General features: G+C 43.5%; 1 protein-coding gene and 2 long non-coding RNA genes across 4 annotated transcripts; 2 read left to right on the top strand and 1 right to left on the bottom strand.

Annotated features, from left to right (window-relative positions):
• The first annotated feature begins 8910 nt into the window (after window positions 1-8910).
• LOC112991090 (uncharacterized) lies at window positions 8911-17280 on the top strand. Its single transcript, XR_003261214.2, has 2 exons — window positions 8911-9136; window positions 17008-17280. It is a non-coding gene; the product is annotated as an uncharacterized LOC112991090 (long non-coding RNA).
• A 1595-nt stretch (window positions 17281-18875) lies between these two features.
• LOC112990720 (uncharacterized) lies at window positions 18876-20095 on the bottom strand. The gene is made up of 2 exons (XR_003261134.2): window positions 19810-20095; window positions 18876-19711 (listed from the first exon to the last, which is right to left on the bottom strand). It is a non-coding gene; the product is annotated as an uncharacterized LOC112990720 (long non-coding RNA).
• Window positions 20096-20578: 483 nt separating this feature from the next.
• ID4 (inhibitor of DNA binding 4) lies at window positions 20579-23717 on the top strand. Of its 2 annotated transcripts, none has more exons than XM_064506969.1 (3): window positions 20579-21284; window positions 21824-21882; window positions 22290-23717. In XM_064506969.1, exons 1-2 carry the CDS (start codon window positions 20883-20885, stop codon window positions 21866-21868), a joined length of 447 nt encoding a protein of 148 aa, XP_064363039.1. In that variant the 5' UTR covers window positions 20579-20882; the 3' UTR covers window positions 21869-21882; window positions 22290-23717. The 2 variants fall into 2 exon arrangements, with proteins under 2 accessions (XP_064363039.1, XP_064363040.1); XM_064506970.1 differs by having other exon boundaries at window positions 20579-21291.
• The last annotated feature ends 36379 nt before the right edge of the window (window positions 23718-60096 follow it).

Below are 60096 nucleotides of genomic sequence, written 5' to 3'. Positions count from 1 at the left end.
TGAATGGACACTCTAGTAAAAAACTGTGATGTTCTGACAGACACTTGCATATGATGCTTTTTTAAGAATTAAATTAAGAATCTAGATTAAGTGATTTGGGCTTGTTGGAACAGTGGACAAAAGCCAGCTAATGCTAAAAAGGATCAAAAATAGATGATAAATACTAGCACATATGACTGCGCTTTTACTATTCTATACATACACATGTACACATATATATGATATGTAAATACACTATTTATGTTTAGACTCTGCAAACTGAAAGAATGAAAACAGCATAAGTGCATGCTTTACTTCTGATATCTTCACCAGTCCTTCCACTCTTGAAGACAATGGAAGTTTTGTTACTGAATTCAATTGCAGCATGAGGAAGGACTTTACTGCACTATGTTGGAGAAAGTACTACCCAGAACACCACAACCACTTCTGACCACAACAACTAGATGAGCTACTTTTAAAACAACTCCCAGCTGACCCCACCTTACAGGTTCTCAGGAGTTTACCACTAAACTTGAGCTAAGAGTTCACAGCTAATAAATCTGTAAATATCATCTTCTGAGAAAATTTAACTTTTGAATGACTTTCTGTCAGTGCTTAACTGCAGCTATTTTCCCACAAGATTTAGAAAGAAAAGAAGTCATTAAAGATGACAAATTTATAACTACAGATTAAGATCTAATAAATCATAATCATGCAGAGTAGGAACTGATATTCAAAACATGTTCATAATAACTAAGAAAAGGTTAGCTGATAGAAATTACATGGATGAGTACAGCATGATCTGCTCTGTGGAGCAGAGAAAACAGTGCATAACCAAAGAGGTAAAAAGTTTTGGGGAAAATCAGAGAGAAATAGCATAAACTGGTGTCCTTCAGAAGGATGCTTAGGTATGCGCAGACACACACTAATTCTGAGCTATACATTCTTTGCAATTTCAGACTGCAGTTAATTTGGTACTAAGAAGGCTGGACTACAACAGGAAGAGTTTCTAAAAAACAATTCTAAGCCTATCCTATCCCAATAACCTCAGCTAGAATTCTGCCACTGACTTAAGTAAGAATGTTAAGTTCTTATGAAATATAAAGTCCTAGCAGCAAAGAAGGATCTCTCCTTTATCAAATACAGTATGTGAAGAGGGCAGCCTGGTTGCATGGAGAAAAAAAAGTCTTTAACAGACCAACATTAATTGGTCTAGGTTTAATTGGTCCTAGGAAAGAGAAGCATCTTCTGCTCTTGCTCCAGTTTTAAGGACAAATTAGCTTGGAGATGTCTGCACAAAAGCTAGAGTACAGGTTGAGATGCTGCACAGTGCTTAGTTAAAGTCTTATCTTCTTCTGGAGTTCATGGTTCTTATCAGGTGACACTAGGGGTCATCTAGACTTACCTGCCAGTCAACCTGGAATCACAGCTCCACTTGTGAAAGGAAGATGGAGAAGGACAGTACTGCTGATTTTCTATAGAAACTGTGGGCAAATCAAACAAACCAGTTCAAAATATTAAATATAATTTTTAGTCTAATAGCTAGAAAGTTTAAATGAGCTCAACTTTAACTTCAGAATTTAACTCTAGAAAGCTAAAAACTTCCTGAAAACCAAGAGCAAGCTCCACATGAAGGCTCTGATCCTAGAAGTTGACTGTTGCCTAAGATCATACTTAAGGATAAATCAATTTAAAATTAAGTGCTATGAGTAGACCTAGTTGCTGAATGGTATTAATCTCAAACCATCTGCTCTAACCTCACTTACAAATGTATTCCCCACAGAAAAAGAGAAAAGTCTCAGGGGAGGTTTCATGGCCAGTTGAAGAGTAGACTGGAGCAGATATCAACTCCAGGACAGTATTTATCAGACAATAAGGCATCCAGCTACATAGTTTTCACTTTACTACCTTAAACCTGCACTGGAAAGGGTGATTTCCAGGAAAAAAAGTGCCATATAGCTTGGTCAAACAACAAGGTTAAGAAATTCTGAATATATGCTATGAGATCCCTCAGGGTTTAAAGAGAAGTACAACAGAAGTTCTTTTCTTCCCTGATAGAGAAGCAAAAATATTTACAAAAACACAAACAAATAAAAAAATCCCCCAGTGAAGCAAATATACCGTGATAGCTCTGTTCTGAAAAATTTATCTATTCTCCCCACCCCTTCCCAAACATCAATGCTACCAGTCACCTTAGCATTGTGAGGGCTGAATGACTTTGTTCCTAGCATTGTGAGGGCTGAATGACTTTGTTCCCTTCATCCTGTGTCCAAAACTGAGATCCTCATGGGTGGTTTGGTACAGGCAATCAAATGCTGTTGGTGCCTGTGCTGTCTATTTTCTATGGAAAATTAAAAGTTTCTAGCACTGTTAAGATAAAACTTCTTATATACTGTACACAGTTTATTCAGGTACAAAGAGATATAAACAAGATGACATCTCATTATTCTCTGAACAAGATAACTACAAGTTATTTACCCAGTATCAGACACAAATAAGTCTTCCACCTCCCCATAGCAGCCAAACAGCTGCAAATTGATCATGTCACACATGAGCACACATGATACCACACAATTCTCAATGGGACATGCAGGAGCTCCACCCCATAAATCCATGTATAGCAACACAAAGGTGCACTTTGACACCTTCTGCACTTTGATCTTCACATCCACCTAGCTTTCAGAAACAGTTTTCAGATACAGATTGAAATATGATTAGGTTTAGAGTAAGATTTCAGGGTTTCTGATAGAATCACATGTAAGATTCACACAAGGAAGAGCCAGTCTATAAGAGATTCAGCCTAGAGCAGTAGGTCTCCTTCAAGATACCATGATCCTTTCAAGAATAAAGCTGTATGTGAAGAACAGACCCAAATTATAGTGAAAGGTTAGGTTACACACGCTTACCTCATGCCCCTGAGTTTCTCCAGAATTCAGAGCCACATAATTCTAGATTTAATCTCTGCAGATTTCAGCAGTCTAGCATGTAAGGCTGCATCACTGAATTACTGCATTTTAAGTGGACTAATCTTTACTTCACAGACACACTGCATTTTCATTGGAGTACAAATATCCTCTCTAACTTAGGTGTAAAAGTCATTTTTCCTCTCCCACAAGAAAAACATAAAGCATTGGCAGTATAAGTGAACAGACTTTTCAGCACAAGCACACAGCTGAAGCCATGAGGCAGCCAGAAGTACAGCTGAATTTAGCACACAACAGCCTGACTGATGGAAAACATGAACCTCCCATTTGACAATATGAGTAAGATGAATAGTGATAATTAACAAAACATGTTACAATCAGTGCAAATACTTTTTTTACTTTATTAATTATGAAAATATAAAGGGCAACTGTCAGGCCAAATTTGGTTAACAACTTACTTGTTCTTTTGCCTTAAACCAATAGCAACTTTTTTTTTATTCTCTTGGAAATAGCTTTACATAAATAGAATGTTGCCATCCAACTACTGTTAACACTGTTACAGTGGACAGTAACTTTAAGGCTATAACGCTTAGTTTCCTTTTGCTGTTCATTCTGGGAATAATTACATTATTAAATAATGGGATTTTTCTACAAATTAATTCAATTTTAGTATATTATTAGTAGCAATTTTTATATATATTTACATATATAGAGATATATATATACACACACACACACGCCACAAAATATTTTAGCATGGAGGCATTCCTTTCCAATCTCTTTTCACACAGTTAATATAGTTCATAAAGTTAGCGTGAACTTTCTCCTCATCACCCAGCCTGCTCATCGGGCAGTTCTACGGCTGCAAAGACATGTAACAAAAATGTGCTGTTTTTCATTTCTTGTTCCAGTCTAAAGCCAGGAATATACTTCTCAGCCCTGGGCCTCCTTTCATATCGTTACCTCCAAACAACAGTGGAAAGAGACCTAAAATCCAGCCTATTCACAGATTCTCCCCAGCATTACCTTCTATCTATCCCTAAGATCAGCTCAGAAAAGTGATCATATAGACTATGCAGAGCCAAATATGAGAGCTGTGTGATTGTCACATTGTTTACAACAGTCCCGAAGTACTAAGTGCCTATTTCTTTTACATCCTGAAAACACTAAAACAAACACATTTTGAGTAAATAATGGTAGGAAACTCTGAACTGACACTATTCAGTCTTCCCTGGAAAAGGGCAGATCCTGCACTGGCCTATATGTAGCATGGGTCTCAGATTCAGACTGAAATAACCCCAGGCTATTCAGAAGAGACTTGTACAAGCTACTTTGCCAGCAGGCTTGCCACTGGGAAGCACAGCTAAGGCATCAGCTCACCCTCCCTGCAGAGAGAGTTAGTTTTCTCCGTGGACACTCTGCTGAAGCTTCTCCTTCCATGCTACAGCTCATAGCATAGGCTGCCTGCAAATACATCCATTTAGCTCCTCCGCCCTCTTCAATGGACATGGAGGGCTCATGACAATCTAACCCTACATAAATGAAGGGCAATTTTTTTACTTACTGGCATCTGGCACCCCTTGGCCTCTAGGGCAAAATGAAGAGAAAACAAACTGGTTCAGAATAAGGCAGCTTGTTTGAATAAATTCCAATTATCAGAAGCATGAGCCATGAAGCCCCAATAATACAAACAATGTTCAAAGATGAAGAGAAATTTCTGAGTCTAACTCAGCTGTCACCAGTGTATCCAGGTTAGTATTTTCCATTTCCACAAAGAAAGCAGATGGAAGACTGTTTACAAATTGGTAACAGTTTCTAGAACATTAAAAGCTTTTAATATAATGATTTAATTTTATAGTAAGGATTCTTTCCTTCTTCGACAGAGCACATTCTATGGACGATCAAACACTATGCTTCCCATATTTCTTTATCATGCTGCCACCATCACAATATATGGCCAGGTTTGTTTTGGAAAATGGGAATTGTTTGTGTTTCAAATGGATGAGAAAAGCATAAAAAGCTTTGAACATATCTCACAGGCATGTTGGCCCAAAGCACTTTACCAAAAGAAGTCCTCCAAGTTCAAGACTGACTGCCAAGACTGCATACATGACATTTGCTATTTCAGGTCCTAAGGGAGGGTCCAGATAAGACCCTTATGGGTGAGGAATAATGCTAAACAGTCTCTAGCCAAATATTCCAGAGAATGTTTCAGGCTTTACTTTTTGGAAAAACTGACAGTGGTCCTGATCCAGCAAAGCTCTAAAGAATATACTTTAAATGCTTTGCTAGATCACAACTGTAGCATGCAATGAAAGAGAACATGAATACCTCACTATTAAAAACACTGGAAGAGGGAATATACAAGCACAGTTAAAGTACTATACTGAGTTTTTACCATTAGTAAAGCCAGTATTCCCATGGATCTGCTCCCTTATCCATAAGGAAAATTAATGGCAAACTGTCAGGGTACGGACCTCATCTTAAACACAATCCCCCTGTGTTGCTGGGTCTCACAGCTATAAACTTTCCTCTTACTGCTTTTATTAATATTTTATGCCTGTTCGCCACTTTTTAGCTTATGCAACTACATGGACAATACTAGATAAAGTGAAACTGCAGTTACACCATAGGTGATTCATCTGAGTTGCAGACCAAGAATGCTGAAGAGACAGACCACCAGGGCAAGCTCCATGCAGAGCCAGTTCAGGTCTGACTGAGCTCTTAGCTCAGGTGCAGCTCTGCTACATCCCAGGACACTTTCCATCCACAGCCATACAAGTTGCTTTTACATAGCATGGAATGTGAAGGCATCACATAGGGCTTGCCCAGCTATCCCTATGCTGCTCTCCCAGGACAGCTGGGCAGCACAGCACAGATTCATCCAAGCAGCTCTGGGATGGATTTGGTGCCACCAAGTCCAAACTGAACTCACTCTGATCCCTGGACAACTGCTATGCCTCTCTGTACCACCACCATCCCCAGCACTCCAGGCTTCAGACTGAATCACTTGGTTGGGCACAGCACAAAGCCAGCCTGGACCCAGGATGGTACCTGAGCTAATCTCTGTGCACTACAGAGCGCAAAGTGAAGGCTCCAAACAGCACAGCAGAAATCAGGCTGAATCAGTACCTCCACATTTCAGCAGCAGCCATGCCAGCCCGGGATCCGGCCTTTGTGTGGATGCTGGACTCCTCAGCACTGCTGATAACAGGGACGCAGTACAGACACACCCAAGCAGGCACAGATCTGGTTCAGCAAGACTTAGAGCTTAGGCTCTATATTGCAAGAAAGCAGCTGGACTGCATCCAGACTCATACTCAGTGCTAGATTTTCCAGACTCACACTGGCTTCTGATGAACTAATAAGACATCATTGCAATGTACGCTTTAGCTCACACCATCAGAGTTTCCATAGGGCTCCCCTCCTCACTATCACCTATACTCCTGTTTGCTGTGTCTACACAGTAAAAGATTCAGCTCTACCTGTTGCCCTGAGTCTAGGTGCAGATCCCTAAGTAAATGCATTACAGAAGAGTAAGATGTGAGCTGATAAAAGACTGAACCTGAGATGTAAAAGCATAACAACATCAAAATTAACATTTAAGTTACTCCAGGTAAATCAGAACGGATACTCTGTGATTGCATTATGCAGAGACACTTTATATCAAGATGCCAGCACACCAGCCTGGCTCTTTCATATCTAAAGCATTTGGTTACAATGAGTTATAATTTGTTATAACAATGTTAATAAATTAAAAGCACAAAGGGGCAATTACAATCACATTAAAACATTCTGTAATTTTGGAAAATTAATGTTTCACTAAGTCTTCATTTTTATGGATAAATTGAGTCAGAACTGTGCTGTTTCTACATTGTGCTATCTAGTATCGTTGTTAAGCTTTTTGGAACCATATGGAAAGCCATTAATATTTTTCTTAAGTAGGACTCTCATCGCTTTGTTTAATATCACTACAAATTATACAGGCTAATATTTACAGATGGTTTCATGTACGAACTATGAATCAACAAACTGCAAGGCAATAGGTAGGAACTGTTCATTCTCACAGGAAGTGCTGCGAACCACCTGCCTGAAAAATGGAAGCTCCCTGACTGCTAATCCCTTGTTTGACTTTTAAGGCTTTGGGAAGTTACACAGGGCTAAACTGCAGCAACAGCAAACTGAAGCATGAGAAGTTTCTGAATCACATACAAAAAAAAAGAATAATAATATTGGCTTCAAAAGTCCTGAGATCCTTTACTGTTACACTGTAGTTCATTTTATTTGCATACTAGTGTTTCTACCTCGTTTCAGTCAATTCAGACTTTTAAACTTTTCATCATAGCTGCTAGAGCTAGAAACATATCTGTCTGATCAATAAAAAGTGATATTCTCAAAGCCTGACATCAGCCCTTGGTCTTTCACAGAAATCTCAAATATTATTAGATTCTCAGGGGATTTTTGAAAGTCTACAGTCTTAAGACTTTCGAAAAGTTTTGTATCAGATTTCCATGTACTTGACCATACTGCTGGGGAAAATTTGGTTCCCACTTAGGCAGCTAAAGAGCAAACCCTTTCCAAAAGTGCACAAATAAGTTCAAAGGAGCACACAGCAGTCTCCTATGCTGTCCCCACGCATGTCCCTTCTCCCACCATCTCAAAAAGGATATCACATTATTACAGAAGTATAAAAAGAGAGTACAAGAATGATCAGAAATTCAGAATGGATTCTGCATAGGAGAGGTTACATGAACATACTTTCTTCAGCATGAAAAAGGAGCAACTAGGGAGAATATGGCAGAAGTCAGCAAAATCATTAATGGTGTCAAAAAGGTGAATATGGAAGTTATTCACCCTCACTTAACGTGTGAAATAGGAGGTGCCAGCTATAATTATCAGCTGACAGATTTTAGAGCAATTAATAGGAATTTTTTGTTCATATAACACCTAATGAAACTGTTGAACTCATTGCCACCGCATGTCACAGATGCTAAGAATAAGAGAATTGAGGTATTTGTACAGAAAGGTCCATGGATGGTTATTAAATACAATGGCTGCCACCTGTGAGTCAGAAAACCCATTAATCACCTGCTCTTATGGAGGCTGGACCAAAGGTCAGCCCCCTCCACACACATGAAGCTCATCCACTCTTTCTCCAGGCGGACGCTCCCAGAGGCCCCGCAGGTGGACGCAGGGCAGGCAGAGCTGCCCAGGATTTCCTCGGGGGAGGCGCTGTGGTTGAACACTGACATGATACCCAGGCCCAGTATTTGATGCAGAGCAGCGTTCCCTCACCCCCTCAACACACAGCACTTTCCAGCAAAAACAGCCACCTTTCTTCAGCCTTCGGGTTTAAAATCCGCACCCCCGCCTTTGGCCGGATGAGGCAGCCAGCCGTAGGCTTTTGCAACCAGTTTTCCCCACAGCCTAACACTCGCTATCCAAAACCTTTCGGTCTGGTAAATACAGGGCACAGCTTGTTTGTTTTTTTTTTTTTTTTCTCCTTTCTTTTTTTCCTCATACTAGTGGACTTGGGGAAGAAGCCAGAAGCCAACAGGGCTTGGCAGTGCCCCAGGATGCCGGGCCTCCAGCATTCCCTGCCTCCCCTATGGACCCCTTTCCCCCCCGCCTGCCACTGCCGTTTATGCCCCAGAGCGGTGGCGTTCAGGACAGCGCATTAACTGCGGACGCCCGCCGACCGTTAGCGCTATGGTGGCGCGCGGAAGACCCCCCCCCGCCCCGCGCCGGCCAACGGAGGTGGAGGGGGGCGGTGCGCGCGCGCGCGCTGTGGCGAGCGGGCAGCTGGAAGTCATTGCCCGGAGACTGGCGTCCGCGTTGCCACGGCGACCGCCCCGGCGGCGCCAGCTGGGCCGCAGTGTGAATGGGTGATGTCACGCGCCCGGCGCCGGCCAGTCTGGGCAGCCCGGGCCAATGAATCAGCTGGGAGAGGCGGCGGGGGAAGGGGCGGGGGAGCGCGCGCGCGGCGCGAGGCGGCGGGGCCGGGTGGGAGGGCGCGCGCCCGGGCGCGGAGCAGCTCTGTAGCTGCAGGAGCAGTGTGGGGCGCGGCCGCACCCCCTTCACGGTGCTTCTCCAAATTTGTTTGTTTTCTATTTTTTCCCCACTCTCCCTCCCCCACCGCGTCCTCCGATGCGCGCTGTGAGAAGGTGGCATTTCCTCACGGGTTGTGATATTGCTTCGCTAAAAGGCGCGCTGCCGTTCGGCCCCCGTTAAATGTGAGTGTTGCTCAGCAGTTGGACGTTTTGTTGCAGCCTTGCCAGCTCTGAATTGTCTGAATGGGGATGGCTCTGTTTCCATTCTCAATTCATTTTCAGACAGTTTAGAAAGTTCTTTCCTGCAGGAATGAAGGGCTTTTCTCTGTGTTCCAAGAAGGTTTATAGTCTCTGCCAATACTCCTAAACTTTTCTCATTCATTATCGAAGTTTCCCACTGCTCTCAGCGACAAGATTCCCACACTACAGAATACCTGATTATATTTATTTAGCAAGTTTTGGGAAAACATCCCCGGAGACTTGCAATGTGTGATTTACTTCACATATAATATTCATTATTACTTTCTTATTGTAAACTGGCACTTTGCAAGAGGATAAATTCGTAATTGAGTGATTTATTCTTGGGTGGGAAAATGAGATTGTTCCTGAATATAGCTTATTATTATTTACATAGATCAACTCTCTCCATGAGCTTCAGTGGGTTTAGGACAAAAACCGCTCGGCAAGAGCTAGCTATCAGTTCTGTGACCCAGCAGGAGACACAGGTTGGGTTTAAACATAAACTTTCCTCACTAAAAACATTACTCTTAAACTGGTGCAGAGTACAGTTAGTTTGCACCGCATTAAAGGGTCCCCTGTCCATCAGCCAGAAGGTGTATCCTCCATATCCTACCTCCTCCTCTTTGCACCGCAGCACCTCTGGCCGTGGGTCTCAGGGCCTGCGTACATGGCAGCTCCTCCACGCTGAGTTGCTACAGCCAGGGCAGCAGCGTGTGCAGCACCTTTAGACCTAGCTGCTACTAGGTATATTTGGAAAGAGGAGGAGGATATGTAACACAAAGTTCCACTATCAGTAAAGTCTTAGAGAAACTTCAATTAATTACACTGTTTTGTGTTTTATTTCACCTGGCATTTGCTGAGTAGATGTTTGTGGCCAGGCAGGAGGGATGCTTGCCATGTTTTTCATTATAATTTTGATAATTTTAATTCTTTTGCTAATAAATTGATTTGGTGCATAAACGCTTAGGGAAGAAAAGGAAATTGAGTCCAACCCTCTAAGAAGCCGCGTGCAGTGGGGTGACTGTGCCCCACGAGCCAGGAGGGACGGGGGAGCGGCCGGGCCCTGGTGCCCCACGTGGACAAGCGGGGCGAGCGAGACACTGTGGAGCTGCGTGGGGACATGGGAAGCACAGCAGGGGAGCCGGATGGGAGGGACGACACCCCCGGTTCCCCCCCCCCCCCCTAGTTTGGGCTTCTCTTCCACAGCATGCCACAAGTGAGTTTTTAGCCTGGCTCACACCAGTCAGGTTTGGGAGCCTCACACGCTTCCCTGAAATCCTGCTTCCTGGCCCATACGTGTGCAATCACCAGGTATGCCCAGCTATCTTGGTAAGGGTTTTAGGTGACTGCAGGGACATGAGCCAGAAAACAGGTGCACAGTTAAATACAGTGTGTTCATGCAGAGGTTAACTCTACTTTAACTCAATGGATTTTTAAATCAATTAAACTGGTGCAGATTCTGGCTGGAGATAAGGGCAAAGCTGCCTCCTGCAAAGTCTGCATGCTAAAATGCCTTGCAGTCACTGTAACATATAAAGACTAATGGCTTCATTCACAGACGTACAGCTATGTTTCGGGATGGGAATATATGCAGGACTCACCTTGCAAACACTGGTTTAGCTGAGGTTGGGCACCGCTTAGGAATGCTGCAGCATCAAACACAGATTCCTCTAGTTTGCTGGACACTTTGGGAATTGGAGGATGGCAAGTAAGCTGGGTTTATATAAATATGACTTTAATGTGAGGTTCAGATGAAGTCTTTCTGATTTTTTTTTTTAAACTGGCCAATATGATATTTAAATCTAAGTAAACTGTAACCATTAAAAGCTTATTGGGATTTTAACAGTGCATGCTTTTGATGACTGCTTAAGGGAAATTAATCTGAGCATAGTCGTTGACAGTCAGCCATCCCCATCAGGTAACTGCACAGTAAATGAAATAAATCCCGCTGGGTGGGGGAAGGGAGAGGCTGTCCTGAGAAACTCGCTGCTCCGCGCCCATTGATCATCACCTGCGCCAGACTTCATACAGCAGTTTAATCCTATTCTCCCCCTCAAAGGTTTCAAGCCTCTGCAAGATCCTGACTGCTAGGGAACAAAGGCTGGTATGTGGTTCCCTCAAAGGTCAGTCATTAACCTGCCCCAACAACAGTTTTAGGAAGATCAAGGCAATGAAGAAAAACTAAGAAAAAGCACTTTCACTTTGGAATGAATTGTTCCACATGCCCTTATACATTCAGTTTTATTCCCTTTCAGCTCAGCACTTTTTATTTCCTGCACGTATTTATTTCTCATCAGGAATAATGGCAAGATTTGCTCTCCCAGAGATTTGACCTTAAGTTTATTCCAGCCACAACACTATAGACCATTTCATCAATTATGAATGTACTCATGTGTATAGAGGAACTAGTAAGCCAGCACAGTAACGCTACCTTGTTCTGGAGACTTACCCTTATAAATAAATTAGGGAGATATCTTTGTGACATACCAGAAAGAAAGAAAGAGAGAGAGAGAAAGAAAGAGAGGGAGAAAGAAAGAAAGAGACAGACAGAAGAAGAAAGAAAGAGAAGGAAAGAAAAAGAGAAAAAAAGAAAAAGAAAGGAAAAAAGGAAGGAAGAAAAGGCACATTTTTTAGAAGATACAAGGACAAGGGCTAACATCAGAAGTGTTTTCTCTGTGATTTGTATTTTATGTGTCTGTGTGTCTATATGTGAGACAATATACTGGATATGCAGTGAGCTGACTATCAATAACATTTATTTCCCTAAAGTTATTGATGACCTCTTAGTCCAAAAGTGACAGGGCAAAGTAGAGCCACGAGCAAGTTCTGAAAGGTCATCAATAACAACTGAAAATAAATGTTGTATCCAGCATCTGGCCTTTGTGTGTTCTGTTTATGCAATGCCAATTTAAGTTTCATCTGGCATATTTTTTAATGGGCTGTAACTACCTCAGCTCCTGGCTGAGGCAACCAGGTCTTCCAGCGGTGGAGAAAGGACGAGGTTCACGCACACCCCACTTGCTCACTCGCACACCTCATGGAGCGCTCTTTGTCAGACACAGAGATAAAAGCATCCACCGCTCCGCACATGAGGGTGAAACTGTACTCTAAAGAGCGAAAGGAGAGATTGCACACCTTGCTAAAACATTAAACACCACAGAGAATCCTGATGCGGCAAGTGCAAGACCGCTCGGAAGAAAGAAGATATGTAGGGGATAGGGAATAAAAGCAGGAGAAGCTGAGATGCAGGGTTGTAAATGAATCATACTTCGTGCTAAGATTACATGTACATACTATTCTATTAATGTATTTCTCACGATAATTTATATCACACTGCAAGAAAGATTGATGCATTGTGTGTGGTAAGGAGTTCCTAGAGGCAAAAGAGGGCTCTTTATGTCAATACACCTGCTACTCTCAGTGGAGAAAAGACTACAACATTCAGTGGAGACCAAAAATTTGATTTTACCTGTCTGTTTACAGAATTTGGTTTTGAATAACCATCACCACCAAACATAATCTCTTTTAATTAAACTTTTATATTTAAAAATTAAACTTTTCTTATATTTTTTGCATTTGTATTTTCAAATGTAAAAAAATACTGTTTTGAGAAACAATTCTCAGGACCCCTACGTATACTCACTATTTCAAGAGGTTAGTCTGAAACAAGCTAATGGCTTTGCATCCATTTTTGAAACTTCTGCTCACTTGAGCAGTCCTTATACTCACATCCTTACTCAGGCAAATAAGCTCATTAACTTCAAGACAAACTTCCTATATAAAGAAGGATTTGTGCTGCTTTTCAAGTCAGTTTCTCCATTAAGGTAAATTAAGAGCTTTGCTTGAATAATATATATCAGTGCTTTAAAGTGTTGAAAGAGCATGTTAGTAGAGTAAAAATTACCAAAATAAATGTCATTAACACTTCAAGGTAAGTATGTGGAAACATACTGGTACTGGAGACAACTTGAAATAGTTATTTAGCATATGCTGTGTGATTACCAAAGATATTCTTGCTATGTGCACATCATTTAACTTTAAGAAAACAAAGTCAAAACTGCAAGAAAATTTGCATATTGAAGTATTTCATATCAAAGTATTTTTAACAGCAATTTCAAATGTCTTTAAAATACTTTTGCATAAGTTTGCCTCCTGCACAAGAAAGAAAAACATGAAAAATTGCTATACAATTACTCTAAAACTGAGAATAACATTCATTCCCATTTCATATAAGAGAAAATTACTAAGTCACAAAATATACCTAACTGTGAAGAACTGCAGTTCATGGATCATTGTCCTATATTCTCCTTGCATTAATCTTTCTTTTTTTTCTTCTTCTTCTCCAGCCACTTGTATTCTGCAAAATACATCTTGGTTTTAATCCAGTGTGCTACACAGTCATTTTCATTTGACAGTACTGTGGTCCTAATTAACAGGATTTGATCATTTTAGTATATACTATTACTGGAATTAAAACCAGTATTGAACCAGTATTAAAACCAGGTCGGTATGGCCCTATCTGCCTAAAGGAGATGATCTCTTTCTAACTTTTTTTCTTGCTCAAGAAACATGACATCCTGCAAGAGCTGTATTCCATCAGCAAAAAATGGGAGCTCTTGATTTCTTATATGACAACTTTCTCAGAAACTATGCAGGCTATAAAGAATGATCACAGAAATCACCCTACCACAGATTAATGCAAAACTCATCTTTTTAGCAGTGTTTTTTCAAACACTCACAAATGCATAAGCAAGGAAAAATGAATCTGTGATCCTGTAAATAATTTACTATTCCACTATTTCTTCCACAGGATGGGAAGAGAAGAATGAGGAAGAGCTTTTTGTTATTTCTGTTACTAAGCACTTGGTAGATCCTCATGTACTGTGGTAACAGGAACTATTTAGTAGGTAAATAAATATGTAATGAAGTTACACAGAATTTTGCATTTATTAGGAGTGCACAATATGTCCCATAAACAACTCTGGTAAGTGGATTTGAAGATACATTGAAAGGCTTTTCCCCCCTCACCCATGACCTGAATTTCTAGTTCTCTGTAGCTTCTGTTCCCAATGATGACAACAACGTGACTTCAACCAAATCCACAAAATGCATTTTCTGTAGTGCTTGAAATACTGGTTATGTTGTCACTAGCATGATGGAAAACACAGAATTGTAAATTAGTTTTTGGCAAGCAGGTGATATCTGAAAGTGTCACTGACCCGTAAAAGGAGCCCATGAACCAACTGACCAAAGTCTCAAAAAAGGCTCACTGCATTTGCATCAAAGCAGAGCAAGTGAAGGTCTCTCCGCCTACCTTGGATGTCCCTTTGCTGTGGGGAAAGACTGTCTTCACAGTCAGGGGAAGAATGGTGATTTCTTCTTTTAATAAAAAAAGAATGAAGAATTCCTTAAAACAGTCACTGAGAACCAATAATAAACATGTTAATGTTAGCTTTCAAAATGTAATATATTATATCAGTGCAAAGTATTGCTTTTCTTTCTGCAGGGTTTTATTGTGGCATGAACTTAGGTTTCTTTTGGTGATGAAGCAGTTCGGGTCCCCTGAAAATAAATACCAGTATCACTGGTGTAATGATAACATATGCAGATGAGCATGTACACATCCAGATACTTATTTAATTTAGGTCGATTTGCTCATTGTCCCTGTAGGCTGTATTATTTGTGTGATTATAGGGCTCAATGCAAACTCATAACAAACGTGAAAATGAGGCCATAGCATACCATCAGTTTTCAGGCAGATTAGCCAAAGATTTCTGTCTATAAACAAAGGGCATGGCATTGCGCATAAATCTGATCTAAATCTACATAAAATAAAATTAGAGTTAAAGTTAAGGCTCCAAATTCAATCTGTTACTATGTAACTCAGTTTGATATAGTGTTCTTCAGGAAGCTGCCTCAAATACTCCTTAATTACTTGCCCCTTCCCCAGAATAAGCATCTTCATTGTTTGTATTTGAACCACACTGCAGAAGGTTGTCAACAAGAGTTATCTTTTTGCCACAAGCTTGCTTAAGTCAACACACAAATCTGACATTATCCAACAAGGACGGTGCTTTTGGTCACCTCAGCAGAGCAACCTTCTGAAATGACATTAGCCTCCAGCCGACATACAACCACCAGCAAAATGCCAGCGTGTCTGAGAGCAACATACCAATGTCATGTGCTGCCGCAGCTTCTTAAAGGGAGGTTGTGCGGTAGTGGCAAGAGGTAGATGTTTTTGCTCTAATTTCTACCAATTTTTGGTAATGTGGCCTGACATGCTAAAAGGCTTCCTACAGTGAAAAAAAAATGCTTGACAGTAACAACATCCTTGTTTCCTCAAAACATATTCTCATGCTTCATACCCTACATTTGTTTAAAGCAACACGTACAAATTACACTTCCTTAAAGCAGCCCATCAGTGCAAGCCCGGAGCTGGAGGTGAGGCTACATTAGCACACTCTCCGTTACAACACCTGTTGACAAAAAGGAACAGGAAAAGGCAGGAGGTGAGAAGACATTGGGAAGAAGAAGAGAAGATATTAACCCCCATTACAGTTTTCTTCTGTTCTCCCCTCCACTAATTGAGGTGAAATATTTCTTTGTGTGTTCATTTCCGCATCTATATGAAAAAAAGAGCTTATTTTTATCAATCCATGCAGAAGGCTTCTTTTTTTTTTACCTGTTCCTCCACTCACTGAAGTTTTTGTTGTTACATGTTTTCTTGCAGAGGATGACGCTGAAGGTGGGTGGAAGTATGATCATGGTATAGAAGGATGCTCTAAACTGGACAAGTACCTGAACATACAAAAAGGAAAAAAAACCTTTTTTCTGTGAAGAGCTGTTGTGGGCTTTCAACAAACATTTTTTCTTTATTTTTTAAAAAGCTCAATGCATGGGGGCAGTGGGGAGGCAGGTACAAAGAACAGAGGTGAAGGACTTGGGTATCATTAGTTTGTTTCCTCATTAAACAGCAAAGTTTTTCATGACCACAACCTGGGAGTGAGGAAAAAAAGAACAAAAGTGAAGTTTGTGAGTGGTATTTGTATTTTGAACTTGAGAAAATAGGGAGAACAGCAGTGAAGGTTACCTGGACTATTTGGGGAGGGGTATAAAGCTGAAAATTTTGCTTAGAAAGTGCAACTCCAGGTTCTGCTCTCTCAGGACAGATGGACGGATGCACACACGCACACACGCACACACACACTTACCCACCTGTTTTTGATCACTGGCAAAAGGTTTGCTTTAAGAACAGTTTTGGAGAGCTCTGACGATGAATCATCCCTGGCGAGGAGTGGTAGTCCAGAAAACAGATGGATTTCAGTCACTTGGTAGTCTACAGAGCTAGGCAACTAATGGCACTTCTCTATTTCCCCCCAATTCCTGATACTCTGGGTCTTCCTGGGCTCCTCCTGGGAACCTATGCAGTAGCACTGCCAAGGAGCCCACAGTCTCACCACCAGCACAGCCTCCAAAGGGACATATGCGTGCAGGAATAACAACCAACTGGAAGAGTTACATATTCTTTTCTTCATCTCCCTCCCCCACCCAATTTTTCATTTCATATCAGTATCCCCTGTTGCCAAGAGGAGTTAATCTGTGGTGTTTGGTGAGGGAGCACTAAACACATTATAGTGCTATTTTAAATGACATCACAACTAACTAGATATTTTAATTGAAGGTAAATAACCAACATTATTGTCATTTGAATGATAGCAATAGTGGAGAGTAATGGCACCACTGAGGAATCAGTTGCTATTTCCCTCATAAACCATAAACCATTCAGAGATTTATAATGCTTTTTTAATGATCAGCCCTTCTAGGTGTTGAGCAGCTCCTCTGAGATCCTGAGTCTTCTGGCTGCCTGCTGAAGTCAACATGAACAGGGAGGGGGGATCTCAGTACCACATCTTGTTGCGCCCCTCAGGATGAAACTCATCGTGCCGGCCACCAGCCTCAAGCAGAAGTGTGCTTGGGATTTCACCATGCTGCTCTGATATGGTGTGACCAAAGCCCCAAAATGGGGACACTCGACTCTACTGCTGTTTCATAACCTGTTTAATAAAAACGCATAGTGCTTGTTTGCATTTGTGTGCATTTCATGCCCTCTTAAGGTAGATATAGCAAGTAACCTTGCTGTAAGAAACCATGCCAGTTGCTTGCTTCCTTCTACATAAACAAATGTGTTCCATCCAAATTTTGTCTGTCTTGAGACTATTTTAACTAACGTGGTACTATACAGTGCAGCAGCTGGTTCAGTGGCATGGTATCATGCACAAAACATGTGTGGATCCAGAGCGCTGTCAGTGGAAATGTCTCCTGTGCTCCTCTTCTGGAAGGACCATTACTGTTCCCTGACACCCCATCAGGTCCTAAGGAGCCATGGCCCAGATATGGTGACAATGGACAGGTTTATTTTTTCAGTTGCAGTGAATCATATTTTCACATACTCAGATGTGCTGCCAAATTCAGCTTCCTTTACTCACGAGAGTATCCTCACCGACTTTAATGGGATTATCCCCACGACAAAGGGCATACAAGACCAGTAATTGTTTTCATTTTTAGCATGCTTTTCCCTGGTTCTACATTGAAAGGAGCTTTTCTAAGATGCAGAGAGCATCTACAATCTGATCTGAACCCATCAATTCTCAGATAAAACTGTACATTCAAGCACTATCAAGGATCTTGTGACAATACTGCAAGAGCTGGTAACAAAGGGAATGAATCTCTCTACTCTGGGTATTGGAAGAAACGCATGAAAACCCAGCCAAGACAGATGAACTCCTCCAGCCAGCCAGGAAGGGACCACACGTTTAAAGATATCCAGAATTTGTTTTAAATTCCATACTTGATCTGGTTAAAAACAGGAGCATTAATCCCTCTATACTCATGTCCTGAAAAAGATTGCTATTAATAGGACAAAAGCACAAACAGCAGCCACCACCCCTCTCTTTGTGTATGTCTTCAGGGATGAAGAGTTTCACTATACCTACCTCCATGGCTAATAGAATGGGGGTTCCAACCCATTTCTAGGCCAATTTACTTAGCATCTGGTGCACATCCAATCTAAATTTTGAAAAAGCATTGGACTCAACCTGCTCCCACTTAAGTCAATGACAAAACTGCCATTGACTTCAAGGAGAGCAAAAGCAGGCCAGTTGTTAACAGGAACTGGTGCCTACTGTTCATCGGAGCATGTCAGGCTAGCATGTATCAACTTCATGAGTATCAAAGGGAGTTACTAGAGGAAATCCCCTGAATATTTATGCCTTAGTGGGAGGGGTGGGCTGTTTTTCCTTTTCCCATGTATTTCTATTGTGAAAGGTTAGCTGTGTGAATACACATGATCTTCTCACAACTTCAGCAATGCATACAAACCCACAGATTTCCCTCTGTATCCTCCGCCGCGCAAGCAGCCTAATGGAAAAACAGATCTGTAGCGTATCATGGCATATCACAGACTTCCAGAAATACTGAGTCATCTTCAAGATTCAGTGTGGTCTCAGTGGATTTTCTATAGTGCCACTGAAGTGTGTGTGTATATAAATATAATATGTTCAGATTGGCTTCAGGAGAACTAAAGGGGAACCAGTTACATACTGGGGTTTCCCACAAATTTCCAGCTAGATCAGATTTCTAGAAGGGATTCTGTACAAACAGAACAATCCAATATTACAATATATCTAGTTTCACATAGATTTTAATTAAGATCAGATCAGCAAGATTTTAGTCTGCATGCCTACCATAATTTACATTTTTTTTAAAAAAAAGCATATCAACTCTGTCCATATTATCAGGAGTCTAGGAAGCAAACAAAGTGTAACCATAATATATACTTTAGGGCCCACATAATTTCCACCTTGTGAGACTCAGAGACTGCAAGGAGTGACGTTTCACAGAATAAAAGCAATGACTGCAGCAGAATCGGGTTCATCCAGCCTGTAGCTAATGGAAATATGTCTTCCCATCGTATTGTCATGATGTAGCGTATAAATCTAGACTTCAGGCAGACAAAGATAAACGCACATAGTTAGTTTTTGTGTCTACAAGAGCCCAACAGCCACTGGTAGCACTGGTAACATGGGGCAAAATAAGCAAAATAAGAGCGTGGGTATCCGTAAGACGGAGCATCAAAACGTATGTTTTTAAAGGGTGCAAGAGCATCAAAGCGTGCTTCATTATGCTCTTCAGATGATCCAGTCTCACTGCTCATTCAAGTCCCGGGCTTGACAGCTTCCCACTGTATCCTTTATATATCACCCGTTGTGACTAACCATTGAGGGGACATGCAATCATTAATCACCATTATAGATTTCTTCCCTTCTGGTGGGTTTGACTTACAAGCTTCGGGGCAGATCCTGCAGCCTTTACTCCTTCCTGCAGTCCTTTGCCCATGTGAACAGTTCTACTTCGCTCACTGAGAGCTGGGAGCAGAGGGGGCGATCGCCGCATCCGCAAGATCGGGCACTGCGTTTCTTCCGCTGGTGTCCCATGTCGAACACGTATGGGTCCTCGATCCTTAGGAGGAATTAACAGAAAGTTTGAACAAGGCATTATTAAATTAAAAGGTTGCAATCTGCCACACGATGACTTAAGCAGGACTCTGGAGTACGCACCGGTTAATTTTAATGCTCTGTCTCCAAGTACAGAACTCTGGACATTTCCAGCATCATATTTAAAACATGGTACGTCTACTAATACGTGATCTGGTGCATTAATGGACCAAATTAAGTTACAGGTATGAATTTTACATAAAATGGATTAATATTATATGTCATGGAGGAATTTTAAATACTCCAGCTCCATGCATTTTTAATAGTGCTCTAATTTAATGTTCCCAGGCACCTCTCTGCCTGAGTCCCCAAACCCTCCCCCCTGCCGCCCCCTCAAGTTTTGCTTGGGATCTTCCCTGCCTTCAAGCCGGCGGCCCGAAGTCCCTCAAAATAGGTGAAAAGGGGGTTGGGCGACCACCACCGCCGGGGGAAAGCGCATTTCACCACCCGAGGCACCGACAGCCCTTCCCCGGGCGGGGGGCGCCCTGCTCCCGGCGCGGGGGGCGGCGCCGGGAGCCGCTCGGCGGCGGGGTCCCCGCATTCCCGCAGTCCTTCCTCCCCGCACCGCCCTCCTCCTCCTCCCGCTGGGCGGCCGCCCGCCGCCCGCCCCCTCCAGCGGCGCCGCGGCCTCCCCGCGCCGCCGCCTCGGCGGGAGGGGGCGCCGCCGCCATTGGCCGCTGCCGCGTTCCACGGGGGGGGGGCGGCCGCCCTGATTGGCTGCGGCGCGGCGGCGCGGCGGCCCCCCCCGCGCTCCGCGCGCCTCGCCTCGCCCCGCCGCGGCGGGCGCCCCCGCCTCCCCCCGGCGGCCGCCGCCGCGCCCCGCCCGCCCCGCATATATGGGGCGGCGCGGCGAGCAGCGCCGGCAGAGGCGGCCGCGGCGGTAGCTGGGGGGGCTGGTGGGCTTCGACGGTGCGGTTGCCGCTGCCACGGTCGTCGCGCGGCCCTGTGAGAGCCCCCCCACCCCCCTCTCCTGCAGCGTCCCCGGCGGGCGGCCCCGCCGGCGAAGCGGCCGCGGCGCCCGCCGCGTTGCGGGGGGCGGGCGGTGCGTGCGCCGCTGCCCGAGGTCGCGGGCGGCGGAGGGGGCGGTCTGCTGCCTGCCTGCCTCCTTCGCTCGCTCCCTCCCTCCCTGCGGCACCATGAAAGCCGTGAGTCCCGTCCGGCACCCGAGCCGCAAGGCGCAGCCCGGCGGGGCGGGCGGCGGCGGGGGGCACCCGGCGCTGCGGTGCCTGGCCGAACACAGCGGCTGCAAGGGGGGCCCGCCGTCGGGCGAGGAGCCGGCGGCGCTGTGCCTGCAGTGCGATATGAATGACTGTTACAGCCGGCTGAGGAAGCTGGTGCCCACCATCCCGCCCAACAAGCGGGTCAGCAAAGTGGAGATCCTGCAGCATGTCATCGACTACATCCTCGACCTGCAGCTGGCTCTGGAGACGCACCCGGCGCTGCTCCGGCAGCAGCCGCCGCCGCCGCCCGCGCTGCACCCGGGCACCTGCCCCGCCGGCACCGCCAGGACCCCGCTGACAGCCCTCAACACCGACCCGGTAAGAGGTGCGTGGGGCGGCGTCGGGAGGGCGCGCCGGGCCGTGGCTGCGCCGAGGAGCCGCGGCGGCGCGCGCAGCCCCTCCGCGCGGGCAGGCGGGCGGGCGCGTCATGACGGCTTCTCCGCGGAGCAGCTGCCGTCTGCGTGTTTGCACACACGGCAGCGCCCACGGGTCTCCCGCGCCTTAGCAGAATATCGCGAATGTGAATATAGCGTACTGGGGGGGGGCGGCGGGGGGGGCGTTGGAAACAGTGCACATCTACCGCCGTCGGCGCCGCGCCGGGGGGGGCAGCCCCTTCTCCCGGGACCGCCCGTCGCAGCCCGGCGGCGCCGCATCCGCGGCCGGGGGAGATGCCCCGCTCCTGGGTGGGCGCTGCCCGGCCCCGCGGCGTCCCCCTCCCCTTCCCACTCCGGGGTCTCCTGCGAGCACCCCCAGGCCGGGCCGCGGCAGCGCTCTGCGCGCTCGGTGGGGCGGGACGTGGGGGGGGCATTTTGTCTCATGTCCTCTCGCTAATTTGCCGCCGTCTCGTTGCTGCGCAGGCTGGCTCCGTTAACAAGCCGGGGGACAGCATCCTCTGCCGCTGAGCGCCGCTCCCCAGGTGAGTGCCGGGGCCTTGGGGGGCGCGGGGCCCGGGCGCGGCGGGGGGCGGCGCGGCCCGCGGAGGGGCGCCGCGCACCTCCGCGGCCGCGCGCCCGCCTCGCCGGGCGGCCTCTCCCTGCCTGGCGGTGGGGAAGGGGCACCCGGACGCGGCGAGCTGTCCTCTCAGGAGGCTTTAAAAAAAAAAAAAAAACTTTTGCCGTGTTCTCCTCACTCTGCCGAAACGCTGCTGGCTGCGGCTTGCAGCTGTGCATCCCTCCGCCTGGCCCAGCCTGGGAGGCTGCGGTTGTTGTTTGACCCGGTTTGTTTTGGGTTGTTGATCAAGCATGTCTTGTGTTGTGTTGGTGGCGCCAGTCGGTCTGGAGCGGAGCGGTTCACACACCCCCTCTATTCATTCCTCTCCCACAGGTGCGCGGCCGCGCCGCGCCGCCGCTGAGGGGCACCGCGGGGGGCGGCCGCCCGCCGCCCCCGGACCTGCCCCCGTGCCGCACCCGAGGGAGCCCGCCCGTCACCGTTTTGCACGTCCGTAGCGTTATTTTATTATTATTATTTTTTTTTTTAAAAAAAACCGTCTCTTCTCTCCGTTTCCTATCCGCTGTGACTTGTGTGTGCCGTTGTCGGTGGGAGGAGGTGGTCAGACGTGCGCGGAGGAGTTGCCGCTTTTGCTGCGGGATAGAAGATACGGCGTAACCCAGACTTTAGACGTGTTAACTGTAAGGGACCGAGCAGCTGCGTTTTGAAGCTTTACTAATCTACCAGAGCATTGTAGATATATTCCACATCTATTGTTTAAAATAGATGGTTTTATTGGGGCCCAGGGAACTTTCTTCTCCCTGCAGGAATGTTACATATTGTATAGATAAATGAGTGACATTTCATACTGTGTATATATAGAGATGTTCTATAAGTGTGAGAAAAGTATATGCTTTAATAGACTACTGTAATTATAAAATATTTTTAATTAAATATTTTTTGTAAATATTATAAAGGTGTGTGGTTTTTTTTAATCTGTGGGGATATCTCTTTAGAAAACTACTTGCAGCTCAAGTATGGAGCTGCTAATATGAAAATATCTTGAATGTTGAGGGATTTTTTTTCTGATTTCTTTTTTTTGTCCCCAAATGTCCTTTAGACTCGGAAGTTACAGCTATAACTAGTGGTCCTGCATGATTGCATGAGATGTCTAATTGCAAATAAACTTGTTCTGAGTCCATACAAATGTGTTTTCTTCAATCTAGATTTAAAATGTTTGTAAATGTATTATACATTTTGAGACTACACTTTTGTCATTTAGGCACAGGGGTTTTTAGTGCATTCTATAAGAGTAGCATTAAGATGTGGTTTTTTAACTGAAAATAGAAAAACAGATTCTATCTACTTTTTGCATAACGGGGCAATGCTTTAGATCTTTAATCAGCTTTTTTAAAATCTGCTGTTGCATCAAATCAAGGAATTTGTTGTGAACTTCACTTAGCACCAAAAGGTTTTATTGCAAACTTGCATTCCTATAGCCTATTAATTGCTTAAAAAATGAAAACAGTTCTCTGCTTGCAACCAAAGGGCAAACCATTAACGAAAACAGTTAGTCTCCTTCGTCCAAAGAGTATTAATATGGGACTGTGGAAAAGCACATGGGCAAAGTCATTACGATCAGTGATGTAAATCCATCTTAAAATGAACTTAAGTAGACCAAAAATCAGATAACTGCGTCAAGATTATTTTTCTAGTGCAAAATGACTTTCATTTCACTGCAGCTATGTTAGTTAAAATCCTGTTTAATCTCTGTGATGTGTAACTACTACATGTGAACATTAAACTAGATTTACCTGTCTTTAATTGTGATTCTTCAGCTTATTTCTTCAATCCTTTGAATTTACACATTGTCTTCACTTTTTTTGTACTTACTGCTTCATGGGCGAATTCATTTTAGAGCAGACTTTTGTACAATAAAGTTTTACAGACTGTAAACTAATGTCCAGGCTAAGTGAAAGATACTCATTTTGTGTGATCAGTAGCCTGCGCGCTAGTGAGATAGGATTTTCAGAGCAGGAGAATTAAGTAGGATTTAATTGGGTGCTTTGTAAATAGCTAGCCAACTGTGTGTGTAACATGGTCTGTTTGACTGAAAAAAGAGAGGATTTGTTTCAGATTATATAAGTATCAAAAGTACTATAACCGAAGGGACTTCTATTAAGTTAAATATTTATAAGGAAATGAACTACTGGGTCATTAACTATTGACTACAGTGAGAAATGTCAACAAGATGAACATTTTCTTAATCAAAATAATTGCATAAAGATCAAATCAAAAACTAGCTAACACATCTGTAAACATGAGGCCTCCTGTCTTTGCAAATGCATTGAAGTCACTGGCATTTCAGAAGCTTAGCACTCACTCAAGGGATAAGGAGTGGGATCCCTTGCATCTTTTTCCCAAATGATACTATAATAATGGTAGTTTAATAAGCAAAAATACATATTGAAAAATTGAGTCATGAACCTCGGATTCCGTGTCTGCAACTAATTCAGTGCAAGAGCATAAGTAAGACTGCTATGACTAGATTTACATTACTGCGGTTTGGGATTTCTTACATTGTTTAAAAAAATATATTTTTCTAAAAGAAAGGTTTAAATTTACATCCATCTTTTCTTTGTTTTTTCTATTAAGATCTTTTGCTTCTATGCTTTTGCTTAGCATATTTTGTATACATTTTTTCAGTAACATTAGTTCTCAGTAGCACTGTTGGTTTCTATCTGCTGTTGCCAAATTACAGTATTCTGTTACACTGAAGAGGAAGCAAGCAAAATGTGCTGTCTTTTAACAAATTAAACCACCTTGTAGAGTTTCCACATACTAAAGCTAGTGTATCCTGGGAGAGCTTCTGATTAATCAATAAAATACTCTTTGACTGAGAATGTACCAAATTCTGGATTGTCTCAGATCAGGGCAATCAATCTCCTCTTGAGTTTAGCACTGTGAAAATTTGTCTGTCCTTTTCAAAAACTGTTGTGGTGCAACAAGTTAGAGACCTTAGAAAACTGAATTCTTATTAAAGAGCTGTGAAAAAATATTGTGTTATATAGGATCCTTGACAGATGTGAAAGTGCCTGTAAAACATTCAATAAAGCTCTATTGGAGCATAGTGGAGGCTGGTCTTAATTTATTCCTTATGTTAAGCGTGAAGCTGTAAGCAAGGAACATCTAATCGCTCCCTTACTGACAGCTGGAATCAGTACCGTCCTAAATACACCCGTACTTGTTTATCAACAGTTTTAGATTCTTTCAAAATATTTTAATCCTGTACCTTGTTTAAATTACGTTCTTCATGTAGCAAAAGCAGTAAATATATGCACAAAGGCAAATTAAATGGACTCTTTCTTCTAAGGTCTTGGATTTTTCTCTTAGTCACAAAACCATTCCTTAAAAGGAGCTATTTGATTGCGTGATGAGAGTTGGGGCAAGGCTGCCAGATTAGGAATTAGGATACCAAATTCTGTTCCCTGCTCTGCTACTGAGTGTCTTTGTGACCTTGAGCAAGTCACCAGCTGTCAAACTAACTTCCAGTTTTCCATTTGTAATGTCCTGGTAATCACATGTACTCATCTTTATGGAAGAAAAGAGATGGAGTAGACAAAATGTCTTCATGCTTTTTACTTTGTCTGTGCTATGGGAACTGTTTCAGGTACGATAGGGAGCTGAGTGTAGGAAAAGCCAGGGGTGGTTATCAGGAAAGTCTTCCTAAGGGGACGCTGATTCTGGAATACATTCCTAGTAGGGGCTGCAAAGACTCTTGCTTGGGACATTGGACATTGTAAGGGACTAGAAAATGGTCTGGAGGAGGAATAGATGAGGGAGTGAGGTCTTCTCCATCCTTAACTCGTGTGCTGTCTGCAGCGCATCAGTGGTGAGCGCTGCTCGCTGGGTGTGTGGCTGGGTGAGCTGCAGCGTGGGGCTTCCCATCCTTGCAGCTGCTGAGGATCCTCCCTTTGGTTTCATAACCAAAGGAGGTGGCAATTTCACGTAACAGCCCAATTCCAGCTCTTACTGGGGTTTGCTACATTTCCCCCTTTGTTTCACGTGGGAATGGTATTTATTTTCACTTTCTAAACCACGTCATGTTGCTCTTATGCAGTCATTGCATTTTCAGCCACAAGCAAAGTGGTCATAAGGAATGTCATATCTGTCCTACAGGTGTGTTCTGAGAGTTAATAAATAAACTGTGTATAGGATAAACAAGTTTATGCAGACACAGAGCAGTACATTACTATTATTTATATTTTTAATGCTTTTGTAGCTGTAGAAGTCACATTTTTATAGAACCTTTACAGTCAGAAAAAAGAAACCACAGTACAAACAATTCAAGTAATGGTCTTGGATGCAACACCATTTACTGGCTTCTCCAATAGTAAGGCTCACTAAATATCGGTGCTTCCAAAACAGTTTTGCTCTATAATCCCATAACATGTGTTCCAAAAACACAGGCTAAATATATTCTCCCTGTGCAACTGCTTGCTCTCTTGCATTAGAAAAACCATCCTTTCCTTGTGTTCCCATGTTAAGAGAAAACCTGCACGCTCTGCCTCTCAGAAGTGCCTGCTTCCCCTGATGCAAAAGTGGGGCATGACGCACAGCGGTCCTTGGAGCCCATGGCACGGCAGTGGTGCAGCGACAGCCAAGCCGGGGAGCAGGCGCCATGCTGCCCCACCGCCGCCAGCTCGCCGCACTGCCCAGTCCTTGCTGGCAAAGGCCTTTCTCTCCCTCCCCGCCTGCGAAAAAATATCACCCAGGCTGGGTTGTGGTGCAGACTACTGCATCATCACAGTGGCATAGACAGGCTGGGAGATTTTCTGAGCTGGCATGCCTCCTCCGCAGCAAGACGCCTGCCACAAAAGAGCCACGCAACCCACAGAGCACGTGGGAAAGCAGCATGTGCCCCAGCGAGCACCGGGCTCAGACGCAAATGCGGAGCGGGAGCCCCCCAAGGTCCTCAGCGAGAGCCCGGCAAGCGCCAGGCCTGGATGCCAGGCACGCTGGCCGTATTGCAAAGCAATGTTGTGTCCCCCCCCTTGCAGGCATGCAGGGAAAGCAGTGCCATCCGCAACCACCTCTCAGCTGCACTGGCGCTGTCGAGGACCTCAGAGGCAGAACAGCCACAAAAAGTGTCCCCTTGTGCAGTTAGCCAGGAACTGGCCAGGGCAAAAACTGGCCGGTGATGCCGGCTTTCCCATATCGCGCTCGGCGGGACCCAGGAGGGGAAGGCAAAGTGATCTCCTGGTAGCTTATTTCAACGTGGAGGACATGGCAGTGGCTGGAACAGATTAGTCCCCATTTCTCATTTCTTGGCCTGCAAGGAGAAGAGTTGGTGCCCAGGACTTATGTACGCAGAAATATTCGCAGTCCTTCCACGAGCGCCCTGGGCGCGCAGCCCCCCCGCCCAGGTTAAGTGGGATGGCATGGGGCAGAGCAGCTCCGACTTTTCTTCCTTTGGTGGGCATGGACCACACTTCGACTTGGTATGAGAGTTGTTTTTTATTTTTTTCCCTTTTCTTTTCCCCCCTGATTTAACCTTCTTTTAGCTTTGGATTTGTTTGGGTTTTTTTTCAAAAATAATGTGTTTATCAACTGACATGATACACTTGTTCCTGGTAAAAGAAGCACTTAGACAATTTTCACAACATGTATAATTTACTTAAGGACCATAATGGCTCCCTCTGAGCTGTGTTTCATGTAAATAAATAGTCTAACCATTTTTAACATGCATATTATGTACTGCATAGATCAATGGCTCCTTTGAAGCTGTTACACTTTATCCTGTAAATTCCTATTTAGGCTTTTTTTTAATATGTATTATTTATTCAACAGGCTATTGCTTCATTCAGAGTTGCTGCAGCCTAGCATCTTTATGTGTAGTTTAAAACATTTCAAAATTAATAGTACTCTGCCTTTTCAGTAGATTGGAAAAGTCTCCTTGAAAATGTGGAAACAGGAAAGAATTGTTCAAATGAATGGGATTGTCACAGAAGTGCTTTTGGGATCGGGTTTTTAAGAAGTCTTCCTTTGCTCCCCTCTACCTCTTCCACCTGCTCCAGAAAAACCCAAGGGCAGCAGTGGAGGGCCCCGGGCTGTTGCAGGCAATGGATCCGCAGGAGTGTTTGGGAAGGAAGGCGGCAGCGTCCGGCCTCCAAGGAGCAGGAGGATGGGGTGTCCTGAGCGGAAAAGCCAACAAGGGTTTTTTGGGGAGTTCCGGAAGCCCTGTGCTGGGACAGCGAGCAAGGTCCGGGGAAGGTGCGAAAGCGCGTGAAGGTGTGAAAGCGCAGGGCACGCAGAGGCGAAGGCATGTACCCCGGGGACCTGGGGCCTCTGCAGGTGTTAGCCTGGGGCAAATCCTTTCCCACTCCCAGAGGGTGAGGGAGCGGGAGGAGGTTTCACCTGTCTGGCCTGCAGGCTGCAAGGACAGCTCAGCCCCAGCCTCCGTTGGAGCAGCCCAGGCACCAAGCCGCCCGCAGCCTCGGTGCAGTCTGGTGACAGAGGAGCACCTGAGCCGAGACAGACAAAGTTCCTATTTAAATGCAGACATCTGCAACAATAGAGCTGAAAAACATAAAAAAAAAAAACTATCAAAGTAATTTGCTTGTAGCTTAAAGGCTTTTGTCTCACCTTCTTTAAACAGTCCCACTCCGGTGTTTAGTTTACTTGTGTTAATATCCCCCAGAGGCTTCATCATTTGCTATTGATGAGCATTAAAAAAAAAGGAAAATGTTGCTGTCCATGCAATTAATTCTCTTTCAAAGTGCTTAAAATTCAGCATGTCCCTTCAGTTCCAAAGGTGCTAGATCTTCAAAACCAGCAAGCTGCTCACAGTCAGCTGGGAAACACCAAGTTGTTTTGGAGCACATAAAAACATTCGGTGCTGATAAATACCCACACTGTGTTTTGCATCTTCATAATTTGGGATTCCATTTACTTGACATATGGAATAAATAAAACAATAAATAAAATATGCTTCCTGCTTCAAGGACATTTCTCCACGTAAGTTGCATCCCAGTATACAGACTCTTTCCAAACCAGCTGGCTTTGTATATCTGTCGCGCTTCCTATTGTAAATGCGGGAACACCTTCTTACGTCTTTGAGTACAAACAACACTATTCAAACCACAGGAAGCAACTATGGATGAGCCTTTTAATAAGAACATAAAAAATATATAAATAGAACACTGCTTTAGTTGAAAAATGGGCAAATTGTTCTCGTTAGCCTTTTTTCTTTCTTTTTTTTTTTTTTTTTTTTTTTTGTGAAAAATGCTACGAGCTAAACTTTGGAAACTCCAGTGACTCAGATCTTGATCAAATGCCCACTGAAGCCTTTCCTTCACCTCCAGTAAAATTTGGATACAGATGTCAAATGGCAAATTCAAATAAATAAATGGATACGTTCTGGGGTCTGTAGTGTCCCGCTCCCCCTCATTCGGACCTCAGTTTGGATCTAGGTCTTACCATTTTGCACTGATTTACTCCACATCTACACTGATGCCATTGGGCATCCGAATGCGGGCAGCAGCCTCTGGCAACACAGAATTGTGTTGAATAAAGACACCAGGGCCTGCATCCTTTTACTTTTTGCCCCTTGTTTAAAACCAGTGATGGCTCACTCCATGCTGCGTGCTGCTCTGCAACCCTGCAGCTCCCCGTTTGCCTCACGCACTTGTGCTCCTGCCTCCAGTGCGTGCCAAGGTGTGTTTGCATTTTCACAGCGCCCACTTCAAAACGTAGCTAGCAGAAACACGCGGAAGGCTCTGAGCCTCTCTGTCCCCTCGTGAGCTACGTTTTGAGCTGGGCTTTGCACTAGGCCCTGAGTTTCCCAGGAGCGGCAGAGTTGGGTACTCACTGCAGTCGATCGCCAGGAGCGCTTTCATCGTGTTCAGCTCGAACGCTGAACATAAACAGAGATATCAGTCTCTGTTTGCTCAGATTCATTGAAATATTAAAACAAATGCTTGTGTCTGCGTTGCAGGGCAAGGTCTTCTTTATTTTGCTAGGGCAATAGTCATCTTGAAACAACCTGTATTCTGTTTTCCTTCAGACAGGTGTGATGGCACACCTGCGGAGCTCAGCCTCCAACAGTAACTAGTAACCTTTCGTGGGTAAGGTGGGGGGCAAATCCTGCTTAACAAGGATGTCAGCCTGATCTTTGTTCCCTTCGCGCTACCAAGTATCTGTGGCAACAAACTGGAGACAGGTAAACACTCCGCTTCTGCTACTGCAAGCTTTCCATTTGCAGTTCACCAGAAGCTCTTGTTATATGAAAGGAAAGGGTGGATGTGGTGTCAACACAAGGCAATAGCGATATTATTTGAACAGGTGTGTGGGGTGTTGCTAAAGCGAGAGCCCAGGCGGACGGTAGGGAGCAGCCAGCACAGGGCTGTGCATGTAATAACCAGAGCTCGCCCGCATTTATTATCATAACAGCCGCGCACGGCAATAGCTTTCACAACGGGCTGCTCTGATTTACCTCCAGCATGAACCAGTTTTGCTGTTTCTTGCTTTCTAACTCCCCGCTGGAAAAGATCCCAAGAAGATATGCGTGCTCCACTGTGCCGGCAGCCACAGGCCCACCCCCCCAGGCCACTATCACCCCCGGCCTCTGTCCCTCCACAGGCAACGCTACTGCTGATTTACATCAGTGGGAGAGAGACCACGGAGCAAGTACCTCAGGACCATACTAAAAAGAATTGGCAGCTTTGTGGCTAGTGCTGAGGCACCTAGGAGCAGGGAGTGTCACGTATCTCAGCGGTTTTGTCTACACATCTATTCTCTGTAATACAGTTAATTTTAATACTGTATTTCCAGTCTGTGATGTGCGTTCTGTTGATATGTATCTATGATTCAATGTATATGCATATGTGTGCCTATAGAGATAGATGGCTATCCTTCCAGCAAGAAAGCTATGTGCCACATTAGAGAATGAAAAGAGTAAAAAATCACCTTTCGGGTTCTACTTTTAAGGGCCTACAGGAATCACATTAGAAAGGATTAATATGGTATCTACATACCTTGTCGAAACATGCATGTTTCCATCACAAGGAACAAAGGGACAATCATACTCTGACATGGTCTCAGAGTGGACATATATGCTATGATTCACTGAGGACAACTGTAGAGGGTACAAAACAGAAAGTAAGAGATGGTATAAATTTATACGTCATGGTGTTCTGGACAATTAGACAACTCTTCAGTCCGTTTACAACACTGATTGTAGCTTTACATTGAGTCTGATAAAAGAGTAGCAAATGGCAAGCAAGGAAATTCTGTGCTGTCTCCCGTCCCTAAGCCCTACTTTGTTTAGTGAGGTCTTAATGCATATCCTGAGTGTTTTAATAAGAAACTATCACATGCCACTGCTTTGTGCAAACAGTAGTTGCATTATTATAGGGGATGAATTAATCTTGCAGACGTCCATTTGTGTTGCTCAGATCAGGCAGGATTTATTTGCGAAGGGCTGACCCCGCTTCCTGGCAGGTTTTCTGGGAGATGCTGTGCCAGATCCCCTAGAGCAAAAGGGCTCAGCTGGCACATCCCCAGGGCGTAGGGCAGCCACGCGGCAGCGGCTTTCCCCTGAGGGAAAGCAGGACACACTGCGGCGGGGACAGCAGCCCAAAATCCTGGGTTCAACAAGATCCTTCAGAGATTCCTGAGCAACTATTTGTGGTGGGTAGGAAGCAAACATCCTCCAGCTGGAGTCGGTGTCCTCCAGGTAGCACAGGCATAGCCTGAGATCACAGAAGAAACATTTATTTCAAGCACCTTGCTGCTGCTGCTGCTTGCGCAGAACTGCCACAACTCCTGCATGTCCACGTGTGCTGATTTCATTAAAAAAATGCTTAATAGGAGAGCGTCTGTCATCTTAGGACAAATATTTTAGAAACCCCTTGTTAGTCACATCAGGTGTGCATCTTCAATACTGCAACATCTGTTATTTGTTAGACGCAAACAGAAAAGCAAAATGGGCATTTGCACTGTTTTGCGTTCTTCTGCAACTCAGGCAACCTGGCTGAATGCAGCAGAGACGTTAGCAAAATGGTTATTTGAAGACAGTAGCATTTCACTAACTGTTAAAGAGGGGGTAAACTAAAAAATGTTGATTATCCTTGGGTGTCCTCTATTTCTTTATGAATGCAGCATGTACTTTAAATGCATATTGTTCCATTGAAGTTCCTTGTAAAAGTCAATCCTGTGCTGCTGTTTAAGCAGAGCAAACACTTGAGAGACTCTTCCGAAATGGCAGGGAAGTCACGGTCAGCTTCAGGGAGTGGTCTTGTCATCAAAAAGGTCTACGTTTCTAGTTTAAAATGAGCCATTGCATTGTGCCCCTTGATGAGAGAGAGGTGGATTCTTTAATTACATTAGGCATGATTCAATATTTCATTCAAATATGGTACTTATCTATGATGCATCAGGCTGTTATTAGCAGGCTATTGCAACTAATAGTGCAAAAGTTGGAGGCAAAGTCCTCGTGTGATGGGTGCATGCCAGAAAACGTGAAGAATTCCTTGAACATAGAAGAGGTGCATTCATTAACATTCTTGATCAGTTAATAGATTTTTTTTTTTTTTTGGTAAATACAAAGTTCTAGGAACACAGCATTTCTTACATCACGTTTAATCTTTCAGAACATAATGTGTGTATTTTATAACTGGTGATTTTCACTTGCTGACATTCTTCTACACGCTTCGAGTCTTCCCTTTTCTTTCAAGCAGCCTAAGGAAAATGCTGCCCTCTTTTGAATTTCAGGAGGCAGTGCACCTCCCGGGAAAGGGCTGCCTGAGGAGCCGGGGGGGGGATTGCTTGCCGAAAGATGTTAGTGACTTCCGTGGGGCTGATTAACAACAAGAAAGACAACACCATATTTTATACTATTCAATACAGTTAGGAGAGTTGTTCCAAGGAATGTAAATTCTCTAAAATATAAAGTCTCCTCTTTATTTTTAAAAATTGGAAAACAAGAGAAGATGCTCTACTCTGTTAGGGGAAATATCTTAGCCAAGCAAATTTCGTTATCTCCAGTGTCTGAATGGAGAGGAGACCCTGTCCTGAAATTCTGTATATTACTTCACTTTAGCTGCGTCTTCACTCATATTGCAATCATTTCTTTGTCTATAGGAGTTGTGGGTTGTACTGAACGACTATCTAGGTCTTGCAGTCAGAGGCAAACCCCCTTCCTGAGAGGCCTTCTCTGAAGGAAAGATGATCAGACTGGATGCTGCTGATCCAGAAATGAAATGCTTAGGGTTACTGTACTATATAAAAAGCCTCCAAGGTTCCCCCAGTGGCAGAGGCCCCCGCCGAGATGGCGGCAGACACCCCTGCATCTCTGCCTCGAACACTTTAGTCTGGAGATGTTCCTCTAGGTGGAGGGAAGCCCCCAGCTGCTTCTCCTTTTCACTCGCAAGCAGCTGCCAGGATGGGGCATATTCTTGCCCATCTTTCTTCAGTGAGGGAATATAAAAGAGAACTTGCAGGAAAAAACTATGTGGGCATAGCCACCTCCTCCTTTTCCTCAACAGCAGCAGTGACAAAATCTTGCTCACTTTTTCTCCCCCCTCTGCTTAACACATCTTTCTGCTGGAGGTGACGGGTGAGAAGGGCCATCACATCGCATATCACAGAGGAGAGCCCGTAAGGACTCACACAGAAAACTGGTATACCTTGGAGGGATGGCATGCTATCTTCAGTCAGGAGTATCCCAGAAGATGTCAGTCCACATGTGGGAACTGGGTCTCTGAGATATCAGGTATCGCATGAGAAGCAGGGGGGGGGGAGGGGCATGAAGGGGGGTCATGCATTATGGAAGAAAGGGAGAAAAACATGCATGCACACATGAACCCACTGCCTTTTCTTCCCCATTATGACAGTATTTTCTGGGTGCTGTGAAAATATATAGCTCCTCACCTTGCCCTCTCACAGTTCTCAAAAGCTAAAAGACAAAGGTAGGCAGCAAGGAGCAATATGCAAGCAAAATGATCAGGCTAACAATAGCCATGCATCTCGTTAGCTATATGATACGTGCAAAAGGGCATGCTTCTTAAAATGTATTCCATTTTTCTGCAGCTACAGATTTTTGACACAATAGTGAGGGTGATTAATCCCAAATATCATCTGAAATACGGTAAACAAAAAGGTACTGGGCATGCATACCTCACTGGTAGTGCACACGATCTCACATATATTAAACACCAGATAGTGTAATAAAAATAAACAATACAGTATCATGTCAGTTGCAACTCAGACAGAAACAAAATATTGCCACATATTTTCTTACAGAGCTGCCTATGTGGTGGCTAGAAAGACCCCTAAAGCATGCAAAGCTCTTATCTTCATACATTTCCCTAAAGAATAATAGATCAGTCGGTGCTCTGATGCTGTTTTAATAATGTACAATTTACAATTCATTTGGTTACCAAGCACTCGCAGTATAATTAATTCCACAGGCCCTTTCTACAAATTCGCACGGTTTACTACAGCGTGGAGAGGAGGTAGGAAAACAGTGTCCCCCGCTGCCACACCAAGACGCCTGGCTCGTGAGTCACCTGGGCAGCTGCCTCATGCCGCTGTAGCAGCGAGGGGGTTTGAGTGCTGCTTGCTTGCTTGCTGTCCCCCAGCTTCTGGCTGCCTTGCCCATTCCCTGTAACAACCACATATGTGCCGCTAGCCGGGGCGATTTGGCGCCGTGCTGCCGGCAGGGCTGCGGGTATTGGGGGAAGAGTCCTGCTGGCCCTGGGCACCATTCGCATTCTCCTGCAGAGCTGCAGCTGCGGGGTCCCGGCCAGGTGCAGCACACGGGTGGCCCACCCCGCTGGCCCCAGACGTGTGCGGTGAGCGCTGGCACAGACACCAAGGTGATTCCCAGGGATAAAAGGCAGGTTAGAGGCATTCAGCACCTCTCTGCCCGCTGTGCCCTCCCTTCACGTGCGCTGCCTGGGACAGAAGAGATTTGCAGCAACGCGTGCATCGCTTTGGTCAGGAGTGACCAGCCATACGAGACAGAGCATGAGCCTAAGCCTAATATCTTTTCACAAAATCAAGACATTAAAAATGGAGGGAAAGCCTCCAGAAGCCAGCAGAATACATGCTGCTGGGGTTTTCATTTCCACAGTCCAGACACTTTTCCCTTTCTAGGGATCTGTGCAGTTGTCTGAGAGACTTAAAAAACAGACTCACTCACCAGTGAATGGGACTTCTGCTCTGTGAAGTCTTGCACATCGAAGTGATTTTTCAAGTCTACTTTTACTTCTTTGATAAAGACAACACTGCTAGGAATCTGGCAGCTACAGAGATCCTGCAGGTCTGCTTGTCCATCCAGTGCTTGCTTTGACAGCAGGATATGAATCCCTACTCAAGGGCTAGCTTTGTTTCCACTATCGAATAAACAGATTTTTCCTTTTCTGAATTCCCAAATGTTCCTTCCTTTCTGAAATTCACATTTCATCTATCTATCTATATATATACAAATATGCATATATCTATGTATGCTCATGTATATGTATATTTAGACATATATATATACACACACAAACTCACTCACTATATATATAAACATACATACATACATACATATATATATATATATATATATATAAAATATATAAACATATATGCAAGTCTGAGGATTTAGGTCCCAGTTGAGGAAGGTTCAGCACATGCTCCTGGGTATAAACACAAAAGTACTCTTACTGAAGGGTAGCTTAAAGCTACACATGCCTACAAACTTCCTACAAATGGAGACGCAGTTTCTTTCTTTTTCCAGATGTTAGAAAATGGTGAAAGGTACCATTTTCTTCAGGAGACTCAAGAACACTAACTCAGAGCAGTAAGTGTTTGATTAACCCTTCCAGGCACCTGTGTGATTTTCACAAGGCATTAACTGTAAGAGGTATGTCTTCTATCGCACTGCCTCTCTAGCTGGCTATTCAATCTTCTGGCATTCAGCCTATTGATTAGGTTTCCTGAGCTCTTACTTGAGCAAAGCTGTGGTGATGCAGAGGCCATGATGCTTACACATCTTGTTTCCATATAGGATTTGGCAATCAGTTTGCCAACATATTGAAGAACCTGCAGCTCTTGGTTTTTCACATCAATAGAAACTTAACTCTTCTGTTAATCAGGGCATATCTATAAACAGAAGTGTAACCAGCAAATATAATTAAGGACATCATGTATGTATTTGTAACAACAACAGCAACAAATGTTATTATTATCAATTATTCTCATTCATAACATAATCATAATTAAAAGCTTCAGTGGTTCATATACTGCAGGGTTCACTTCACAACAGGGCTCAAAATCTCCATCCTGCAGTTTGGCTTGCAGGAGATTAAGCTGAAGCAATCCTTGTGTTTCGCTTGAAGGCTGATGAAATCCCAGCCCTCAGGGAGAGCACTGGCCTGTATTCTACCCAGAGAAAAGCACCCAAGAAAACCTGATTTAAACTCTTCCTAAAAGACGGGAAGTAGCAAACCTGAGCAATTTTGTTTTTAATGTTTGAATAGCAAAGGGTTAAAATTTAGCCTTCAATCAAGGCTGCATTTGACTAAAATCAATGAATAAATGAATGTTTGCCTAATTCTTTATTTTACCTGTCTCATCTCTCTCCCATACAGTATTCCTCTTAGCATCATTTCTCTTTTTGGTTCAGCATCTTTTTTGCGTTAATGTTGCTCAGGAAATGAACATGACTTTGTTCATAAAATTTTCTCAATCGCCAATCTGATTGCAAGACCAAACTCTCTATTTTGAATTTCCTGGTCTGTACCTACCACAGAAAACAAAGCATAGCATTGTTAGGAAACATCGTTTGTTGTATTTCAGCACTATTTGCAGCACTAAAATCAAATTAAAACTTCTCAGATGTGACAGTACAGTTGACAATGATCAAACCTACAATGGCTTAACAGTATTTTGGAAGTGACAGTATTTATCAGAATATTTATCAGAAAGACATTTTAAAATTTGATCACCTATTATTCTATTCTCAGAAAAAAAATCTGTGGCAGTCAAATCCAAACAACAGCTAAACCAAATCTCTTTTTGTTAAAGTAAAAAAGAGTCTCTTCATGTTTCTTGGTCCGTATTGAATAAGAGGTGGAAATGAGAAGGCCTCTGCAATGGAGGATAAGTCAGGGATACAGGCCGATATCCACATCATCTTTAGTTAATTCGCTTAGATATCTTTCCCTCAAATTCATTCCTTGTGAGCCCACAGGGAATATCGATATTAGAAGGTTAAACGTGCTTTGACATGGAAGCCAGCTGGCACAAAACGTCCCACATCCATTCTCCTAATTCTCCCTCCCTCCACAAATGCCTATTGGGAGCCAGCCCTGGCCAGCATTAACACCTGAGCAGTGTCCAGGGATGGCTTAGAAGAGCGATGTTTGACCCAAGCCAAAACCATGCCAGCAACCGTTCTAACAATTTAACAGGCCAGATAATTGAGTTTCAGCACCTGGGAACATTCCCTGGCACTGCTTCCTTTGCTATTTGCATGTAGCCTTACAGAGGAAACTGATCTGATGAAATACCAATACGATAACACTTTCAATGCAGGGTCACATATTTAAATGCGTTACAGCAGGCACTTTAAATGTGCTAGCTAGAACAGTACACTGAAGTTTTATAAAACTAATAAATAACACCTGTAGACATCATTTTAAAAAGAGAGCCTAAAATTTGCCAAGAGGAAGTCAAAACCCCAAGTCAAGAGGAAGTCAAGATAATCCTTAACCGACTTTTTCACGAAAAGCTACCGCTTGACTTTCCACAGCAAACTTGCCAGCATACGGCTTCATGGAAGGAATTCAAAACAACCAGGCAAAGCTCAAGGAAAAAGTATACCTTCGGTCAAGGACAAAATTATCATGTCATCCCAAGATATGACAGGCAAACTTACATAGCTTTGATTTTATCAGCATAACTACCTGGTGCTCTCTGTGATCAAGATGCCCACAGCTGTAATCTAATGTGATCTGGAGCTCATTCACTGATCACAGCTGTGTAATTTCAGGTAACATGCTTCCCTTGTTTAGTTTTGTTTAACATTGTTAAATATATAGTCAGACCATCTGTACAGTATTTTTTTAAATTGGAAATTACAACCATAACTTCCTTTTTATTTATCAATAAACTAAATAGCAAAATTTCAAAGGGATCCTTCTCCACCAAACACTGAAGCAGAATGTTTGTCCCATGCCACACCATTGCCTAATTGCACACTAATTGGACAAACGTGATTAAATATTTCAAGATCCTTACTAATTGCCTCTATTTTAGCTTTAAAATTTGCTTGCCACCAACAAATTTAATGACACTGGTGTCTAGTCATCAGCAAAAAGCCCAAGAGTTGCTCTTTAAAATGTACCTAGTCAGAATATTTACTGATTGTGCATTGTTGTTTCCAATGTAGCTTAATTAGAAATCCAATCAGTTCTCTAAGTCTAATTATACTTGATTTGTAGATTCAGACTATGATACATAATGAAGCTAAGCAGCTAACAGTAAACGTGCTTGAAATGTAACAATAAGAGAAATATTTTTAATACATGCCTTGTTATCATTTTAGAAACTCCAAGTAATATATGAGATCAAACACAAAGGGAAATACAGAGATTTATGACTCAATAGGTTAAAAAAACCCCATATTTTATCCTGCAGCAGTATGACTGATGTAGGTTTAGTGTTTAAAAATATTCCGTTTGTTTGTTTTCTTATTTGTTGGACAAAATAGTAGCATATATTCTGTGGATACTTAGATGTTTGTACTTCAATGCCTGTATCTTACAAGAATTATTTCTACCCTGTATTTTAAATGGCATTATGCACCAGAGAATAGAAGCTGGGTTAGAGATGGTTACTAAGGCAGCAGTTCCCTTTAGCTGAGTCCTTACATCTTCAATGCACCCTTAATTTGCTCATATCTGTGAGAAATATCCTTTAGGGGCCAAAGGGCAGATGTTTCCTTTTATTCCATACTGTGCAGGAGAACGCATCTGCTCTGCTATTATTTTTTACCTCAGTCTTGCAGTCTGAACATTGCAGCTGGATCCTTACACCCACGTGGTAGGAACAAGCTAATAGCTCGTCTCTTTTTGTAAACAAGAAGGTCATTTTATTAATATTTTTGTGTAGTAGCAAACATTTTCATCAAGCTTAAGTAATGAGCGTTATGAACATTTCCCAAAGTACAAATCTGTTACATACAATCTTGAGCCAAAACTTAGAGCAAACAGAGGAACAGAAAGCCAGTCCATCAGCGAGTCATCCAAAGTCCCATGTTTGCTTCCGTGTTTTTCCGAGAGAGGAACCAGCAGGTAGCCACACTTTTCTATTTAGTAAACCATAGAAGTACCCATGGACTTCTCAGAAATCAAACTTGTTCATTACTATCTCTCTAGTTCGACAGGTTTTAGCATCATCTTTGCAGACCTTCTGGGGTCCACACCTTGCTTTTCTGGCTCTTTGGGAACTTCAGTTTGCTATAGAAGAGACCAGATCTCCACTAGGAAATTTTCAGGAACACACACATCAAAAATAGTTAAAAACTACCCATCTTATCTCACACGGAAATAACCCCTCTAAACCTGTGATGGGAAGTGTCATGATCCCAGACCCCACATGAGGAGAGGGAGTACAATGAAGGTAGCAACCACATCAAGTAGCATTGGGGCAGGGTCTGCCGGTGGCTGCAGCAGAAGCAGTATCAAGCACGCTGACCCTTTCCCTTTGCGAGGAGACTCCTTGGGGCTTTCTGCAGCTCAGATTTTCCTCTCCCAGCCTTTTGTTTTGCTTCCAAAGTAAGGGAACGTTTTATCCTAAATATCTTCTTAACTCAAAATCCACTCTTTTGCTGCCATGCAAAAGTATAAACAACTGGTGAGTCTTTGTGTGGGGCCTACAGAAGATAGATAAACGTCAAGAGCTCACCCTGCTAATTGCTGCGGCTCTGTAAGAAACTAATTAATAAAGCAGTGCATGAATAAAAGCTATTCCTCATGTCATGGTAATACCACTGAGAATACTAAGGATGGGGAGAGAGAGGAAAGGAAGAAAAAAGAGCAAAAAGTAAGGAGGCAAACATAGAGGTTAATGTTAATTTCTATTCAGTAAGAAATGCAGTGCCTAAGGCCACTGGCCATTGAGGACAAAAAATAAAATTGTTAGTGAAGCTGTATGGCTTAGCAATGGGCAATATGACTGTGCTACCACAGTTTTCGAGGTTGAGGGTGCCACCAGACTGGGGTAAACCATACCAGGAGGTAGCACAGAGGTGGCAGGAGGGACAGCCGCCCCCCTCCCACAGCCCCTGGCTCCGGGCGGCCAGTTCAATGGTGTTTCATTACTTTGCTGATGGTCCCTTACTGTTTTGGTGGGTCTGTACTGGGGAAAAAAATCAATGGCCTGGCCTGTTGGTAGCGTGACCTCTCAGATACGGCATGAAATAAGGATGCCAGCGATGGCAGCATTAATTCTGGCTTTCCCCCTGGCCCAGGTGGTGGTGGGGGAAGTCACGCCAAGTCTCCACACCTCGGAGTTTCTGCCTGGAAGACCACACTCGCCAGCCTCATCGAGCTTTTGAGCTCTGTATATGAAGAGCACTAAACAGCAGCTGGCTATTATGTTCAGGCTTCCAGTGTGATATTTTGTGCCACATACAATGAGATAAATTTTAAATTATTTAAGTAAGCACTGCGACAGTGTTCTTTAAAGAACAAAAACTGTGAAATGGACTTATTATTAAGAACTTGGCTCCGCTTTAATGGCAATGTTTGAAATATTTTTCTATGTAATTCTACTTAATTTATGGAGTCCATGGGTTGGGTTCCCCCTCCCCTTTCTTTTCTTCTCTGCCCTTAAAATAAGCAGCAGCAAGGACAAATTTTTTAAAACACAGTGAAATAAAATATTTCAGACACATCCCCCACACTAACTAGTGTTCAATATTTTATCTTTCCTTACTTTTTTTTTCATCTGTGTGCAATCAGCCTTGAAAATTTCCTTCGCCTTCAATTCTTTTACCTTTGATGCTATTCAGATTGCATGCGCTGCCTTGGCCCTTCATGCCACACAGTGTTCTATTTATATTATTAAAATGCAGCACTTGCTTTTTCATTTTACTCTGTTTACAGGGTATTGCTTTTATTGATTAATGTCTCAGACTCAAGTAAAATGCTAATCACACGGGGGGAAAAATGTAAAAAATTCAATACACTGGTCTGTGGTGCTTGGCATTGGAAGTAGCTTACTAACTTGGTTCTTATTTAAGCTTAAAATTGGAAGCAGCTCCACTCCACTAGTGTGGTGGCTGAAAAGTTGGACCTTCCTGGCCAAGCTGCATGATGTGTTCCCATCTACGCCGAAATCATGCAGCATGTGAATCCCAAAGAAGAAAAGCTAGGAAATTTGCATACTTAGTTTAATTTGCCTAGATCTGTGATTTTAAAAGTCATTTATATTTGTCTATTTTCTGCCCCAGTGGTGGCCACTGCATGCTCCCTCCTTAGGACATGCTTGTCATATGTGTATACCTTCTAGAAGCCGTGACGACTAATAGCAGGCTGGCTTGCAGAAACAAATTGAAACCAGAAATACAAACCTGAAGAAACAAAAAATCACTATCTGCTCACGTACCACCGGCAGGTAAGTGAATTCTCCATGCCGTTTCAGTGCTACCAGCTGTGGAGCACGTAAGGAGGAGTCCAGGGGGCTCAGGCCTTCTCAGCGTCATGCGCAGGGCTGAATTTTGTTGAGTCAAAGGTGAGACGCAGGCTTTTGGTTGCCGTTTCTGGGAGCTGCTCTTCCACATCCTCTTCGCCCCTTCTTAAGCAGTAATCCCAGCAGCAAGACTGTCTTCAGCACCCAAGCATATCACAGGCAAAATAAGTGAAATGTAGCTGCACCTTACAGCTGTCATGCTCTGGCCGTGCCTCCTGCCAGCCTGGGGAAGCACAAGCACCAAAGCCTCCATCTCCAGCTGCGTTTCTGCACACCCCTGGATTTGCCTTGCATGTAGCCCCCGTGGAGTTGATAGGACTCACTGGGTGCAAGGAGCTGGTGTGGCCATCCATGCAGGTTCGGGACCTGTGTGACTGAGGCCCCAACTACAGTAAGCCCTCAAATGTCTTTTAAATCCATCCTTCTTCACCTCAGCATGTGCATACATGAGGTGCTTAACTGGGAATAAGTGCTTAAATTGTATTCATCTCAGCGGAATATAAGCAAGAGCTCAGTTCAGATGTGGGTATAAGTCCTAACTTAAGCTGAGATGCTTTCCTGAAGCAGGATTTAAATTGCGAGCCACATAAAGAGTGCGACATACTTAATCATCAAAAATTGTTCTTGCTGATGCAGTGTGATTGTGTGTGGGTTTTTTTCTGCTTGAAATCTTTATATATAATCTATAAATGTTGTGGAAACAAAGCTAAGATGACTTCAGAAAGTATTCAGGCATTGGAAAAGGTTAATTAATGCTTTTATTTTTCTGAAAACCAGGAAGCTTTCTTTTTTCAAAAGCTATTTTATATCTTTCCCATTATACCCTCTTTTTTCCACTTTTCTTCTTATTAATAAGGTCTGGCCCTCTTTAACGTGCAACAAGAGCCTAATGAGCCATGCAGGCTTCTGTAATTTCTTCACTGTTGAAAATGCCTGACACTAATCTATGCCATTTATACTAATAAGAGGTGCATCAGCTGATATTTGGTGCAATGAAAACATGCTAAATATACTCTATTGAATTGCAGGTAGCAATTTCTCACAAAGTTTATTCTGTTGTGGAAATAGATGCACTACAAGTATCACAGAGCTGTATGTACTGCACAACATGCAATTTACAAAAAAATCTAATGCCCAGTGATATATTAGCTTTGTATTTTATGTAAACAACATGTCAAGGAGATACTGCAGGAAAATAATATCCTCCTTTTTTTTCAGTGTGCAGTGTTTACAGTTTACATTATCAATGAAGTGCTGACCTAAAATATGATGTCACATTTTCTACTAAGTGGACATTAATTAATGCTAAATTGCAGGAGAACTCATCAGGAGTTTATGTTTTACATATGTATGCATACCACAACAATTCAGCATGATTAATGATATTCCAGTGAATAGCCAGGATTTACATGTGGAAAAATAGAGGAAAAGGGAAAGGCATTCCTTAGAATTTTTTTCCACTCTTAATTGTATGGCTTAAATGTATGATTCGCTACTGTTGATAACACTTAACTCCAATAGAGCTCTATTAATTCAAGTTGCAGCTATCATAGCTGGTAGCTATGATAGACTAAGGATACAAGTGTGGCAAGGTTCATAGGGAGGAGAAGTATCTCTTAGAAAAACTGATGCAGCTGGAAAAAACAGACAAGCTTTTGGGTGCATGATCTTTTTCTCAGGTTTGAAGCAAAGGCAGCAAATGTTTTTCCATGTCAGACCTGAAGAAAGATTCTGGGCCTGAAATGTTTTCCACTTAAATCAGTCAATCTAATAAAAAACACCACCTCTCCCTTCAAATCTCTCCTTATCCACATATTTTAGAAGGGTGGAAAATATTATCACCTCTGCTGCAAAGATGCTGAAAAGAAGGAATAGGGACAGACTGGGCTAAAGCTCACAAGTGCTGGCTGCCTGGGTAAGAAAAAAACAGCTTCCATCCTCTGCTTGCTCTGCTGCCCAGTACATGAAGACACAAAATCCAAGACAGAGGACTCAGTGATTCATATTTTTTAAGCTGTTCCCCATGCACATAGTTAACTTCTGGTTTTGGAAACGTAAATTCATCCTTCCAGTTTAATAGGAAATCTCCTATCAGCCGTATGTGAGAAACAGAGCTGGTAACCTCCTCTCAGGCTGCAAACTCACTCTCTTCAAGAACGAAGGAATAGAGGAGAGGAAAAGATGGCCTGGGAGAATGGACACAGCACAAAAATCCTAAAACTGCCCTGCTCTGGTGTGCAGAGAGGTGGAGGGTGGCTAGTGGCCCTTTGCAGTGTATGGCTCCACTGCCACAGGGATTGCACTGAGGGGAATATCATGAGGTGGTCTTTGGCTAGATTTAGAAACGAAGTGGAAGATTTTCTCCTCTGAGTAGGATGTGACCTGTTAATGATACTCGTGTCAAGGGGTCCTCCTGTTTCAGCGAGCCCAGTCTAGAAGTCACATCACCCGGGCATACTGTTGTCCTCCAAGTTTCTTTGCTTGCCAATGTGTACATCTCTGTTGAGAGCCTGTCATAAGCCACTTCTCTTGTTCTCATCTTTACCTTTGTCTCAGCTTGCATTTTGAAGTCATATGCTGTTAAAACCATACACACCTCGTATAGGCAAGGGGTATTCACATGGAAGGGGCAGACAAACAGGCATTTCAACACCAATGCCAAGGACACGTCTCAAGCCATGTCTCCTGCATCAAGCCGCAAGGAGGGCTTCAAAGCTGGAAGCACTGGGTGGGAGGTGAGGAGGGTTGGACATCCCTCGTAACTGTGACAAGAAGAAAATGTTTGCTATATTGAATAGGACCCATGGTGTCTCCAAACCAGTATTCCCTTCCAGTAGTGAACAGTACCTGCAGTCTAACTGGAAGCTGTGTGCCACACCGGAGTGGATGGCCGCAGAAGCTTCTACTTGCAGAGAAAATTTCTTTCTGAACACCAGTCAAGTAGTGTGCCCTGGAGCACAAGCGTGGATGTTCTTTAGGAATATGTTTGCAGCTCAGCTGCTACCCTATGGATGTTCTCATGTTCCACCCATTGACCATGACCTCTGTGAGTACTGTTAAATCCTTTCAGAGATGTCCTAGGGCTGGGAACTCTAAGAACTTGTTATACATGGAGGAGAAAAAAGATTTACTTCTAGCCTTTGTAATCACACAGTCTTTTTACATAACCAAGCATACTCATGTTTGGAATTTATGGAGAAGTAGTAAATAGCAGTGCATATTTTATATCATTTGTGAACATTGCTTCTGCTCATTTTCTCCTTTAGATAAACATTCCTAATCATGGCAATCACCTTCCTGTGGAAATTTCTGTAAGCACCTTTTATTTTTGATTAAATATTTTTCATAATTTTTAAAATAAAGTTATAATTTAACTAGCCTCCCAGTCTGGAGTAAAGGTGACAGTATCCAGGGGAGACCATACAAAAACACAGTTATGTTGTAACGCCTGCATTATTGTCTTCTTCTGTCCTTGATAGTTCACACACTAAACACAGATTTGCACTGAGCCCTTTCCTCAGACTCCCCCCAAACCAGTAAGCAGACCTCTTCCTTAGGTTTTCAAGGCTGACTTAGAACCCAGCGATGTACATGAGTAATTCAAACAGCTCCTTTAAAGAACATTGCTTTGCATGTTGGATTTTGTGTGCCACTGATTTCCCTGTTTGCCTTGCCTGCTCTGAAATCCTTCATGATCTTCCTTAGTCTAGATTTAGGGGATATTTCTCACTTGCTAATTTCTCCATCACTGCTACTCTGGCCATCTGTGTGTCTAGATAGTGTCTAAGAGACCAGCCATGGTCCAAGGCCCTCCTTGCTGCAAGCCCTGTGTAAATTCACAGCAAGAAGACTACCCCCACCCTTCATGCTCATATGGCTCAGGCATATCTACACGGCCAGGGTCCACCCGTGCCCAGGCTGCAGGCAAGGCAGCAGCCACGTAAAACTCCTCATGACGTGGAGCAGCACCACTGCTGTGACCGCGCTGCCTCACCTTCGCTCAGTGCAGAGCATACACGGGCTGTCGGCACCTGAGCTGCTCTCCCTGCTCATCAGGCAAAAGGATAATAACACAGAGAAGCAGCCTAGCAGGCAGGAAAGTCAGCTTACCGCTTGCTATAGAGCTCCGAATTGCTGAAATTTTCCACTCTCTACATGCCTTTAAATATTCAACATAGGGCAAGGTAATCTGTGCTGTTACGATCCCTCTCCTATCACTCATTTTTGCCTGCTGTTGCTTTAGCTATTCTGCTGCTTCACAGTCCCTGAGAAAACAGTTCTGTAACTCACCTGGAATCCCACTTTTAGTTGCCTTGAATAATATTTCTCAAATTCCAGAGAAAAGTCCTTTGATTTATCCTCTTAGAGTCTGTAGCACTGAGGACAGATGGACTAGCAGCTCTCTAGGTCTGTAACTCATCCCCTGGACGATTACTGGACATTGCGTTCCAGCACCCTTCTCCTCTTAACCTTCGCCAGCATAAGTATGTTAACTCCCCAGAGATTATCAGTCTGTCTGAAGGTGTGATTGAAATGAGCTTGGCTTCTCTTGAGAAGCTGGTGCCCTATCCTACTAAATCACCAACTATAATCTTGAGCACTTAGGCAAAAACAAACAAAATAATCTTCCAGGAAACATTAATGGCACAATGTCAATACTCATATCATGTGTGTCAACTGTCCTATTAATTATTATCATTACCTACCTTCATAAATTGAATGAAAATGCAGTTCTAGCACTGTAGGAAACCAGTATCGATTGGAAAAACGAGTATGGAAGTGAGTGTATTTGTGTTTTCCCCTCTTTCCTCTGTACCCATTCAATGATGCTACCTATGTACAAAATGTACCATGCATCCCTGCATGTGTGTATAGACACATGTCTATATTCATATGTACACACATACACTCTGTGCAACTGAGTAATTTAGTTGAATATGGCACAGAGAGGTATGTGCCTTATTACTGAGGAGCTTATTTCGCAAATGTTACTCTATACTCCTAGCCTGTTGTTCAAATACGTGCAAGCTTTCACTCTGTGAGGATGTCTCTTATGCCCTGCATCTCGACATTTTCCGACAGATGTTAGCTAATGTGGTTGTAGAAAGTTCACTGTGGATGCAGTGAGCCCAATAAATCTTCCTCTTAAATGCAGACACTCCACCATCCCAGCATCTTATACCTATAATACATTTTAATTACTTGGCTATTCAAATTACACTAAATTAGATCTGCACAGAGCTGCATCATGGATTTCTCAATTTACATTTAATCCACGGCAAACAAAATAAAAAATGGCAAGTGCACTTTTTATTGGAACTTGCAGGAGCTACGGAAGTCTGATACCTTTAAAATTATTAAGTGACAAAGATTACTAGCACTAAGGTTCTACTTTGCTTCCCCATTAGCCATTTAGGTGACAGCTGCTGTATTACACATAAAGATGAACCATTCCTTGAGGGATGATAGTGGTTCCGCTGTGATACTACTGGCATAAAGCATTATCAGACCAGAGCTGTGCTTAGAGCCATCGCAGTCTCCTAGGCACCTATCAGTACCCTCATTATCTGCATCGCAGAGTGTCTAGGAAGAACACTGCCAGACTTCACAGCTTTGCAGCTCATTTGAGAAGCGGAAATTAAATGTCCCAGGAGGAAAAACAGGCACATTGTAACAGCACCACCGCTGTACACCAATAACATGTTGACTGCTGTTGCACTGACTTCTGTCTCATTAATTTAATAGGCTCCTGGATTGGGGATGGGAAGGTGGAGAGGCAGCCTTTACAAGCAGATTATTGAACAGGGCTTTCTGTGTTGGCTGTGAATCCAGATCAGTGTGAGAGCTTACGCTAGGTGCTGCTGCACTTCAGATACTCGTCTTGACTTCTACAGCTTCCAGGTGATGAAACAAATCAGAGAGAGACTCTGGGACAGGAGCAAAATTGGCTGATCATATACATAACCTGTACTTGTATTATGCACAACCCTTGTGTGAGGCAAGAAAAAAGGTACAGGTGCAGTTACAGACAGCACCGGTAACTGTGTGCATGTGCAGATGTTAATAAGAGCACATTAAGTGGGGACCTGTTGCACTAAGACTGAACTCTTTTAGCAGGAACAATCCCACAGCAGTGCAACATGATAGGTTGTTTTCTTTTCTGAAGAAGCAAAATTCCCTCTCATGGTGATGTGCAGCAAAAAGCACAGTCCTCACTGAAGCTCCTGTAGGACTTCAGCAGAGCATACATCTTCTGATGGCCCGGGGCAACTTGCTTCCCGAATCAATACATTTAAACAGCTCTTACTTACACTGAAGCCAGTGAGTGCATGCCATGAAAGAAAAATGGTCATGGGCTTCTATTCTATTTCTTTGTCAGATGTTACATTTAAGAACATGTGAAGGAATTTGGAGGTTTTTAAACTTTTCATTACATTTTAGTTCCTCATTGCAGGTGATTTCCTGCATTTCTCTATATTTATGCTGGTGAGGACATTCTAAGGGATGTCCGTGGCAGCAGGAAGGACTGGTCTGTAAATGTATACATGTGGATGATGTTCATTAAAGTGATCTCCTTCAACAGAGTGTTTGGGTGTATGTACACATATACCTCCCCTCTTTATTTGTATGAATGGGTGATATTATGAAAGAGAAGACATAGAAAGAGCGAAGGCGAACTCCTTTTTACAATCTCACTCCCATGGAGCAAAGCCACTTTTCCCACCAACTAGGGGTTTCCCTGACCCCACTGTTCTCTCCTCTTGGGTTTCATGGGGGTCACCCAAGGGCTCCAGAGTCCATGCTGAGCTATGGGGCAGAAAAAGGAGTTTACAGAATGTGTACATATTGTGCCCTTATCTTGGCATTCAGTAATGCAGAATTTTTATGGCTCATATAACAAAAAAGCAGAAAGTGCACTATCTAGAAAAACATAGAAACCAGTGACAGCGTTAAGAGTAGGTAGGACCCTCCCTTTGAAGGCCCTGGCAGGCCATATGCCAAAGAGACAAAATAGTACGGTGAGGGGCAATTAAAAAAAAAAGGCACTTGTAACTCAGATGGTCTTAGCATCTTAAATATACCCCCACCCCTTGCAAACGTCATGGGTTTCTGGGTCTTTATACCGTTTTGAGAGTCCCACAGCCAGTAAGAAGGGAATTCTCCTTCAATGCCCCACCTAATAGCTCTCAAATAAGTGTAGTTCGGGTTTTAGAAACTGTGGAAATGAACAGGAATAATTACTCCAGGAAAACTTTTGCAATTTCTTTTTTTCTGACAACTGCTTTCTAGGGAGTTTTTACGAAAGAAGTTGATAGGAATTACATACACTACTTTTGCACACTTAAGATTTGACCTGGTTTAAGGAAGCAATCCTGTATGTTTTTTTTCTTCTCAGGTTCTTGCAGAAGTACTTATTGCAATAGGCAGATGTACCTTCTGTTACTTCTACATGGTTCATCCATTGGGCTGATATTTCCCAGACATTCTTGTATAAAAGCCAAAGTTTTAGAGGCTTGGGGCTGGGGCTGGGGGTTGAAACAGTGATCCAAAACACTGGGATTATCTAACCATTAAAAACAAACTTTCAGATGCTTGCCATGTATTCAAGCATCTAAACCCACGTTTTAAAGCCTCAGTTTTGACCACGGCCTAAGCCAAGCAGGACAAAGAATAGAACAACATTTCTAGTGTATATTTAAAGAATTAAGGAGGCTGTGGAAAGGTTTGAAACTCATCTTCTGCCTAAGAGCACTGGGTGCCTTTTCTCTAATTATTCCATAATGCATTGAAGAAATAGGTCTATATAAAGCTTATATTTGAATGTGCAATGGTTTGCCCATTCACATAAATACACACATGGTAATATCCTGGGTACCTAAAAGTAGTTGGGTTCAGTGGCATCAGAAGTAGGTGCTTAATAATAAAGTCAATGGAATTACATGAGAGAGTTTGACCCATTTGAATCTCATATCATACGATTCGACGTGGTGGTGATTGCAGTCTTAAACTGTGAGCCTAGTTTAGTTTTAAGATCACCTCTTGGTAAGGATAAATTAAAAGCTTCCATATAGTTGCTGCAGATTCACATGCATGTGAGTAAGAAGGTACTATGTTCCCCTAAATACAAGTTCATGAATGCACCTCTCCTTTATTTAGATGTGAAATCAACATCTGCTTCTTTTTCCATATTGGTCTTTATGCAGGGGAGGGAGGGAGGGAGAGAGAAGGCCCATTTTAAAACCAAAGAAAATCACAGAAAGCCGTGTTAACCAACTGTGATGACTGGGACAACAGAAAAGCAGAGACACACATTTTCATTGCTGTGTGGATGACTTGTGGTTCATCATACCTTTTGCAACAGAGGTCTACAGTGTGAGTCTTATGAAATACTTGTTCACTCAGATGTACCCAACAGAGAGGAAGATTTGGCCTCAAGAAACCTGGGTAAGTCTCAATCCAGATAAGACAGTAGGAATCCTTTTTGAACAGGGAAAAGGTTCTAAGCTGCTGAGGAACATGCGGGTGCACAGGATGGGAAGGCACCACCTGGGTCATCAAATTCAGTCCCTCACAATTGCGGCTAAGTTAAATCCTATAGTACTGTGGGACCCAGGAGCATTTTCCAGGTCCCCAGCCTGGGAACACAGCATCCCCTCCTGCTTTCTGTGGAAAGAAAACCTCAGTGCAGTGATAGCACAGGCTCCACAGCACCATTTGGCCCAGCCCCAGTTCCAGGACCATCTTCATAGACAGTATCTCTATATCCAGGATACGTTCTGCCTCAGTGCCCATTCATGGTAAGGCAGAGAAAAAAAATTTCCTTTTATTCCAATTAGGCATGTTGAAAAGCTTCTAAGTCCAGTTACAAATATTGGACTTGTTGCATCTTTGCATTGTGCATTTCCCAGTTAAGCAAAGGAATGCGGGTCAGGGAAAGGCATATGTTTGTCAAAGAATGCCCCTTTTTCCAGACACAGGGAAACAACAGTATTCTAAATTCATAACTATGGATGTTGGCGTAATAATACGAAATTTCCAACAAATGATCCTCTTTCAAGCCACGATATGGCAAGGAACATTTGTATTAATCTATATGACAATATCTAACAGTCCTGTCTCTTTTTACTCCTCTGTAACTATCCTTCCATGAAATAGTTTGGGATAATGCATGCTAAGGCAACCATAGGTGTTGTCTGTGCTCACATAGTGGAGAAAAGTTGCTGGAGCAAGCATACAGGCTGTAGGACTCATTGCATGTATCCCTATAGCTACCAGGCCATATTGCTGTTCGGACATCTCTGTTCCCTAGTCACGCAGTGGAGGTCTGATACAAGGTACTGAGAAGCTTTGATTGATGCATTACACTCTCAGTTTATAGCGTTCCCTTGGAAAAACAGATTTATTTGAAGCAGAGGCACTGCCATTAGTTTTCTCTGTCATTATTTCAAAATCCAGGTTAGAAGGCATAAGGATTTTGGAAGAAAGGGAGAAAGGTTTACTTATGTTTAACTTATTCCCTTTTGCCCTCAAGATATGCAAGGTGATTTTCACCTTTCAGTCTAGCGTCTGATTTCAATTGCACAAACATTGATACAGAACAATTCCACTGATTTAAGTGGTGTTACAGAAGATTTACACAGGTATACTTGAAGGACTCTTTCTTTTTATTTTGAAAATTTTCTGCGTCAAACCCTGGAAGAAAACATATAAGGATTAATATGAACTTATCACCCCTCCATTAATTTCCAATGGCAGACACATTTCTTTCTATTCCAGCTTGCTATTGTTCCCAAGGTAGTAAGTTAAGAAAGCCAGCTCTGCCCATCTCAGAGGTAATTGAAGTCATGTCTTCTTCACTCTTGGTTCTTTACATCCCCAAGGAAATGGACCATGGCTTTGTCCACATTATCCAAGAAGACCATAACAGTTCTGATAGAAAACAAATTGAAAATAATCTACGCAACCTGCTTATACAAACCGCACTTTGCCTGCCTAACCAACTAGAATATAACCTGCCTAACCAGCTTGTTCTGAATGCAAGATCCATTTTGAAAGGCTTGCTGTAAAAGGAAAAAATTTGCTTTATCTATTTTTGCTTTTCAGTATGTCACCTGTATCCCTAGATATTCTTTTTCTGTTTCTACCCAGTGAAATAGCCCTCTCTTTGAAGAATTTCTTATAGAAGAATTAAAATCTCTGCTGGGGGAATTAACAGATTTTGTCAGTTTACAGCCAGTATCCCTATAAAAGCCATCTAATTCACTTATTTTAGAAAATACAGTCAGTGTTTTAGAAACACACACTAGCATATGCTTTTAAAAAAGCAAAACACAACTGTGTACAACTCTATTAGGAACAGGAAGAAAATATAGAAACACAATAAACTTTGCAGTCATCTCCTGGATGCTGGATTCTTCCAGGCTCACAGCTGCTCAAATGCTCTCTGCCAGCTGAGTGAAGTGTCTGATGTGATAACAAAAGAGCTTCCCTGGAAAAGCCAAAAATACGTCTGCAGCACAGCAGCTGACCAGCTCAGCAGCACGGGTCACTGAAAGCACAAACCGCCTCTTTCCCTGCTCATTCCTCTAACTCCCGACCAAATGCTGAGTCAAGTTTAAGGGCACGGACCATATTCAGACCATTTATTGTGAGTGGTGCACCTATTTGATTGTACAGGGACTCCTGGACAATAGGCACTGTGGATCACCTATAGCTCTCTTGAAATTAAATGCCACAGTAGCCGCAAAACCTGAGTGGTTGGAGACAGCTTAGAGGATTTTTGAATACAGTCCCTCATCCTTCTGCACGAGGTTTTTGGTGGAGCTCTGTCTCTGCAGGGACACCCTGCGGGCCGTGGTCCTGCGAGCGATGGAGCCAGCAAGGAGGGACCCGGCGTGGGGCACTGTGCACATGGCTGTGCTCAGCAGCTGCCCTACAGCTGCAAGACCTTTCTCCACCCAGTCCCAGTCCCTCCCTGGGACTTGCCCCCACTCCCTATCAGTTAGCATTTATGACATACAGTGGGAAAAGTGTTTTGATTGATGTCCCCTCAGGGGAGGAGAGGAGAGCGTGATATCAGCCGTCTGTCACCCCTAAGACACTCAAGATACCTCAGCAACGTCAGCTTGGTCTGAATAAAATTTTAGGATGGTGATGATGACGGTTTAAGCCTTCAAAAATGGCTGAACACAATTTTTTTAAGCAATCAAGAGAAGCAGTTGTGGGAAGGTGGGTCCCCCTCCATGACTGTCTCTATGTCAGGATCTGCATCTCCTCCATGCTCCCGTGCTGGGAGCGAAGGCTGCAGAGAGGGTGTGGGGCACGCAAAGCTGGCTCACACGGAGGATGAGAGAGCTGCAGTGTGGATTGTAAAAGAAAATTATGCCCTAATAATAGAGATACACGCAGGCCTTTAGCTCAGTTCACAGGCTGCAATGCTGTAAAATTATTCACCTGATTTATTTCAAGGAAAGGGTCACTCTGTGAAGAGACTGTGTCTAAACTTTATTCAGATAAAAGGCCATTAACAAAAGGCAGGCTTTGGGAAAACAAGCAAAACTCAGGCTGTGCATTCAGTAAGCACATTTTCTAGTTTTCAGTCAAGAAGTCATTGGCAGTGTCAGTGCTTGAAAACTGCATGGCTCAGACATTTCTAAGCCCTTTTAATCCATCACAAAGGGCTCCCTTGATTGTTGCTTTGTTTTTCTTCTGCTGCCCTACCGTATGGCTGCCAGTGTATATTCCTGATAAGCAGCGAGCTATGCAGATGCTGATAGGTTTTTCCTGCCTTTGGTACCACGCAACCTGCCAATGCCTGTGTGAGGGGACACAACAATGTATCACAAACAACCAAAAAAGGTGACACTCCATCCTCCCCTTGCAGTCCAGGAAACTTAAAAGAATGCAAGAGTAATTTCCGTGGGCCACTTGGTGCCACCCATAAAAGTCTCTATTGCAATAAATGGGAAGTTCTGCTTAAAAACCAATGACACAATGAAGCCCCTGCAGTATTAATGCCATTTTAATCCCCCCGGATTCAGATTTTGGCATTACTAATGCAATTAATTACAATAAAAGAGAGAGAGCACCGGCTCCATGCATTTGAATATATACTTCCACACATAGCCGAATTCATCCTGAGATGTATGGAGAAGCTATGTCACTTGTCTTTTATGAGTGAAATCCCAGCATGGTCTGCCCCACCCGAGAAACCATCACAAAAACCTACAAGAGGCAAAACTATCAGAAGAAGAAAAAAAAAAGGCAGTACATGTAGCAGGACCCCAGCACAGTAGAAAGCTACCAACCTGAGGCCATACCATGTATAAGTGCCCAGTGGACTAAACCACCAGGAAAAGGAAGGAAATATCACTTTTTCCAACAAGCAGAGCATTAGTTGCTTATTGTTACAGTTCTGCTTCACCTCCAGACCTTCCCTTAACCACAAAGCATTAAGTGGCTCCTGCGCAGGGGCTTTCAGAAGCTCTGGGGCTGCTGGCTGGGGTCAGCCTGTCCCCGACGAGCACAACCTCGCGGAGCGAAGTGCCCAGGCCTTGCAGCCCCTAAGCACCGTGTGGCCTGGGCCCCAGCAGCAATTCTGTGTGCTTAACCCCACAAGGCGTACGGCGAAACCCCAGCTGGCCACCAGCAGCCCTGGCCACCCCAGATCTTCTCTCGCACACCAGAAAGGGTTGGGGGTCCCGCAGCAGGTGTGCGCAGAGCCCTCCCGTCTGGAGGACGGCTGTGTCATCCACAATATGAACTGCAGGCAAGAGTTTGAGAAAGTCAGCTGTTTAATTCAGAGAGCCCCCTCTTCCTGCTGCACCCTGGCAGTGAGCATTTACCTACGCTCAAGGTGCCCAAACTCGCCTTTGCCATCGGTTGCAAAATGCTGTGCTTTTATCTGGAGGACACAAGCACCAGCTGAGGTTGACCATTAGCCACTTACTCCTTCCCCCCAACCCTGAGAAAAGCGAGATTACATTTCCACCTGCAAATAGAGGTTTTTTGAATTGCAGCTGTACAAAAAAACAAATAGGACAAAAGCAGAGAGGCACATTAGGGTCCTTGCAAATGTTACCCAGAGCCCTAGGACACAGCACAGACAGCTGCTGTACTCAAAGACTCAGGAAAGAGGACTCAGCAGGGAGTACGGAAAGAAAGCAAACAGGGACAAATAGACGAAGGAAGAAGAGCAGAAGGGGGAAAAGAAGGAGAAACGAAACCAGATCTGCTGAGCACCAAATGGTCTGGTGAAGTGGGAGTGGGCAGCAGTTAGGGAACGGCTGTGGTGGTGAGGGCTGGACAGCACTGGGAATAAATGCAGTGAAGGAGAGGAAGGGGAACATGTAGCTTGTGTTCAAAATCTGAAAGGAAAGACATTTTCATGTCACTCTTTTAATACTAGATGTTAAATGTCCAACATTGGCAAGGGGAAATAGCGACCACATCAATTTTTAATCAATCCTAATCACCTCTTAGATTTCTAAATTAAAAAATATCATCAATATCAGATATTAATGAGATACAAAAAAATCTTTACAAAGTTTGTATTAAGCCTGCTCACTGTAATACCTGAGATATTTTACATGCATTACTTGCCTGTTTGAGTCCCTACTCACATTTTCCCAGCTCAGCCCTGGCCTACCTCTCCCCTCCAGCTACTTCTCTTGCGGCACCGTTATTTCTACCCAGCCTAATCTGGATTTCATTTGTATTCAACCTTCTGAAAGTCTGCAGAGGGTAACAACAGAATTAGGAATAATTCCTGTTCTTTACCTTTTATTGCTAACAGGCAGCCTTGATTTTTTCACTCCCTCTTTTGTCTTGGAACAGAATTTTATATTAAAGAGGATGTAAAAATGTTACCAGCATTACTACAAGCATTTCATACAGAGGCTGAAGCCCCATATCTTTATCTTCTTTAGCCTTCAAATACTCCTACTTTATTTTTCTGTTTGTCTGTTAAATGTGTTTTATCCCATTTTTGCTGCAAGCTCTTTGAGACAGGGACTGCATCTTCTTCTTTTTTTTTTGCTTTTAAGAGAGCCAGACTATGGTAGGACATTTATTCATATGAAGTCATAGTGATATGAAATATCATATGAAAAATATTTATGTAAAGAATAAAAGACTTGTCAGAATAAACCCAGTAGAAAGAAGATGGGAGATTTTCAGCAGTGTTTTTGCTTTTTTTTTTTTTTTTGAGGAAAAATCTGTACCACAATGTTTTTCCCAGCCTGACCAATGCGTATTAGCTGGAATAAAATGGTATATTAATTTCCCTTGACAAAAATTGGAGCAGCCTATGATCTTAGCAGCCCTCTGGGCATATTCCTAAGGTCAAAATGAGAGTGTCACAGTCATGTTGCTCTTTTATGACACTCCCTTCACATCTCAAGGAAAAGCTACTAGTCCACTTAAACAATCACCTTTCAGAAGAAGAGGCTGAGGACTTTGTATGAGGATGCCTAATGAAAGACTCAGCCTCTGAAACATATGAAAAGCTTGCAAAGCAAAGAAGTAGAATACAACTGTTATCTGACATGTAGCACCAATGAATAAAATCGTCACCAGACTGAAACTGCTCAGTATTTTTATTCATGTCTGTGCTGCAAAGTGGTTGAAGCCTAAAGCTAATGAAGGAAATAATATGCAATTCATCATGGTGTAGAGAGAGACAGACAGACAAACATAACTCTTGACTTGTGTCACATCAGTGCCTTTCAAACTTCTCTTTGCAGCAGCTTTCAGAAAAAGACCATATTCTCTGAGCCACTTCCCAGCTTTCTTTCATCCTATGAAAGAACAATATCCTGAAGTCCCCTTTGGACTGCGAACAGGAAATCCGCTGTGCTTCTTAGAACTTGCCTTACAAATATACAAAATATTGGAAGATAATCAGTAATCATTCCTGATTTTAAAAGTAATGGGGCATATTATTAGTGGCAAATAGTTGAGTTATTGTTCCATGTACTGAGGACAGTGTATTCCACAAGCTGCATTTTTCAGTGCAGACTGCTGCGCTGCCTGCTAAGGGAAACAGCACCCTGGGACAGTGTCTGGCTGTATTGGGACCACTGCTAGTTATTCTGGTTTGCCTGTTTCTCCAAGAGAAATGCTTTTCTCAGGGAAAAAAATCTCTCTGTTCAGTGGACTTTTCATCTCCGCTAGTGGGTGAAAGCCCTTTCTCCTGTTTTCCCTTGTCCCGCGTGGCACAAAGCAGGTAGGCACAGAATGAGCGCAAATGCCTCAGGGATTTGCTACTCAGGCCCGGGCTGACACCGTCTCTGTACCAGGCACAAGGAACCCATTGATCATGGGGCATTGCCCATACCCATGGTGTGATCCCGTCACCGGGGCTTTCTCACGTGGGGGCAGCAGCAAGTAGGTGAAGCCGCTGAGTTTCTGCAGCCACCTCCTCAGCCCAGATAGCCCAGACCTATGTCTGGCCCAGTGGTGGCAGCTCAGCCGGAGCCTACGTCAGCCCTCCAGCACACTTGCTTTTGTGCTGGTGGCGACTTTTCAGCATACGCTTTTGCTTATTTTCAGATTTTTCTGCATCTTTTAAATAGCCAGAGCTGCTTCTTACCGGGGTAGTTGGGGCACTGGGAGTGTGCTTACCGCTGCAGGTTGTCACCTCTAAAATTTTAGTCATGATTTCAGTCAATTTTCATATTTCCAAAATGGAGCGAAACCTCATAAAGTGCAGATCTAATCCATATAATATCAATTTGCTGAATGTCAGTGTATACTGACCTTCTATTACAAACACTGGCAGATGGCCATTCCTTTAGTACTCAAGAGTTGCCTGAATAGGAAATCAAGCAATGGCTTAGCCTGTATTTCGCCTCTGCATCAGTGCCCATAGCAACACGCAGTGGTAGCCGCATGAACATGATGTCTCTGCCACTACCAGCTCCTTTCCAGCACAGCAAAGCCATTGGTGATCCCATGGCTACCATATTCGCTTCTGTCAAAACTACAAAATATCAAGGCTGGCCTGCTGGGGGGGAAGACAGGAGCACACTGGCTGCTTGGCGGTACGCCTCAGCTCAGCAGCAGCAAACTGCGCCGGCACTGTGCGGTTCCTCAGAGAGCAGTACTGGTAGTTACGCTTATAGAGCAACCACGGCTTTGTGACTCTGGCAGGGGGAAGGAAAGTCAGTCAGCGTAGTATGAATGTCATGCAAAAATGGACCATAAATGGAATATAATAGCAGAGGAAAAGAGTGTTTAAGAAGCTAGGAAACGCAGACTCAGATCTGCAATCTGGTGTGTGCAGCCAGTCTCTGCGCAAGCACCAGGTTCCACAGACCTTGTGTCCACAAAAACTTTGCAACTATTTTTTAGCCAGCTGAGACTTTATTGTTTTTTTCTTTTACTTTATTTTTTACTGAACCACCCAATAAGGCCTTTTTCCAGCATGGATACAGCCCTTCAGAACCTGGTAGTATACAGGAACCATCTGTGCCCTCTGGTACAGATGACAAATAACGTGCATTGCTATGAATTTGCTGACTCCCTTTGAGCATCCCTCAGGTGTTACATACCAGAGCACATGCAGCTTGCAAACTTTGGAGATTACGAATGCAGCATGGCTGCTATTGGAAACCGGAAATGATGTGGCAAGCTGCCAAATGTTGCAGTATCCTGTACTCCTGACCTCTTTTCTCCTGGTATCTGTTTTCTCCCTCAAAACTGAAAGTACTCGGAAATCTAAGGCCGAATTGGGTGAGGTTCTTGTGTCGCAAGGAGTATATATCCCTGATGTGTTTTCAGATGGGCTGAATTCCCACATTCTGGCTTGTGGGTGCAATTTGCTTGCGAAATAAACAGTAGGTCAATGAGTTGCATTTCTCCATACCTGACTAAACTCCTGATTGAATTTTCAAGTCTGCTGACAGGGACACCACTGTTTTCTGAGTATTTTTAGTTGAATTGTAAAGATGTTTAGAATCTCAAGGATATTCCCTATCAGATTCTAGCAGATCTTTTAATAGGACGTGAAATTTTGGAATCAAACTATTTAAATGTTCTGACAAGATAGCACATCTCCAGGTGCTTTACTCCACAATAAACATGCATCGTAGGGCCTTCTCCCCATACAATGCCCATTAATTTTAACCCTAACAACAGCCTAATGGAAAGAGCGTGCTGCACTCTAAATGCCAAACACTTGCTGAAAGCTTTCCTTTGTTAGAGTCTCCCAGTTTAGTCACCACCAGCTTCTGAAAAGATTCCACAGAGTTAATGTTTCCATTCCTTTTAATTCGTTAGTAATGATGACACAGCCATAACACAGCTGTGTTCCAGCTCAAAGGAGCTGAGTGCAAATGTTGCCCAGTGTTCCTCTATCTCTGTTCACTCTTTGGCTCGGAAGTGGGGCTGTACAGCATGTTGCTGTTCGGAGGATATGGTGACATTTTCCTGTCTTGGGTGGAAAAGTTCTTTTAGAGGAAGACTTTTTTTTTTCCTTTTAATTTGACATTTTCTCTGTGAAAAGCTGACCTAATTTTCTCGGAATAATGTAAATGGTTACACACTTGAAACATTCCGCTGGAGCGTTTACAGATAAAGCTGAACTATTTTATGGTTCAATTATTCCAAAGTACAGGGGATCCCTGTTGCATTATTACTTCATGAAGACAGTGTAGTGGGGGCTTCCTAGCTCTTTTCCATGTAAGCAAGTTAGAATTTGTCAGTAAAATCTTCACTGCAGCTTTGCTATTGCAAAAGCCATTAGCACTGTTAGTTGTAAAAGGCACATTAAAGATATTATCCCCAACGACTATGTCTGGTATTGATATTCACACCAATTCCCTGCCCCTTTCAAGCAAAGGAATTAAACCGGTGATTCTGATGCAAAAAAAGATAAGGTGGGAAAGGGCCTGAAGTCATTCAGGGATGGGGAAGTGGCAGGGAAAGGGGAGGAAGGAGTGTCAATGTTTCCAGCCAGCAAAGGTTAGTAAGCCATGGCTGATTGCCAGTGGGCTATGTGATCCTGACTAGATTTTAGAGGATTTCTGCCCAGACTACAAGGCAACGCTAACAATGCAGCAGGCGCAGGGTGTGCAGTGCCTTCCTGCAGCAGGATGAGGTGCCTCTGTGGGGGAACGGAGGGTGCTGGCAGAGCTCTCCTTGCCAGAGTTCACAGTCCGGCTGCCTCTGCTGGGCTCCGTCAGGGCTTAAACTGCTTCTGGATCCAGTTCCGATCAGCTGAGGCCATTTCAATGGCTATACTGTTACTTACGCGCTTTGGGAAGGGAAGCATCATTCCACGTGTCTCCTTCCCTGCTGAAGCTGAAGGACCCCGTCAGGGACCTACCACCTCAAGCAATGCACAAAGCCTCCTAAAACCATGATCCCTAGCAAAGATGCTTAAAAAGTACCCTGCCAGAAAGATGTCATATAATCTCAGAATGATTGTTCTTCCTACTGCTTGGACTATGGAAGA

This window comes from Dromaius novaehollandiae, chromosome 2 (assembly GCF_036370855.1).
Source record: "Dromaius novaehollandiae isolate bDroNov1 chromosome 2, bDroNov1.hap1, whole genome shotgun sequence".
Taxonomy (NCBI): Eukaryota; Metazoa; Chordata; class Aves; order Casuariiformes; family Dromaiidae; genus Dromaius; species Dromaius novaehollandiae.
The sequence above is the reverse complement of the archived record's forward strand: the minus strand, read 5'-3'. Positions and strand labels throughout refer to the sequence as shown.

What these genes read in the sequence shown, in the direction of transcription:
- ID4 (XM_064506969.1), top strand. Translation starts at nt 20,883, where the DNA reads ATGAAAGCCGTGAGTCCCGTCCGGCACCCGAGCCGCAAGGCGCAGCCC. An exon ending in CAGCCCTCAACACCGACCCG is followed by an intron (nt 21,285 to 21,823) that starts GTAAGAGGTGCG and finishes GTTGCTGCGCAG; the next exon opens with GCTGGCTCCGTTAACAAGCC.